This window comes from Alligator mississippiensis, chromosome 8 (genome assembly GCF_030867095.1).
Source record: "Alligator mississippiensis isolate rAllMis1 chromosome 8, rAllMis1, whole genome shotgun sequence".
NCBI lineage: Eukaryota > Metazoa > Chordata > Crocodylia > Alligatoridae > Alligator > Alligator mississippiensis.
In genome coordinates this window covers 26,003,714-26,074,387 of record NC_081831.1, presented here as the reverse complement: position 1 = coordinate 26,074,387, position 70,674 = coordinate 26,003,714, and the positions used below count along the sequence as shown (strand labels likewise).

Below are 70,674 nucleotides of genomic sequence, written 5' to 3'. Positions count from 1 at the left end.
CCAGATTTCCAGCCAGGGTCATGAGGTACATGAAGAGGAACACCACAAACAGCACTCCCTGCAGGTCTGGAAAAGCAGAAAACCCAACCAACACAAATTCAGTCACCTGGGTCTGGTTTTCCCTCATTGGTATGAGGTGTTGGACCTGTAAAAACAAAGGCACTTGGTCTGTCATCCTCACTAGGGCCCTGCCATCCATCAGCTCCACGTTGGGAATGATGTGCCTACATGTCCTCTCCATGCCTGCGGGGACAGCCCAAGTCCCAGAGCCCAGGACTCCCTCCTCCAGACACTGCTAGGATCTGCACAAAGGCATCCCAATGCCTTCAGCTCAGTCTCCTGCCTTGGTTCTCTCCTGTCCATCAGCCTGTCCCTTCCTCTGAAATTCAAGCCTCTCCCCACCTCAAAGCCAACCCTTGTCCCCGCCCAAACTCACTCTTCCCCTCCCCACACCACCTTTCCAGGGTATCCCAGGAAGGGGGACTCTGGGCAGCTCCTTCCTCCCACGACCAAGCAGCACAAGATGGGACATGCAGCCCTGGGGATGCTTGGGTCACTCCCATAGGCCATCAGTCACTGAGCTCAGCAGCTCAGTACTTCTCAGCTATGTCCAGGACCCAGTGTGCTTGAGGGACCAGAGCAGCCCCTCAAACCCCAGCACACAAGTACCTGGGAGGAGTGAGCCAAATATAGACCCATGCTGAATTACCTGGGCCCCTGCCCATAATGATCCCACCCCCACAGACATCCCTGTAAGGTCCTGGGCAAAACCATAGCTATATAAGGCCAACCCCAGACACAGTGACCACAGAAAATAGGAGGATGGGGTAGGGGATCCACAGCCCTGTGAGCACCCAGGGAAGGGGGACCATGCGGACAGCAGGACAGGGCACAGAGACAGTTTTGCATTGTCATCAGTGGCCTTCTGCCCTGAGCTGTGGGGCAGAGAGAGGCATCACTGCTGCACAGCCCCTGCAGCCCCTGCCTCTGGGTCAGGGAGGGACAGAAGGAGGAGACCCAGTCACCAGCTGTGACCCTTGTCATCTTTAGGACAAGATGTCAAGCTTGCTGTGGCAGGAAAGTCTCATGGGGTGGAATAAAGTGGATTAAGGACACCAGGCTTTGGCCAGAGGTAACCATTTAGGTGCTTGGTGCTAAGAGCCTAGTGGAGGCATCTGACACCTCAGGATATTTCAGTGTCAGGACTCTCCACAGAGGTCCTGCCTGACCAACCTCATCTCCTTCTCCGACTAGGTAATGCATTGCCTGGACAAGGAAGAAGAGGTTGATGTCATATACCTGGATTTCAGAAAAGCCTTTGACTTAGTCTCCCATGATGTCCTTATGGTTAAGCTGGGGAGCTGTGGCCTCGACCATCTTGCAGTCCGATGGCTGGGGTACTGGCTCTGTGATCAGACCCAAAAAGTACTAGTTGATGGGAGAGAATCAACATGGCACGAGGTGACCAGTGGTATCCCTCAGGGCTCAGTACTCAGGCTAGTACTCTTCAACATCTTCATTAATGATCTGGATTCAGGAACCAGATGTGGACTGGCAAAGTTCACGGACAACACTAAACTATTGGGGAAGGTGGTCACACTGGAAGACAGGCTGGAGATACAGGCTGACCTGGACATGCTCACAAGGTGGGTGGACCAAAACCTGATGGCCTTCCATGTAGAGAAGTGCAGGGTGCTCCACCTTGGGAGGAAGAACCAGCAGCTTACTTATAGGCTCGGCAGTGCTATGCTTGCTAGCACCATGACCAAAAGAGATTTGGGGGTCTTGATTGACCACAAAATGAACATGAGCCACCAATGTGATGCCATGGCGGGCAAAGCAAACCAAACACTGGCATGCATCCACCAATGTCATCCTCCCACTCTACTTGGCCTTAGTGAGGCCACAGCTAGAGTACTGCATCCAGTTTTGGGCCCCCCACTTCAGGAGGAACATGGATAATCTTGAGAGAGTCCAAAGGAGAGCCACCCACATGATCAAAGGCCAAGAGAGCAAGCCTTACAAGGAAAGGCTGAGGAACATGGGACTCTTCAGCCTGGAGAAGAGAAGGCTCAGGGTGGACAAGTATATAAGCGGGGGTACATCAGGACCTGGGAGAACAGTTGTTCATCAGGGCCCCGCAAGGGTACAAGGTCTAATGGCCACAAACTCCTGGAAGGCCAATTTAGACTAGACATAAGGAAAAACTTCTTTATAGTCCAAGAGTCAAGGGTCTGGAACAGACTCCCCACAGAGATGGTTCAAGCACCTACTCTGGATTCATTCAAAAGACATTTGGATGTTTATCTTGCTGGGGTCATTTGATCCCAGCAGCCTTCCTGCCTATGGCGGAGAGGCTGGACTTGATGATCTCACAAGGTCCCTTCCAACCCCTAATGTCTATGAGGTTGTGAGAGGCCTGAGCAATTTGATCCATTTGGCCTCTGGCAGGGGAGGGAACTGGAGCATGCAAAGTCGCTCTGGTTCTGGTGAACAAGTAGCATCACAGCTAGACCAGCCTTACTAACAGGTGCCAGATATGTTTCTATATTGATGAGGAACACAGAGCCAAGAAAAAAGCCACCCCTCCAAAGCTGGTAACACTGTCCATGATCAAACAGGGAGGCTGCTCACTAAACAGGGTATTTTGAAAAGCCTGCCTCCACTCTGCTCTGCCATGTACTCCATGTGTCCTTGGGTGAGTCATGCCAGGCTGAATCCTATAGCACTCTCTGCATCACAGGTCAGTTTTCCAGCCATTTCAGACACTCTTCTTAGCACGCTTGCACAGTTTGTGATCCTATTGCCTTCTCTGATCTGTGTAGAATGGACATGTAAGTGTACACGCAAGGACAGAGCATGTGCAGTGCCCAGCAGATCTGTGGCTTTCTCTGCACAGCCAGTGTATGGGATAAGTAAAAAAACTGAAGTGTGACAAAGTCCCATGACTAGTGGTTGCTGGATGTAGGAGGGTCCTCACATGCCTCACCATCCATATATGTGATTTTACACAGATAGCAGACAACTGAGGTTGTAGGTCAGTGGTTCTCAACTCTTTTGGGGCTCAAGGCACCTCTTATTATGAATTCATAGTTGGTAGGGTCGGAAGGGACCTGAGCAGATGATCAAGTCCGGCCCCCTGCCACGGCAGGAAAGAGTACTGGGATCAAAAGACCCCAGCAAGGTGTTCATCCAGCCTCCTCTTAAAGACCCCCAGGGTAGGAGCCAGCACCACTTCTCCTGGAAGTTGGCTCCAGATCCTAGCCACCCTGACAGTGAAGTAGCGCCTCCTGATGTCTAGTCTGAACCTACCCTCTGCCAGCTTGTGACCATTATTTCTAGTCACTCCTGGGAGTGCTGGGGGGAACAGGGACTCCCCCAATGCCTGCTGGTCCCCCCTGACTAGTTTGTAACAGGCCACTAGATCCCCCCTCAGCCTTCTCTTGTGGAGGCTGAACAGGTTCAGGTCCCTTAGCCTCTCATCGTATGGCCTGCCTTGCTGGCCCCTGATCATGCGGGTGGCCCTCCTCTGGACCCTCTCCATGTTGTCCACATCCCTCCTGAAGTGCGGCGCCCAGACCTGGACACAGTACTCCAACTGCGGCCTGACCAGTGTCGCATAGAGGGGGAGGACCACCTCCTTGGACCTGCTTGAGATGCATCTGTGGATGTATGACAAGGTACGGTTAGCCTTCCTGACCACGTCCCCACAATAACAATTCCAAGATCCTTTTCTGCCTCTGCACTGATGAGAAGGGAGTTCCCCAGCCTGTAGGTATGCTGCTGGTTCTTCTCCACCATGTGCAGTACCCTGCACTTGTCAGTGTGAAATCCATCCTGTTCTCATCTGCCCACATCTGTAACCTGTCCAGCTCTGATTGCAGCCTATGCCTCCCTTCTGGCATGCCCACTTCCCCCCACAACTTAGTGTTGTCTGCGAATTTGAATGGGGTGCTTTTTACCCCCTCGTCCAAGTTGCTGATGAAGATGTTGAACAGTGCGGGCTCAAGGACCAAGCCCTGGGGGACCCCACTGCCCACATCCCTCCAGGTCAAATAAGACCTGTCCACCACCACTCTCTGGGTGCGGCCCTCCAGCCAGTTAGTGACCCATCTGACTGTGTAAGTGTCAATGCCACAGTCCTCTAGTTTTCTAATGAGAATGGGGTGAGAGACAGTGTTGAAGGCCTTCCTGAAGTCCAGGAAGACTATGTCCACTGCTACCCCTGCATCTAAGGATTTTGTGACCTGGTCATAGAAGGCCACCAGGTTGGTCTGACAGGACCTGCCTCTAATGAACCCGTGTTGGTCGCCCCTAAGCATAACCTCCCCTGCTGGCCCCTCGTGGACATGCGCCAGGGTAATTCTCTCAAAAAGCTTACCCAGGATCAAGGTAAGACTAACTGGCCTATAGTTTCCTGGGTCCTCCTTCCTTCCTTTTTTGAAAATGGGAACCACATTGGTCCTTTTCCAGTCCTCCAGCACCACACCAGAGTACCACGAGTGCTCATAAAGCCATGCAAGGGGTCCCGCAATGACCTCTGCTAATTCCCTCAGCACTCTGGGGTGGAGATTGTCAGGACCAGCTGATTTAAATACATCCAGTCCCTCCAGAAGTTCCCTGACTAGGTCCTCACTGACCCTAGGCCTGGGTGTGCCTCCCCTGGGACCTACGGGGGTCCTGGGGGGGGGGGGGGGGGCAGCAGGGGTGACCTGGTCCCTGCTCAGAAAAATGGAGTCAAAGAAATTGTTAAATAGGTTAGATTTGTTGTCTGGTGTGACAACCAGATTTCCTAGCATGTCTTGCAGTGGCCCCACGTTACCCAGTACCTTCTTTTTACCCCCATGTATTTAAAAAATTACTTTTTGTTGTCCTTGATCCGGATAGCTAGTCCCAGTTCCATCTCCACCTTGGCCTTCCTGACCGTCCCCCTACAGCCCCGAGCAACTGAGGTATAGTCCTCCCTGGTGATGGCCACTCCCTTCCATTGGGTGTACGCCTCCTTTTTAGCTAGGAGACATTCCCGTATGCTTTTGATGAGCCATGGGGGCTTTTGTGCCCTCTTGCCCCCTTTGATCCATGTTGGGATTACCTCCCTTTGGGCTTGGAGGATCGTCTCCTTAAGGAATGACCACTCTTCTTGAACACCTGACTCCTCTCCCCTCTGAGACCTCAGTACCTCCCTGACTATTCTCCTTACCTCATTGAAGTCTGCCCTCCTGAAGTCCAGGGCTGCTGCCTTGCTGCAGGCCTTTGCCACCTTGCACTGGATGGTGAACTCCAGCAGGTGATGATCACTGTCACCCGGGTGGTCAAGCACCCACAGACCCCTCACCAGGTCATTGCCCATGGCCGGGACCAGGTCCAACAAGGCGTCTCCCCTGGTGGGGCTGTGTACCTCCTGGGTTAGATGGAGGTCCTGTATCTTGGCTAGGAACCTATGTGAGCGGTCAGACCTGGCTGACTGCTCTTCCAAGCAGATGTCTGAAAAGTTCAGGTCACCCATGATGACCACTTCCTTTGACCTAACTACATCCGTGAGCTGACTTAAGAATTCCCGGCCTAGCTCTTCCCCTTGGTTGGGTGGTCTGTAGTAGACCCCCACCATTAAGTCCCTTTCCCCTCGACTTCCTTGTATTCTAACCCAGAGCACTTCAGTGTGCCCCTCCTCTGTCCCCGTGCTACTTGTTGAGGATGTGTATTTCTCATTGACATAGAACGCCACACCCCCACCTTTCCTCCCTGTCCTATCCCTTCTGTACAGCCTATAGCCCTTGGTATTCACTGGCCAGTCATGCATTGGGTCCCACCAATTGAGTGACACCAACTTCAACAACTAATTTTTATGTTACAGAGCTTACTAGGCCTGTGCAAGTAGGCAGCTATTCAATCTGGCTTCGGATCCAGCCACTTCGGATGCCAGAAATCTGATCTGGAGCTCCGGACCGGGGTTCCCACTTCGATTTGGCTGAAGCAGCTCTGAAGCTTCAGAGCTGCCTCCGAGATCCGGCCATAGGGTATAATGGGGAATCAATGAAATGTCTATAACTTTGTTGTTTTTTGTCTTATTTGGATGAAAGTTGTAGGGTTGGTAGCCTCTGCTGAGAGGATGAAGCCTGCTATGTTTCATGAAGATTGGTGCAGGGCCTTGTGGGGAACTGTACCCCAAATTCTTGAAAGAAAACTCATGTCACGTATATGCATTATACCACAGGGGGATGAAAACTGCAGGGATGGTAGCCCCTGATGAGGCCACAAGTCCTGCCAAGTTTCAAGAATGTCAGTGCAGGGGTTTGGGGGAAACGGCACCCCAGATTCTTGAAAGCAAAACTTATATCACGTGTATGTGTTACACCACAGTGGGGTGAAAACTGCAGGGTTGGTAGCCCCTGGTGAGACCACAAAGCCTGACAAGTTTCAAGGAGATAGGTATAGGGGTTTGGGGGAACTGCACCTCAAGCTGTGGACAAGCAAAACTAATGACATGGGTGACTGTGTGTTAAAGCGCAGCAGGCTGAAAGCTGCAGGGATGGTGGCCTATGACTGGATCTCTGAAGCGGCTCTGAAGCTTTTCCGAAGTGCTTTGGAAGGTCCGAACCTCTTTGGAAAGCCTAACAAAGCCAGTGCTTTAATCCATATATGCTGCTTCGGATGCTGAAGTGTCCGAAGGTTCTCCGGCTCCGAAGCATGGTCCGAAGCCTTGCACAGCCCTAGAGCTCACCTCCTTCCAGAGGGGCTGGGAAATGAGGGTCAGAGATCATACAGGATGGGAGAAAATTATCCACGTAGCTTATCTTCTTATCTCCTCACATCTCACAGGATCTTCAAAGGATGTGGCAGCACCCCAGGGTGCCCCACACCCTAGTTGAGAAACAAAGTTCTCGGTCCTTTCCACTCGGAGTGGATTGGGCCCTGTGTTTCTCTCATTTGCAGCCCAAGACTCTCCCACCATGCCACAGCTCTGGCATTAGCCAGACCCTTCTCCCGAACTCCCTATAAGGAGTCAAACCACTTATATGATTGTTCAGAGCCACTTAGGCACAGAGAGGGCTATAGAATCCCCACTTTGTCTCCTTGGGCCATCCTTTTCACCTGTTGCTGTGTAAATCGACTCAGGCATCAGTGTAATCCAATTCCACCCTGCTCAGGTTTGGGAAACACTGCTAATGCAATAGACAGAGAGAGAATCCCACTCCTCCTTGCTGCCTTTTTGGACACAGCCTTACAGGTCACAGGAGCATCTGCTACAAATGTAGATGCAAGATTCAGCTACTTCAGTGGGGTGGAATAGAATTTCTTCAAGGTGCCTAAGTCCACATAGACATCCTGTAGTGGAAGAGTGTCTGACTTCAGAAATGTTAACAATAGCCTCAAGGAGGGAATGCAAGGGCAGTACACAGAGGAAGGTGAAGTGCCCAGGTGCTGTGGTAAGGGGCACTGGGGTGCATGTGGAAAGCAGGCAGATGGCTCCACCCCACATTTCTGCACACAGGGCACTAACACAGTCCTCACTCATGACCCCAGCCAAACCCTAAGGAACTGGAAAGGAATAGGAGCAGAGAACAATGTATTTCTCTCAGAACCAGAGCTGGGAATATGATCATAGACCCCAATCCCTCAGCCCCAAAGAGATCTCCCTGACCATTAGGAGTGAGCATGAGCAGAGCGGCTATTGTGAGGCACTGGATATTGTGAGAGCTCTCCCAGCTGACATGAAGGTACTGTTGGGCAGAGCTGGGACGCGCTGGGGCAGGACAGCCAGAGGACATTTGGACAATCTGGAGTTAGAGTCCCTGTTGAGGCTGATGCTGTTTCTACAAGAACATTTTAATCGTGTGTTGGTGTTATTTTCTTGGGGTCCAAATTAGCACTTTGGCAACATTTTCTGAACAGATTACATTTTTCATTTAAAACTTGCATTTTCCCCACAAAATAATATTTTTGTGAAACTAACTATTATCAAAGTTACTCACTTTTACAGAATTTCATTAATTATAATAGGTTTGTAATGCAAAAATAGAATTAAAATGTTTTTCATGGTGAAAAAATATTTTTAATAAACCAAAGACTTTTAAATGTTGAGGAAAACATTTCATATTTTTTTAAAACTGAAGAATTAACAGCCCACTTTGAATCTTCAAAAAGAAATATCTGAATATTCAAAATCTTTAAAATTTATAATAAACAAAAATGTTTACTATACAAAAGGTACTATATATTGGGTGCACAGTTTGGAATAAGTAAAGGGCTAATTCTCCAAACCCAAAACAAAGTTTTTGTTTGGGGACAAAAACATACCTTGAGGGATGAGCACAAAAGGCTTGTTCTGCCACAACAGCTCTTCTTGTCACCAAAGACCCTTCACTGCTTGAGCCAGACAGGATTTCTGGTTGAAGTTATTAGGAAGGCAAATAAGAAGGAAAAAAAAAAAAAAAAGGAGAGTGAGGGGATTATATGCACCAAAAAGCAGATAAATTCAGAAAATGTTTAAAAGCTGAAGTTCGGACTTGGTTTTAGACCAACTTCCTATTCAAGAGCTTATGCCAAGTCTACCTCTAGCTTCCTAATTACAGCAGGCTCTAAGTTAGATGAAGGTTATGAGAGACTGAATCACAGTCAGATTCTTCTGGGACCTGCTCTATGTCACATCATGAAGCCACCACCTGAGCAGTCCATTGGGACACATCTCCCCATTTGGCCATGAGGGTACAGATACAGATGAGATACAGATGAAGAAACTAATCAAGAGAGGAGATCATGAATTGTCACTGAGGAACCTGAAGCATATCACATGTTTTCTCTGCCAAAACCATGTAAGCATTTGACATCAGATGTCAGATGAGCCCAAAGCATTTCTCCCTCAGCTCCAACACGTTCTGAGCTGAGGTCCTGCACTGTGCATTTCATATTTTGTCAATGGAGGGCAGTTTCTGCTCCCTGAGAGCAAGGGTCCAAGTTTGGATGCAGGACCTGCTCCTTTCCAAAGGGGCATCCATCTCCCTGGGCCAGAAATGCTCAAGTCTAGGACTCTTCCTCCTGTCCCCACAGCTCCCCCTCTTTGACTGCCCAGGGGTCAACTTTGAAAGGCAGGGCTGGAGAAGCACGTGCCGGCAAGTCAGAGGAACACAAGTTCATACGTTCTCTGGTGCAGTGGAGCGTAGAGCCTGGGTCTCCCACTTCCCGGGTGAGTGCCCCAATCACTTAGTTCTTCCAGCTAACCCTTGGGAGGGCTGCCCTCCTTCTGTTCCTGTGTCTGCTCATCACAGGTTTCTGCTGGGCAGAGTTTCCTGACTTGTGCTCATGCAGTGTATGACTCTATGGAGCTGTACACAGTGTGTGGTGCATGCTCAGTAACCATGTAGCAGCTTGTGTGTCCCCAGCACAGGGAGCAGGATCTCAACCTGCATGTGAGAGCTACACTAGCAGTTCTGCAGTCAGAAACCTGCCACTTGAGTGAGTCATGGGAAATAGGATTCTGCCCCAGGTTGCTAGCTCATGGGCAAGTGACACCTGAGTCCAAAAGTGAGAGTCTTGAAGTCCCCAGTCCATGACAGCCCAACACTGCCAGCATCTGCCATCCCTGGGCCCCAAGGTTTTCACCAGTAAAGTTCACCAGGTGCCCACTCCTCAGCAACTGGGCATGGCTAGAAATCCCTCTGCCTGGTGTCCTCTGCTTGTCTGCCTACAGATCCCTGCCCAGAACATTCTCTGAGTGCAGGGACTGGACCAGGCCTTGTGCCCAATGTGCCCAAGGGAGGTACCGGTGTGCTCCTCCTCGTGTTCAACAGCCCAGGGCTGGGAGCTCTGGCCCTCGGTGAGGGAGACCTCCCTCTGTCTGAATGGGGTGGAACCAACATCTCCTACAAATTCTGGTTTTCTCTGTCCGTTGTGCTGAAAGTGTTCACGTTGCATTGGACAAAAAGACATAACCACACTGTGTACTGGGTAGTGACTTCTCCGGGGTAGAGCTGGCAACTGGTCAACTGACTGGTCAAGTGGGTCAACTGACCAGTCAAATATTTGCAATTGACCAGTTAATTTCATATTTTTTTGACTGGTCAAATATTACAGTAATTTAACCTCCCCAAACCTACATTTTTTTGTACTTTTACAGACAGAAATATAATTTGTTATTGATTTTTACATATTTATTAATGGAATATTTGTGCTTTTCCTATGTATTATCTGGACCTATTGGCAATCTTTTACAATTTTTGACTGATATTGACTGGTCAATTAAGCACATTTTATTTGACCAGTCAAATACCCAACCCTACTCTGGGGTGAGGGGAAACCTGGCTCCAGCATCTGAAGATTCCCTGGAGCACATGCTGTGATGTGGGGCCACTGAGTGAAGGCAGCAGCAGCTCCTGGGCCATGGGTTGTGTGTCCTGACTGCAGTTCAGCATCCATGTCTGTGAATCCCCAATCCCAGTAGGCACTGCCCTTTGCCATGCAGTTCGGAGGCACTGCCCTTTGCCATGCAGGGAGGCAGGGCTCACATTGTCCCCCCCCCCCCCCGCATTTTCTAATGGCGGTCCCCACAGGCTCCCCGCCCAGCCTGCTAGCTTTTGTGGAGCACATGTGTTGGCACTTGCTTCTCATGTAGTATGCTCAGCATGTGCTTGTGGGTGTCAGCACCTCTGAGAATCAGACCTGGGTCCACCCAAGCTTTATAGATCCAATATTCCTATTCTCCACATAGGACAGGGCTAAAGGACTGGACCCCTGGGCCTCTAGAGTCAGTAGCAGTCTTGCTCTTGTACTGAATAAGAGCATGATGGAAGCAGCCCTGCAATCAGAGTATGGGGCCTATGTGCTATGGCCTGACTGTCCTGCACATGACTAGTCTAAAAGTTTGATCCCCACAGCTCTTGCTCAGGAACCTAAGTTGCTTGCTTCTGGCCACACCCAGGACCCGTCTGGCCAGTGCTGAGATCTCAGCATGCAAGCCCTGTCGGTACCCACAGCAGGTCTTCTTCCACTTGGCATGTGGCCAGGGCCTGGTTTATTCGTTGAGTACACTTCCCATGGTGTGCACACATACACTTCACCTGTGTCAGGTGCCCTGGGCCTTAACACTCCTGCATCTAGCCTTTGCCTTCCAGGATTAACGTGTTTCCAATCAGATGTTTTTTATGAGATGGCAGCTACCTTCACCACACTTAGAAGGGCAACAACACTTCCATGTTAAGCTGGATTTCCAAAGGACCTTGGCATTCCCGTCAGATTTGAGTGAAAAATAGTAATCAACAGGGCTGCCTTTCCAGGGCAAATCATGGGACCCTGGGCAACACCCCAAAGCCTTTCAGGAAGTTTTGAACATGCCAATTTCTGCACAAGACAAATTAAAAACCTGTGCACATGATCTTCCTAAATTGGCAGCACTGCCCTGCTCCAGATGAGCTAGCGTCCGCTCCCAGAAGGCAGTTGCCACTTGATTATCAACCACCTGTCCATAGAGTAAGGAAGTGTGGGTGAGCATGGCAGCAAACCCAGGTACTAATTTTGGAGGGCACAAGTAGGGTGGCACTGCCAACCTGGCCATCTCAACCATCACTGCAGGCCCTACTGCTCCAGCTCATGCTACAGCCCAGGGTGCAGAAACCATTTGTTATGTCTCTATAGCTGTCTTTACATGTCTGGTTACCAGCTGTCACTGCTGAGTAGAAGTTACTGAAGATGTGACTAAAGCTATGAAACTGAACTGCAAAGACAATTTCTCCTCTTAGCTCTTTCACATCCCAGAGCACACCAGGAAGACCCCAATGAAATCAGAGGAGTTTTACCAGTGCCATTTCAGAATTGAGCCCAGCTAAATTCAGTGATTGTTCTCCCTGCCTGTCTGTCAGTGACAGAGGAATTCTCTGGGTGACAACCCTGGAGGGCTCTTGTTTACCTAAACAGCTGCCACAGTGAAAGCCCCATGGTGAAAGCACCACATGGCCAGCCCGGGCACCTGGAGTGGAGTCCTGGCTACAATGAAGTCAACACCAGGACTCCCATCATTCCCATCCCATCCCATCCACTAAAATATGGATTTTAACATCAGAAGGGACCAGTCCATCTACTGGATCAGCCAGTCAGATAGATCAGCCTATCTGACCATGTACATAACCCAAGCCAGAGACCCCACCCATGAGGCCTACGCCTAGGTGATGACTTTTGGTGATCCAGAGAAGATCTTCTATGGTGGAGGGAAAAAAAACCTTGTCTAAGTTTAAAAGCCAAAAAGGATGGAAAATGAACCCTATCCCAGCATAGTCTGTTCCACCAGTTAGTCCCCCTTATGGGAACAGCTCCCAGTTAAAGATATGTGCTTCTCTACTAGCCATGTTTATGATGGGGGGGTTCTGCAAAATTAATGGGCCAAGTCAACTCGCAGATGACATGAGAATAAGTGAAGGACACTGACAGACTGGTTATATAGAGTGCATCATCTGGTGAAATGGAGTCATTTGAACAGCTATGTTTTAATATAGTCAAAGATCAAATACAAGGCAATGCCTGCTACAAATACATTAGAGACCTTGGCCTATGAGCCTCCATCTTATATCTCTGCTCCATTACATAAAGACCAGACCTGTATGTTGTTGATGTAAATGTGTAAATGAAATAACAGAAATGCTGGGCTAGGCTGAATACATGGGGCTAAAACAGAAGGACCAAAGTCTGTTTCTGATTGGCCATAAAGTGAATCCTTGCAGATGTGACAACCAGCCTGGTCAACAAAGTAAAGGAAGCAATCAAGATGTCCACATAAACCAGTAATGAGATCAAAATAGGTGGAACATTGAAACACAAAATACAGAAGGAGACATCATAGAGGAAGACCTCAAGTTAGACAGTTCAAATATACCATATCAGAGCTTAAACATTTCAGTAGTGATGGCTGATATAACCAAATGTATTAGAAGTAGTTTGATTTATAATAGATGCATTTTTGTTTGGTTTCTCAGATAAATTGTAAAAGCAAAGAACATCAACCAAACCCAGGGGTAGCAGGCAGCACAGCAGCAGATGGGGTAAGGGGCAGGAAGAAAAGCAGCAAGTGGAAGAGGAAGCTTTCAGTAATTATTTAGTCAGGTCTCGCTAAACTCAGAGAAAGAGAATATGGAAGAGAGATCATTCACCATTAACCCACGGATAGCCTGTGGATTGGATCTCCAACCATGAAGCCTGGGAAACTGAGAGAGGGGACAGACTATATGTTTTAATAGGTCCCAGGATGCTTTCTAGGAGTAAGTTAGCAGAAGTTAGGCGAAGAAGTCAGGGCTAGGGTTGAGAATTAAAGGAGATTGTTGTAGGTGACAGAACTTCAGACATAGGGGATTTTGCAGCTTATAACCACACAGTGGGCCAGTCTACGTGTGCATTAAGGCACTTTTCCTAATGCACATTAAATTTAGTACCTCCAATATGAGGTATGAAACAAATACTCATTAGGCTGCCTGAATGCACAGTAATGAATGTGGACAGTTTTTAAGTAACACTTAATGGGTGGTAGCCTGTTTTACTGCGCATTAGTGTAATAGCATGGTTTGTTACGTGATGCTTTAATGTGCAGTAAAATAGGCTACTGCACATTAAAGCCCATGTGTAGACACACCCAATGATTGTTAAATCTAGTTTGACCACAGAGTCTGTCTTCTTGCCATATTTGTATCAACATAGCTTTAGATTTGTGATGAAATTATGTTAGAAGGACTCTGGCCTAAGACACAATTCCTCCAGCACTGGACTCCTGTCCATGCTGAGGGTCCCAGTAGCAGGTATAAGGAATTCTTCACAATTCACTCCTCCAGGTCTTAGTTTCTCTACCTTGGGAGTTTGGGATTTCATAACCTCTAATAGTAGCTGTGGGTAGAATTCATCCCTTTGTGCTGAAGCCAGCAACCGGCCTGGACAGCCTGGATTCTCACCAGTGCGATTTGCCAGTGATTGGCAGCTGGGCCTTGTGCTTATTCATTGGTGCCTGCACCCCATGGAACTTAATTAGTGCTCAGGCCTGGTGGGATTTGAACAGTAACAAGTCCCACAGGGCACAGTTACTGCTTAAATCCCACAAGGCCCAGATACCAATTAAAGCCCAGGCACTAGTTAAGTCCCACAGAATTTAGCTATCAAATAAATCCCACAAGGCCCAGACACTAGTTAGGCCCCACAAGCCCTGTTATTGGTTCAGTTCCACAGGGCCCAGATACCAATTAAGATCCACAAAGCCCAGGAACTAGTCAGGACCCACAAGATCCAGTTACTGCTTCAATCTCACAAGGTCCAGACACTAGTTAAATCCCATAGGGCATTTTACCGCTTAAATCCCATGGGGCCCATATACCAATTAAGCCCCGCAAAGCCCAGGCACTAGTCAAGTCCCACAGGAGCTAGTTCTTGCTTCAATCCCACATGGCCCAGGCACCTGTAACTCACACATTTACTATTCTGAAAATGTCATCTGGGATTCCAGTTCTCTCCAGTGAGCCGTACAGATCATATCACATGTCCATCATGTAGTCTTTGAAATGTAATACATATATTTCCGTTCCCACAGAGTCTGCAGCCAATCCCTAGCCCTGATAACCACCTTTAGCCCAAGACCATAGTGGGGTTTTCTCAGACTGACATGGAGATCAGTTCGCTCTGGACTTCATTCCCCTGCATTTCTGGCAAAGGGTTTAGGGCAGTGGTGCTCAATCTTTTGTCTCTGCAGTTCAAGCTCTGCATGCCAGGCTTGAGCCCCAAGCAGCTTTGGCTGGCTCCCATTGGCCAGGATCAGACCCTGGAATCCTGCACCTCCCACAATGGGCTCCACACACCAGGATCAGACTCTGGGGCCTGAATTGGGGGAGGCTCTGTTCCCCTGGGCACCACCCGGGGTTACTAGGAATAACGGCCACAAATTGTTAGAGAAGATTCAGGCTGGACATCAAGAGAAATTACTTTACGGTTAGGGCTGCCAGGCTCTGGAATGGGCTCCCAAGTGAGGTGGTGCTCTCTCCTACCTTGGGGGTCTTCAAGAGGAGGCTGGACAGATATTTGGCTGGCGTGATGTAACCCCAGTACCAGTTCCTGCCCAGGGCAGGGGGTCGGACCTGGTGATCTGTTTAGGTCCCTCCTGACCTTAAGTACTATGATACTATGACTATGAGTACTATGATACTATGATATTTGTATTTTTGATAATTCCTCCTGAGGTGTAGCACCTTCCACCTCCACATTGAACTTTACCCTGTTAGCTCCAACCCAGATTTCCAGTCTGTAGAGATCCTTCTCAACTGCACTTCCATGCTCCAATGTGTTCACAGTCCTTCCTAGTTTTGCATCATCTGCAAACTTGCTCCAGAAGCTTTTTATGCTAGCATCCAAATCATTAACCAACATGCTGAACAGCACCAGGCCCAGGACAGACACCTATGGCACTCCACCCGACACCTCCTGCCGTTCTGACATGGACAATTATCCTTTGCTTGCAGCTATTGAGCTAGTTATCTATCCACCTTGTAGTTGTGTCCAGCCCACATTTCTCCAATTTGTTTATGAGAACAAATGTTTATATTTATTTGTTTATGCAGGACCCTGTCAAAAGCCTTGCTGAAGTCCTTATATGCTCTGGACACATCTACATGGGACACAGGTCAGTAAGGCTAACCTTAGAGGTGTGCAGGGCCTGGGGCATATCAGCCCATGCGGGGCCGAGGGAGGTGGTGAGTGTGATGAGCAGTCGGAGTGTGCAGTGGAAGGGCGGAGGGGCACGGTGAGCAGCTGGAGCATGGAGCCGGAAGCACATGATGGCCACAGTGGGACCTGTATAGCGCTGTCTGCAGGGGCCCCCACTAGGGACAGCCCTGACGGGACGCTTAAGGCCCATTGAACTAATTCTTCTGCGCATTAAGACAGCTGGCAGAAACCATGCTAATGCGCTAATGTGCAGTAGATTAGTCCAATGAGCATTAAGCATCACAAAAAAGTGCTCATTTGCACTAATGCACAGTAGCACCAATTACAGCACATCAGGTTAATACCTGTTATTACAGGTACTAAATTTAATGTGCTGTAATTACCGTGTATTAATGAATGTGTACATACGCCCTAAATCCACAGCATTCCCTTCATCCATCTAAGTAATAATTTGTCAAAGAAGGACACCAAGTTTGCTTGACACAACTTGTTTTCCATAAATCCATGCTAGCTGCTTGTGATCACTTTTTGACTTACTTGCTTACCTTTGTGCTGCTCTGTGGCTCTTTCTGAAAGTGGAATTGATTCTTCCAGTCCCTCCCCCTGTGAATTGTTCACTTTAGTGCTGGAGGCTTTGTTCCCCATCCCCCATGGGACTGTCAGGCCATGGCTTTGAACTCTTAGGCCTATGCCCAGTCCAGCATGGCAGCTTACTCCAGTGTGCCACCTCCCCACCAGAACATGGGGGCAAGTACAGGTGGCCAGAACCATACACCTGGGCCTAGCCACACAGCAACTCCCTGGCACCAGAGTGGCCAGCAACGGTCAGCGGATCTCCTATCCCTTCCCATATAAACCCCTGACCTAGAAGCGGAAATGTCTGGGCAGCAAGGCTCAATCTTGAACCTAGGCTGCTGCACACTTGGTTTGTGCTGCTATGGACTGGCAGATTCTCTGAGTACCTCACCCAGCTTGTCAATGGACCCCAAATTTGGCCTGACTCTCTGGATACCTGACCCAGCTCTGGCTTGACCTCCTAGATACCTAACCCAGCTAGCCCTCTGACCTTATGCTCTCCCTGATCCTCTGGATCTCTGACTCAGTTTCCCAGATGGATCTCCTGGCCTCTGACTTCCTGGCATCTCCCAATGCTGAGGTGACACCCAGACCTGCCCTTCTTACCATATTAGCCAGATCTTTCCAGTTCTTGTCAGATGGAAAAAAGGGCAGGAGTATGGTGGGGACACAAGGGTGCGAGTTTCCACTCTTACTCTAGGCCCCACAACTAACAGGGGCCCACAGCATCCTGTCCCTGAGAAACAGAGGAAGTCCAGGTGATGCAGCCCCTGCCCCACAATGCCTGGCTGTACAGTGCAGTTGTTCACTGACCACTGTTGTCCAAATACTTCAACAATTTGAACCAAATTTCTCCTCCCCACAGTGTGACCATAGGTGGGGCCAGCCTGGGGCAACTTATTCCACTGTCTAGGGGATCAGCCCGTCAGGGACCCAGGGACCCAAGTGTGAAAGGCATTGTGCGATTCATCCAGAAGGGGCTGACCTCAACATATGAAGCAGCATTTGGCTGCTATTCAGGGACAGAGCTAGGCACTGACAGGCCTTTCTGTCTCTAGAGTCTGGTACTCCAGGCCTCAAGGCCAGACTGAGAACTATGTCCCCTCAGCACCTTCCAGCCAGGAGCCCAGCACTGACCTCCAGTCCCCTCAGCATCCCAGCATCTAAAACCAAGAGGATAGAGGAGAAGAAGTCCTGGACTCCAAGTCCAAAGGTACGTTACAGGCCCTGGATAGTGTCCAACAGGGACCAGTCAGGGTTCTCATTCCCAATGATAGCCCCATCGTCACTCAGAGCTAAGAGAATCTCCTTCCTCCTGGGACAAGGGTGCAGAAAAGGGAGGCACAGAGAAGCAGGGACAGAGCCAGGAAGAGGAGCCAGGAGTCCTGACTCCTGCTCTAACTGACAGATACCCATTCCCCACAAGCGGTAGAGCCCAAGAAGCCCCTAATGCAGTACCCTGCTGGGACCACAGTGCTTCCCTCCCTGCCAGGTTGTGAATACTCTGGTGCCCTGTGTCCTGTGCCTCTGCCCCCTCCACCCTCCCTGCCCCTATCCCTGCCCCTGCCCTTGCCCCTGCCCCTGCCTCTGCATCAGCCATTCTTTCCAGGCAGGAATCTTCACTGGACTGCAGCTCTCAGCAGTTCTTAATCTGCTGGGCAAACCTCAGTTCCTGGAGGCACCTCCACGACGTTCTCATAGCCTCCTAGGACAAGCATGGTCTCAGCTGACAGAGGGGGAAGGTGAAGTGACTCATCCAAGGCCATTTGCTGAGTCAGTGGAAGAGATAAGAATAGAACTGAGGAGTCTTTCCTTCCCTTTCTTCTGCAATTGTGCTGTCTGTTAGCCATTCCTGGTAATGTCTCTCTCCTGTTTCACTGCACTCCAGGCTGTTTTAGCTCTAGCTTAAAACCTTAACTCAGGTGTGGTAATATTAATTCAGATTGCATTGACTGATGCTGAAATATTAAAGGCACTGTCAAGATGCCCAATCTAAATAAGAGATGTGCATTTAACTATAATGACTACAGGACTAATGACACAAGAACTTTTGACTATTTTTGCCTACTTTGTTATTTTTTTTAAAGCTTAATATATATTCTAGCTGCTACTTTACTGACTCAGGCTATGCAACTGCATAGTCATGAGTTGTCCATGTGTGTAGGGCTATATGCCCAGGAACAAAATTCTAACCTGAGCATAAGGGGGCTTTGGCAACCAAAAGCACCTTGTAGACTACCAGATTTGTGTGCCTAGATGATCAGAAAGGGAACAGAGTGCTACCTTTAGTGCAGAACCCAGCTTTCACTCCAAGACTAAGTCAGAGTCACCTTAACCCATTCTTTCCTAGTGCACAAGAAAGACAAGGAAACTGAGGTATTCACCATTATTGTAATGATGGCTGGCACCCTGATGGCTGACACTGGTGCTGTCAGTAGGGCTGGTGTCTCCCCTGACAGGGCCATCACAATCAGCAGCTTCTGTGGGTGCCCTCCCGCCCCAGATTCAGGAGGCACCAGTCACTCATGCCTGTGTCCCTCAGAGCAGGGCAGTGTCTGCATTTCCCAGGTGTCTCATGGGCAGGGCTTTGGGAAGATGGAGCATGTCAGAGACCGGGTCCCAGAAGCCCACAAACATGAACATAAACAACAGCCCCTCCAGGTCATTACACCTCTAGGAGCTGGGGCAGAGGAGATGAGAATGTAAGAGGGAGAGAATCCTGGCTTTCAGGACAGACAGATGCAGCTCCACTGACCTTCCCACTAAGCTCCTCCTGTTCTCCCATTCATCACTGCACAGATGCACCATGCAGAGGCTGCTTCCTTTTCTGGACTCACCATCCTTTCGGAGCAACTCACACATGGCAAATGACTCTGTCTTAGCTCTTTGGGGACATGGCCAAGGAGACCTTCTGGAGCCATTTCCAGACATGCTGGTAGGTCGGTGCCTCCTGGAGCAACTGAGACAAGAGTTCCATTTTCGACAGCTCTGCGGATATATTGAACGCAAAGGCAAGATGTAAATGAACCCTTTCTCCCCTCACCTCCTCCTCCACAGCCCCCAAAATGGAATCTCTCTGCAGTTGCCAATAGACATCAGCTTCTTTCTGCCAGGGACGTGGCAGCATCAGCTAGTCATTACGGTCCTTTGGGTATGATGATCCCTGGGTAGGCACCCAGGTGCTCTGCCATCAATGCACAACTCTACTTAGGGCTCCCTTGACTGTCAGCAATCAGGGCTCCATGCAGGGGGAGGCAGGGATATAAACCAGGGGGCTCTTTGCTGCTGAAGAGTACAGGCTATAGCTCTATATTGTCACTCTAAGAAAAGGGTGGGCAATTATTTGGGCTGGAGGGCCACTTAAGGAGTTTGAGTGATCTGTTGCAGGCTTGGAGGTGGGGGTTTGCTGACAAGGCCCAATGCAGTGTGGGGAGGGTGGTTATGCTAACCCAGTCCAGCACAGTGGGGAGGCAACTGGGGGCACCAGACAAAGCAAGTGGGCAGGTGGGGTCTCTGTTAAGACCAGCCTGGGACCCCTGCAAGCAGGGCATGCTTGGCCAGGCAGATGGGATGGGACTGTGGGCAGGCAGGAAGCAGATCTAGTGTGACCACCCATCCCTAATTGGACGAGACAGTCCTCAAATGCAAAAATCAAGTCCCAGTCCCAGGCTGAATGATTCTGAACAGCATTTGTCCTGGATTTTCCATTTTTCATTTCATTTTTCCTTTCCATTTTTAAAAAGTGGTTGCCCTAAGCAGATTGCAGCTCTGCCCCAGGTCCCTACCCATCCATCTTGCTCCTGGATGCCACTTCCTACCCGTCCACCCACACCCTCATCCCATTTGCATGGCTGAGCATGCCTTGCCCCCTAGGCTCCCAGGCAGGACTCCATGGAGACCCTGCCTGTCCACCCTCTCTGTCCAGCACCCCCAGTAGTGGGTGCAGGGCAGACTGGAAGTGGCAGCAGGGCAGAGAGTCTGGCCACCATGGCGCTCTTACCCCACCATGCCCTTGGGGTGATGAAACTGGCAGCATGTGCCATGGCCCAGGCTGCCTCCCAAACCTGGGCCAGGCAGGGCCAATGGACCCACTGCACACTGGATTTAGCCAGGGGGCCATATTTTGCCCACCTCTGCTCTAATATGAGCCTATGAGTCACTACATGAGGAGCTTGCTATGATTCATGGGTGGAACCTGCCTGGGCAGAGAGGGCCTGGTGTCTAGGGGGAACGATCACATTTCTTCCATCCTACTGAGCACCAACAGCTTCCAGGCTTCCATGGTCATTGCTGCTCGGATAGGGGCAGTAGTCCATGACACAGGGGACAGAACTGCCTAGGTGTGATGGCTCGGACCTGCATCTGGCTGCGCACCTTCCATGTCCCCTTGTGCCCCAGCCTCTGAGTGTGCAAGTGGGTAGTTTTTGTATTGCATCTGCAGTCTGCCTTTTATCCCATGTGCTGTCAAGAATGAAAACCTCATCCCAGTTGCTGCCAAAATCCTCTCAATCCTATGATGGGTGCATTTGGAAAGTGCAAAGAAAAAAAGATTTGTCTTGCTGAGGATGGAGTTTTCATTACAAGCCTAGGAAACAGCCAGAATGGGGCATTTCTCTAAATCTTCCTCTGTCCTGGAAAGTGAAGCATGTTGAAAAACAGGTCAGCTCGTGGGTTATGAGTCCGGGCAGATACACATGCACACTGGGGCAGATCGTACTTGAAATCAAGTCAGCAGGTGGCAGTTAGCCCAGCCATACACATTCTTTCCTGATTCCAGCTTGTCATAGCTGGGAGCTCTGTGGAAGAGGTAAAACACAAAGTTATTGCCCCCCCCTTGCTTTCCTGCCTCTCCCCCAACACACGTGGCTGGTAGAGGCAGTCAGAGCATAGGCTGGAATTGGATTTTGCTCAGTTACTGTATGCCTCTAGCCTGGCAGCAGAGCTAGCCTGACCTGCCCACTCAGTGCCACCTGGATATATGCCAGTATGGCCACACTGGAGTCACAGCCACTGGTCAGGGATAATCTAGGCACAGCTATGCCTATGTTGTACTATGGATATTTGCCATGTCTCTGGGCTTCACTGCTTGCCACCCACTACCTCCCCATTTCCTGCTACATGTGTCAGTGTGTTTTTCAGCCTTCCCAGAGCCATTGAGTGTTGGTTACAGCCAAGGCAGGGAAATTTGATTGAGCTGTGCTGATGCTCTGACAAAACTGGAGGTTCCTGGCTAGCAGGGTCTTGCCCATCTGTTCAGGGTCAGACCGATGCCATATTTGGGGTCAGAAAGGAATTTTACACCATGGTCAGATTGGTATAGATTATGGGGGGGGGGGGGGGGGTCCTTCCTCTGTAGCAGGGGCATGGCCCTCTAACCAAGAACATTGTGATTATATATTGACAACATTTTAGAGAAGCAGGACATTGGCTGCCATGGTTCACATGCTGTACCTGTAGCAAGTTAGGGTTATAGGTGTGTGTTGTGTTAGGGTTGACAGCAGTCTTATGTGGAGTTTAGATTATGGTTTGTATGGAGTGGTTTGGATAGGGATGGCCCTGCCTCAGGCAGGGGGTTGGACTACTGAATAACCCATGGAGGTCCCTTCCAGCCCTATGTCTCTATGACTATGACTCCCTGTAGTGGTCTCAAGCAGATCTGTAAGTGGACACAGAAAGGTGCCCGAGTGGATGACTGGATTTGAAGAGTTCAAGGAGACAGGAGGGCAAAGTGGTGCTCAGGAATGTCATGGCAGGGCATACAGCCTTTGCCTTGGAGACAGTCCCTTAGATCTCTATTTCTCTCCTCGCAGCACCAGCTCCAGCCCAGCCTGAGAAGGGGCAATGACACCTCGGTGACTGAATTCTTCCTGGTTGGATTCTCTCTGCCCCTACAGCTGCGCTATGTCCTGTTTACTGTCCTTCTCCTCATCTACATCATCACACTGATGGCCAACATGCTCATCTTGATGGCCATTGGGCTAGACAGTGCCCTGCACACCCCCATGTACTTCTTCCTGTTCACCTTCTCTCTCTCTGAGACCTGCTACACCTTTGTCGTCATCCCCAATATGCTGGCCATGTTGCTGTCCAAGGGCAAACTCATCTCCTTGCCTGGCTGTGCCCTGCAGATGTTCTTCTTTGGGACCCTTGCCAGTACCAACTGCTTCCTGCTGGCAGTGATGGGCTATGATCGCTATGTGGCCATTTGCCACCCCCTGCACTACCCAGTGCTGATGAGCCCATGTGCCTGTGCCGGACTGGTGGTTGCCTGTTTCCTCAGTGGTGTCCTGTTTTCCATTGTAATAGTTTACCTCATATTCCACCTGTCATACTGTGGCCCCAACACAATCAACCATTTCTTCTGTGACACCTCCCCGGTGCTCCAGCTGGCCTGCACTGACAGCAGCCTCCCAGAAGGTGTTGTGTTCCTTGCTGGCATACTGTTCCTTGTCATGGCACTACTACTGATCCTGATCTCCTACATCCTCATCCTTACTGCCATCTTCAAGATCTCCTCGGCCAAGGGCCGGCACAAGGCCTTCTCTACCTGTGTTGCCCACTTGACTGTAGTCGTTGTGCATTACAGCTGTGCTGCCATAGAATACCTAAGGCCCAAATCCATCCACTCACCAGAGCAGGACAAGCTCATTGCCATATCCTACACACTCTTCACTCCCCTGCTCAACCCCATGGTGTACAGCCTGAGAAACAAGGACGTGAGATGGGCCCTTCAAAGAACAATGGCCAAGATATTCTTCCCCCAGAGGTTATAACAGAAACCAGAGTCCCACTGTCAGTCACACCAGTCCTGCCTGTACCCAAGGCTCCAAAGTGAAATTTCGGACAAGTCTGTGGTGCTGCTGCAAGGTTAAATACTACCATTCAAGGGGTCCTAGTGCATCGGAGCAGATTCAACAGACTCTATTAATCAAGAAACAAGCTTTAGTTCAAGCACCCCTGCCACCATTTTTCAGTGTGGGGATGCTGATACACGAGATGCGGCAGCACTCCATGTGGATCTTGGAACCACTCTAATTAAAGCACTGCCCCCCCATACTCCTAGAGCAGGTGTAAACGTGCTTTAAGGATGCCTGTAGACGTATAGGGATGCTGCTCTGACATGCTGTAATTTTAGCAAGTCAAAGCAGACTCGATTAATTAAGTCTGTTGGAGCATGCTAATTAATATGCTCCAGCAGCCTCCACATCTTGTGTATTCAGTGTCCCCACACTTCAAAATGGTGGCAGAGTGCTTTTTGGCTCATTGAACAAGTTTTAGTTAAAGTGCCCCGCTGCCATTTTAAAGCATGGGGATGCTGAATACACGAGACATTGTGGGTGCTTTAATTAAAGCAGTTATTGGAGCCGCTCTATCCCCGGAGCGCATGTAAAGACACCCTAACGTACTAAGTACACTGCCTGTTTGGAGAGTGAGATAGTTCATGTTGTAGAAACTCCTGCCCAGGACACTAGAGTACCTAGCATGGCCTGAATGGCCTGAGGATTGTCCTGGACCTGGTTGCAGATGCAGGGGCAGGGAGGGGGAGTGTTCAGGAAACTTTGTGAGGCAGGCTGTGAGTGGAAGTAGAGGAGAGAGCTCTTGGGGCACAGGACTCACTGGAAAGGCAGGCTGGCATGTGTGAGCAGGGAGCTTCCTGCTGCTGTGTGACCCTGCTGCATCCAGGGAATTGGGCCTGTGTGCACTATTGCCATAAATAAACCAGGTTGCACCAGCATAACACCTGACTCAGTGTCTGTTTGTCCTACTTATGGAAACAACCTGGGAAAGGCCTCCAGTTCTGATAAGTGGCCTGATCCCCAAAGGTCACACTGTCATTGTCAGAATGGAGCAGGCTTCAGGCCATGACACATGATTTAGTGCTGCAGACAGAGGGAAATTCACTCCATGCAGAGAGATAGCAGTAGGCCAGACACCATGCAGCTCACAGCCCACCCCACAGGGCTGGACCCCTCAGGGGAGATGAAAGCCGTGCTGCCCAATGAGATCCTTTTCTCAGAGCTGAAACCCTCACTCTGTACAGGACTCTTGTGGAGAGATGGGTGTCGAGGAATGGGCCACTTGTGCGCTGTGCACGGAACTGCCTGAGCTACTGGTAGTAGATAACAAACAGAGCAGGGAGGCCTAAATCCTGCACCTCAAAGTTAATATGATCTAGGCTCAGCCACCAACTCTATCCTGGCACTGGAGCCTAATGAGTGTGGTCTCTCACAACAGAACAGAGAGATGCTTGCTTATACCAATACATACACCCAAGGCCCAAGAGCCAAGGGAGGAGGAGTGTAATATATTATATTGCTGCCTCATATTGGGACAGAAGCATGAGAGGGAAGGGCATAGGCTGTGTGAGCTGGGGTGGTCACTTGCCATGTCCCTATAAACCCTTTCATTCCAATAAGCTAGTACCACAGCATGCAAACTGACAATCTGGTGCCTACATCCCTGTGCTCGTAGGGCTTCAATGGGCCTTGTGCTGCAGGCAGCCAGGGTGGCAGCTTGGGGGATGCAGGCCTGGTGCTGGGCCCTCCCAGGGGAGAGGGGAGAGAGGGACGGACCTCTGCCTTGTGCTGGGCCCAGGGGCAATGGCACGTTTCCTTGCTGTCATGGAGGCCTTGGAAAATCCCCTCACAGCCAAAGGTCCAAAGCCTGGTTAAAGCTGCTGGGTTTGTTAACCACTGTGCTTTCAGGCAGTGAGATTACTTCTGACCTAACAACTAAATAAAGGGATGGGGAGTGTTTGGGAAACAGCCAGAGCAGGCTGTGAGTGGAAGCAGGGGGCAGAGCTGCTGGGGCATAAGACTGGCTAGAAGAGCAGGCTGGGCATGTGTGAACAGGGAGCTGCCTGCAGCTGTGTGAGCTTGCTGTGTCCAGGGAAATGGGCTGGTGTGTGCAACTGCTGTGAATAAACAGATTGCCTCAACATCATGCCTGACTTTCAGTGTCCATTTCTCCAGATGGGAATAACCCAGCAAGGCCTCCAGTGCTCATGAACCCGCCTGTAATAGAACCAAAAAGCATAGAAAAGTCACTCCTGTGACCTCCTGGAAGGGACCTCAGGAGATCACAGGAGGTCAGCAACCCAAAGCAAAGGTGTAGGAAGGGCAGAGCCCCCAGGGCCCAAACCTCAGCTCTTGGGCAGCTCTGGCTCCAGCCACAGGAGCCCAGGGGGATGAGAAAGATGGCAAGGAAGCCAGGTCTAGATGTGCAGAAGGCTTTTCAGAGTCACCTTTCCAGGGACAGCCATTCAAGCCTCCCCTCATTGTGCCCAAGGAAACCAGCCCTAATGCACTGGCTTTCTCCTTGCCTCCCAGCCCTTCATCCCAAGGCAGGGCAGGGAATTTCCTTGTCCAGAGGACTCTGCAATTTCTTTCTTTCAGCAGAAAGTGGGCTCTTGCCAAGGGCACATCTGCTCCTTGGCCAGGGGACAGTAGATATGAAGCAAGCCATTGTTTTGCTGTAAGTGTGGGGAAGATGAGCGTGTAGCCACAAAGTGCCAAAATGCAGACAATCCCATTTTAGTTGAAGCCTAGTTGGGAAGTCAGGAAAGGAGTAGGGACAAGGGGGTAAAGTCACCCAAACCCTGAAAATTTGAAGACTCCAATATAGCCAGGCTAACCACTTCAGATCCCTCAGGGATTAGCAGGACCCCAAGTAGAGGTCTTGGTGAAAATAGAAGGGATAGGGTGTCCTGCTGTCCTTGAAAGTGGGTTGCAGGTAACCATCATTTTAAAGTCATTTTACAATTAAAACCTGAGACATTTACCCACTATCATTGACTGTCTGATCTAAGCAAAAAGGAATACCCTTATAACAGGTATGTCATAAGCCAACTGGAATTTCCAGAGGAAACTGTTGGGATTAAGAAAGAAGTACCCAGTGTTGGATTGATGTGCCCAGACCCCAAGAGAATTTGAGGCATCTGTGGTAACAGGGACTAACTCCAGGCTTTTCAAGGTGCTGGCCCAGTATTGTAAATAAAAAGCAGGGGAGCGCTATTTTAATACCCTGAAGATGCATTCATCTTGTTTACTGGCCTATAGAAAAATGGAGAAGACCATTGAAAGCAGTGTCTGGGATGTTAAGGTATGAGGGGCTGACTCCTAAGGCAGTACCTGCCACAAGTGAAAGTCAGTTGCTTGCCACTAGCACTTGTCTGAACCAGAACAGTGATAAACTGGTTCTGGTAGAGCAGCCATATGCAAGGGTTACTAAAAGTGATCCCGGTCCTTACAGGTATTACTACATTACTGGAGGTTTGTATTCAGGTGTCAATCCTGGTAATACATGAGTATACCACAGACCTTACAATAAAACCTGGGCAAAAGGTAGCAGACCTTTTGGAAACTGCTGGTGTCACAGACCTTCAGTGTGAGACTGAAGCATCAGATAGACCCTAAATGGTTTAATTTTGGAGATTCACCAGTGCCTCCGGCGTGGAAAGACTGCTTGAGGAAGAAACTCCATGAGAGATCCAAAGTGTGTTCACTACATTAGGATGTACTACATTAGGCTTCACCCTCCTCCTTTTAGAGAAACTTTCAAAAGATTGTTTTCACCACATTGGAAGATATGTGATGCCATCTTCAGGAGTCAATAGACAATGGCATCATCACTGAAGCCTGTATCCCTTTGGCATCATGCATTGTCATTGTCATTGTCCCCTGAATACTTGTACTGTAAGTCTGGCAACAGATGTTGCCTATGTGCCATCATCCATGCCCTTTGTCACACCACAAATGCTTTTGTTTGTGGCCACAACAAAAAGTAGTAATAATATGTGCCACTTTTTTCATTGCAGACATCTATTTGCTTTATAGCTTTTGAGGCCCTGGTGAGGGTTCTGGTGAGACCTGGCCCTGGGACAGACCTCTGCTCAGAGCCATGTGGGGAGGAGGATGTGAGGGTATCAAGGTCTGGCCTGCTTTCAGACCCCCATCCACCCTCATTCTGGGTCTACTGAAGGAGATGGTGCCTTTGCTGGGTGTTGGGGTTCTGGGTTCAGGAAGCGAAGTAGCTCAGTGCAGCATGGGGCCCTGGAGAGCCTCACAAATCATGGCCATATCTGCCACTAGTGAGTCAAGCTGGGGCTGGGGCTGGGGCTGGGGCTGGGGCCAGGCAGGACCAGGTTGCCCTGAAGCAGGGAGTTCTGGAGCAAACTGCAGCCCTGCTGGGGGAACCCCTCTGGCTGGCTGCCACAGCCATGGCTGGTTTAGGCAGCCATGGGGTCAGCAGGCCTTTCTCATCAGGAGCCCAGCGGCAGTGTTAGATCCAGAGGGGGAAGGGGCCCTGTCCTAACTGGAGGTGAAACCAGAACTTTCCCAGCAACCAGGGCAGTTCTGCTCCCTCCCCCATAAGTGATGGGTCAGTCTGCCTCCCCACAACCCTGGCCTAGGAAGGGGATATGGGGACGCCGCAGCTGCTTGCACAGGCCATTGAGAGTAGGGTGGGGAGTCTGTGGAGCAGAGATGGGGCAGGGGGACCACTGTCTTACTTGCTGGGGGTGGGGGCCAGAGATGTGAAGAAGTGGGTACAGAATTCATTACTGACATAGCCATGGTTTGGGGAGCTCCTGCACCAGGGCAGAGCCCTGTCATGCTGTTAGCATGCGTCTGCTCCAGGACAGCTGGCCCCAGTGAGATGCCATCAGGTATCTTGTGTCTGGCCCTAGTCACCCCCATCTATGGAAGGTGAGTGTGAGCCAGGTCAGGCGCCGAGAGAGGAGAGGTTCCCAACCATTGGCATGGTGAATGTCTAACATCCCAGGACAGCAAGTCCAATGTGGGAAAGGAAGTGCTGTCTAGCTGCTCTGTAGGAGCCCCAAATAATTCCCAGCCAGGAATCCAAAGGCACAGAAGTCCCAGCCTGCAGCGGCACTGGGCAGCACCTGAGCTAGGGGCTGGAGCCCAGGGCAAGGGGCTGCTCCTGGCCTAGTCCAACCCCCAGTGTCCCCTCTGCACGTCATACAGAGAGAACATGTCCTGCCTGGAGACCCCAGTGCCTGAAGTGATGGCTATGTAACTGGTGCCAAGCACTCATAGCCGCTGCAGCTAACAGTACGGTGGCAGATGACAGCATCTCCAGACACAGGGCCCCTTAGGTGCTCAGCTGTGGATTTTGTTGCCTCCTTTGAGGTTCCCACATGAGAACATTTTTCCCCAGGACCTCTGTCTCTCTGCCTGTAATGCAGGAAACAGGTTCTCTTTTGATCTGCAGGCCTGGCCAGGCTGAAACCCCTCCCTTGTGTGCCTTGCATCTCCTCACTCTCTCTCCTCAGGCTACCCAGACACAGCTGGCCCTGCTGAACCCTGAAGGAGCCAGCGCTGGCTGGCTGTGCCACTGTGCTCCTGGCAGCAAGAACAACTGCCTGGCTCTTCCCTGCTGCTGCAGCAGCTCCGTTCCAGCACAAGCCTTGGTGATGGACACCAAACCCACCAGCGCTGTCTTGGCCCAGCCCCTGAGGCCCAGGAAAAGCTACTGGGGCTGGGGGGACTGAGAGCAGTGAGCGGGCTGGTGGTGGGGAAAGGGAAGCATGTGCTTCTCCTTGAGGAGAGTGATGCTGTGCTGTGCTGTGCTGTGCTGTGCTGTGCTGTGCTGTGTGAGCTCCCCCCACCCCATGCTCCCAGAGGTAGTGGGCCTGCCTTGGATAAAGCATCCCCACGAGCTCTGTGAGCAGAACCCCTCTGCCACCCCAAGAGGAAGCTGTCCAATGGTTCTGCTGTGCCAGAGCCTCTGCCACAGGGGGAGCTGGACTCGAGTGCCGCTTTCATGGCCTTGGATTCTCCAGAGCTCTGCCAGTGCCCTGTGGAGCTGGCAGAGGTGGCTGCCAACAGGTCAGCAGCTGCTGTGTCTGCACAGGAAAGGAAGGGACCGCTGTAGAGGTGAGACTCATTCACGTGCCGTGCCAGAAGGCTGCAGAGACCCCAAGCTAACATGTTGCCTCCACACCTAGGACTGAGGTGAGCAGGGTTCAAGCACTGCTGTGATCCCTGGGCATGCCTCCCACCCCCTGATACTCTACTAGGGAGCACAGAAAAGTGTACCCCTGACTGTGGAAATGGCCTGGCTGTTCCCCTCCTCATTCCTGTTCTCCTTGCACAATCCCTGCCTTCCCTGGGCTCCCAGACAGTCCAAAGCCAGGAGGGTAGGGCTGCTGGGCCACAAAGCAGCCAGGAGCTCACTTTCCCTGACCCCTTTAAGCACAATGTCTGCTTAGTGACCTTAAGTGCCCTGGTGAATCTGGCCCATGCAGGCCGGGAGGCACATGCATGGCTGTGGGGTGAGTGTGGAGCGAAGGAGAGATCTCGTGATACCTTCACTGTCCCCTGTAGGAGAGCAAGGCAGGAGCTGAGCAGAAGTAAAGGGTTACACAAAGGTGATGCCCCACCCTCCAGCACAGCACTGGCACTGCCTAGCATCCCCTTTCTGTAAGCAGGGGTGAGCAAGGCAAAAGATGTAAATGGTAGGAATCCATGGAGAGGTGGAGGTCTTAGTGCCCTGGGGCTGGGGCTGGGGCTGGGGCTGGGGCCAGGGCTTGTGGGACAGGCTCCCCATCCTGACAAGGCCTGGGAGTCCTAACAAGCTGCTGTTCTGCACGGGGGCAAAGCAAGACCCTTCACAAGGACAGACCCATGAGAGCAAATGGGGGGGAGAGAAAGAGAGAGTCCTGCCCCAGACGGAGAGAAACCAGCAGCAGAGCATTTTCCCTGGGGTGGGGCCTGTTCCTCCACATACCAGACCTGAGGACACTCATTTGGGAGAGAAAAAGCCAAGGTCCCTCTTGCTGCTCTGGATGTAGCAGCAGGATCTGCAGCAGAGGCTCCCCTCCCCAGCGTGCCCTGGTCTCAGAGTTATTGGCTCACTGGACCCAACTGCCTCTTGGCAGATGAGGGGAGTGATCTGCCGTAACTCCTGTGACAACCCCAGCGAAACCCTCCCAGCCTGTGCCCCTATGGCACCCACCTTGGTCACACCCACCTCCCTGCAGAAGGACTCCATGGTTCCTTCCTGACTCCCATCAATGAGAGCAGAGCCTGCTCCTGGGTCACTCAGCTGGTCCCAGGGGTTGTCTCTGTAAGGACCCATGAGTGCAGAGCTAATGAGATGAGAGCAGAACCTAGAGTTGAGGGTGGCAGGGTGTGGCATGGTGTGGTGTGGCTTGGGGGGAGCTTTGACCTCCCTACCTATGTGAAGCGTTCAAAGATTCACTGGGAAACAGTAAAAGACCAACCTCCCCCTCCCTGTTCATCCTCTGCTCTGAACAGTACAGGTCATAATTAACAATACATGAGCAGGCTCCAATCAAATCAGGTCGGATATCCCAGCAACCTCATCAATGTCAGGCCCCCCATAGTCCCCATCACTCCCAGCCCTGTCCAGCTCCCCTTGAACTTCCACCTTCCAGCCCTATATCCCTTTGGCACCTCCATTCTTGTCTAGCCCTGTTTCCAAGGGGCAAACAGACCCATATTGTGCATGCTCAAGAGTGACATAGTGCAGATCAGGGGAAGTAGGGTGCACAGTCCAGGGTGCCCCAAAGGAAAGCCCTGCCAGTGCCCCCATCTGCTGTGACATCCATGCCGCTGGCAACAACTGGAGTCTCCCTTGGACTGAAGGAGCCATCACAGGTAGGGCCCTGAGGGCTGGGGTAGTGGCAGTGTCTGAATCCTTTACAGGTATAGCCTGGGGGACACCCAGGCTCTGCAGTCAGGTCTCCAGGTGCTGCAGTGGCAGGGATCACATCTGAAGGTAGCAGGGCAGCAATCAGAGCCACCTGACAGTGGGAAAAGCCAGCTGGGCAGGATCAGCTCCCTGACCTCACTACAGCAGATGGAAGCAGTATGCAACAGGACAGTGAGGGACTTTTCATGTTAGCACCATAGAGGGTGTGGAGGAAACAGGTGGGAACTGTGAGGCATCAACTGAACTGTGTGTATGACTTGGTGGCAGGACTGGAAACACAGGGGCACCATGGGATGGGAGGAAGAAGCATTGGCAGAGCTGTGCATAGGCAGAGGGCGGAGGGAAACTCTAGCCTGGGACAGCGGGGTCTGCAGGCTGGGCCTGAAGGGTGTTAGCAGAGGCAGGCAGGGAGATCTTGGGTGGAGGCTGGAATTGTGCAGGCCAATGGGCATTGGGTACAGCTGGGGCAGGGGGGGGACTGGATGCTGGGGTGGTTCTGGCAGGATGAGGTCTTGGGTAGGTGGGTGCTGGAAGGAGGAATGGTTTGGGGGATCATGGACAGAGTGCTCAGTAGGGGTGTCCCACAAGGGTATTGGTGGAAATGGGTTGAGGGCAGCAGGGACCAGCAAGAGGGCAGATGCAGGGTGGGTACTGGGAGGGATGGATACATGTCCTTGCTCCAAATGACAGGGCTCCTTGGTTGTGCTACTAGAGCTTAATCCTGAAGTCCCTAAAGATGCAGAGTGAAACCAAGTGAGATTTTCCAAGTACCTCAGTTTCCCTGGGAGTTTGGTTTTAGGCACTTTGAAAGACCCCCAAGCCTTCCCCTACATCTGGAGGCACCTGAGGCCTTTTGGTTGAGTGCCCAGACTCTGCTGTGGGTCTCTGCCCAGGCAGCATCTCAGGAGCAGCCCTCAGTGATGCTCTAAGGCCCTGGGTTGCTTATGCCATGGCTCAATCCCAGGGGTGGATCCAGGATTTTGCAAAGGGGGGTGTGGTAGGAGACACCCATACTGCAGGGGTGGCTGCACCCCCTGCTCCCAGTCCCTTCCCTCCTCCCAGCCAACAATATGGGCAAGCCACAATGAGGGAGCCTCTGGGAACATCTTTTAAGTCCTCCCTCCCCTGCCTGCTGCTTTCACTGCAGTCCCAGGAAAGCTTCAGAGTTGCTCCTGTCCACCCCAGACAGGCTGCATGGGGGCTGAGCTCAGCTGGGAACACTGATGGGGTAGCAACGATAGGCAGGAGTGTTCCCTTTCCCATACCTGCTCCCAGGGGACTGGGCAGAGTGGGGGAACACCCCCCCCCCCACACACACACACACACACCTTCCCTGCTGCTGCCACTGTCACTGTTCCCAGCCAAAGCCAGCCCTCACGCAGTCCGAAAAGCGAGTGCAGCTGCACCACTGCACCCCCTTTAGATCTGTCCCTGGCCAATCCTCTTTCTTCTCTCTCCACAGCAGATGCATCAGGAAGCCTGGGGCAGCAGGAACCAAACCCCAGTCAGAGAGTTCATCCTGCTGGGCTTCTCCAAGTTCCCTGAGTGGCAGCACCTCCTCTTCATCGTCTTCCTGCTCCTGTACCTGCTGATCCTCTTGGGGAATGCTGTCATCATCACCCTGATTTGCCGTGACCGCTCCCTGCACACTCCCATGTACTTCTTCCTTGGTGTCCTGTCCTGTTCTGAGACCTGCTACACATTTGTCATCATCCCCAAAATGCTTCTGAACTTGATGGCACTCAGCACCACCATCTCCCTGGTGGGATGTGCCACGCAAATGTATTTCTTCCTGGGCTTTGCAGTGACTAACTGTCTGCTCTTGGCAGTGATGGGTTACGACCGCTACGTGGCTGTCTGTGACCCCCTGCACTACACAGTCATCATGAATGGGAGGATTTGCCTCCTGCTGGTGGCTGCCTGCTGCACTGGTGGCTTTTTCGTGTCCCTGGTTGGCACCTGCCTGGTTTTCGTGCTCCCCTTCTGTGCCTCCAGACATGTGCATCACTTCTTCTGTGATGTCTCCCCTGTGCTGAAGCTGGCCTGCACAGACACCCATTCCCATGAGATAGTGATCTTTGGGCTGGGTGTGCTGGTGCTTGTCATCCCACTGCTCTCCATCTGTGCCTCATATGCCTGCATCCTCGTGACTGTCCTGCACATCCCATCAGCCACAGGGCGGCGCAAGGCCTTCTCCACCTGCATTGCCCACCTCACCGTGGTCACAGTGCACTATGGCTGCGCCTCCTTCATCTATCTGCGGCCCACATCCAGCTATGCATCGGATAGTGACACCCTGGTCACGGTGACCTACACCATCATCACCCCGCTGCTGAACCCCCTGGTGTACAGCCTGAGGAACAAGGAGGTGAAAGCAACCCTCTGGAAAGCAATTGGCAGGAGAACATTCTCACACAAAAGCTAGACTGCTATAGAGGGCTGCAGCCTAGCAGGAGCAAAGGACATCGGGCTGAGATGGGTACTGGGGTGTGGGATCCAGACCCCACTGTCACAGCAGCCACCTTTATGATCACTCAAAAACTGACCACACTCAATTACAAACCTCTCAGGTTTTTTGCCCCTGTTACTCTGCCCAAAGGGCTGTTGTGGAACTTAACCTCTCTCCTGGTTAGAAATAGTCTATGTCCAAACAAGATGTATTCACAACACTGGTTTTTCTTATGCCAATAGTGTCCTTTAGCTTAGACTGCTCTTTTCACTCTCTGTACTGTATTTGAAAGTGCTCATATCCCCTCCCAGACCTCTTTGTGGTAGATGAAGCAAACTGAGATCTTTTAGTGATGTGTGGAGCTGAGCATAAACTGGAATTTCTGTCCCCAGAGGAAATTCTGATGTTTTAACATTTATTTTTGCCTCAAGCCAAGAAAAATGGTGAAATATGTCATGGGACAAATATTCCAAAATTCTGGGAATAAGACATGCATTCTGCTGGTTGGTTTTGCATTTTTATTTGAAATAGAATGGTCAAAAGGAAGTGCTGCTTCTGGTTTGTTCAGTCATGGAGATGCAGCCACTGAGCTCCCAGGGTTCATTACACCAGTCTAGGCCAGGAATTAGTAACCTTTCACAAACAGTGGGTCTAATTAGCACTAATTAGTCCTAAAGTGAACAAACGAACACAGGAAATGCCATTTACTATGTCAAACCATAGGTACCTCTTGCCCAGTCTCCTGTGTCACATGGCAGCAGAGAGCAGATGCTGGAAGGGAGAGTGAACTGGGGTATGACCAGGGATTTTTCAACTGTTCCTTTATCACTGGTAGCCTCCAGCATTTAAGGTCTAGGGAGTTCTAATTCAGAAGCCGAGCCCCTTAATCTCATGCTCAATGGCTACTGATGTTGCTTTCCTCCAACCATGTGTCCAATCCCTTGGTGAATCTGAGTAAAATCTCAGCTTCCACCACACCTGGTGGCAACGAGTTCCACACTTTAATGATGTGCCGGGTGAAAAAAAACTTCCTTTTTCTAGTTTTAAACTTACTGCCTACTAGTTTCATTTTGTGACCCCTAGTTATTGTGAGCCAAGTGGGCCAAAGTCTTAGATGTTTCATTGCTAGATGGCTGTGGTGTATTCTTTCACAAAACTTACTGATAGTGGGATAGATCGACTTCCTGTTTTTGACATGCTCATATTCCTATTCTTAAGTAAATGTTTAAATTCCGCCCAACGTTTAGAAAATGTGTAGATGTAGCTTCTGTTTTTATGACCTCTTCTCTGAAGATTTTGCTTCAAAAGACTGATCCTGTAAAACAGACATAAATAACATTTATCTAGCAGGGATGTTGTGAAGATTTTAAATGACTTGACCATGAAAAGTACTAGGTGTAATTATTAGTAATGTTTTCTCCATTTTATTTTTGTGAATTTACCTTCATTGTAAAACTCGTATTCACATAAAAATTAAATTAACAAACAATCCTATGTTTAGTGTGATTTTTACCACTTGCAGCAAAAGCAAACTGAGAACCCAATGTGGAAATATAGTGAAGTGTGGGCGAGAAGGCACTTGGACACATAGTATACTTCTCTATACCACTGACTTGAATGGGGGCTAAAGCTATGATCATCTACCCTTCCTGAAGAAGGAAGTCTTCCTGAGCTAGCATGCAAACCTGAAACCCTATAAACATCTTCATGTTAGTAGCACAAATGACAGCTGTCTTTGATATTAGCAGGACTATCAGCATAGCTACGTTCATGCACAAATATATTTAGGATAAGAGCCAAGTCTTTAGTCCTATAGCTGACATCAGTGGAATTATTCACACACCTACCTAGGATTAATAGAGGCCTAAATTGCAATAGAATTCAGCTCCACATTTGCCATTTTCCAATCAGAGGGTGGTGTCCCGAGTCATCACATTCTTCCCTTTTTAACTCAAAGTTGTTCCACTACACAGAGAAAAATTCAAGCTTTTCCTATATGGGTTATGACAAGGTTGCCCACTGAATGGGCAATGAAGGGGAGGTGTGAGATAGTCTTTATGTTGTGGAGGATTTCCATCCCCAGTCTCTTCCCTGTCTCTCCTGCTAGTTTTTTTCCTTTATCATTGTCTTCTTACCTGTCAGTCACACCAGTTGCTAAGCAACCAGCTCTGCCTACATGACCTGGACCAGGTGAGAGGAGGGTGGATCTTCCTCTCTATTGTTCTAAGCAATGTCCTCATGGCAGAGGGGTAGTGGCTCAAGAGATGTCAGTCTCTGAGATGACCAATGATGCTTTTTGAATTGGTTGGTTGGTATAAGACTACACCTAGCCTTCATTGGGCCCCCAAAGGTGATGTCAATAGGTCTATATAAGCTAGGACTGCCTAGGGGGAGAGGGGTAGCTATGATGAGGGCACACACAGCAGTTGAACACCTGCAGCTCTCTCTCTCTCTCTCCTGTAACTAACTGATATAACAGGAATTACCTGCCTCCAGGGGAAAGCTCAATCAGCCTCTGGATGATACTTGTGAGTAAACTACTTGAAACCTATCTAGATATATAGCTTTCAGTAAAGGAGATATATGATCAAAGGCTACCTAGCCACACTGTTTGCTTTAAGGTTATTCTGTGATACATCTCTATCCTGTACCCTTCCCCAATCCAACCCTCTGGACCAGTAAAGTTCTCCACTGTACCAAGTGTGGTAGACTCACTGGGAGAGGGTGTGCCTTTTCTATTCCCTTGGCTTGGATGACTAAGGGAGGCTACTAATTGTGCTTCAGACTAAAGGAAGCACCCCAGATTCTTGCAGTGAGTCAAGCACCTTCAAGGACTACAAGGCCAGTGTGGCCCAGGGGGCACAGGGTCTGGAAACGGTCCAGAGCCCTGGGTGGTGGTGGCGGTACCTCCAGGCTAGCAGGTGTGCTCCAGGAAGGGGGTCGGTCAGATGTGAGGCGCCCCTGGGGAGGCACTCAGAGCTTGGTAGGTGATCGGGTGCAGTGAGGTGGGTGGCTCAGTGCAGGAGCGCCCCGTACTGACTCGCCACATACATACTTTACATTATCCAATCATGGACTGAAATGTGGAAACAGCCCTTGGAGCAGGGGCCAGAAACCGGTTCTCCCATTTCTCAGGGGAATGCTCTTCCCACAAAGCTACAGAATCATTTCTTTAATTCTGAGGCTCTTTTCTCTCCTCCTCACACAAAAGTAGTGGAAAGAAGAGCAAAGATGCAAGTAGAGACCCATCCATGTGAGGTCCTTAAGTGAAAATCCCCACACACCTTCTCATATCTCTCCTGGGCACAGAGTTCAATGAGAAGCTTATGTCAGCACCTCTTCAGCCCTGGGCAGAGCCAAACACAAAGCTTAGTTCCCCCACCCTCAGCCCAAAGGGCCAGCAAAAGGTCCAGCTTCCCCACTCCCAGGAAAGGCCCAGCATATGGCCTAGGACACTATCTCTCCTTGTTCCTGGACAAGACCTAGCACAAGCCGTGAATCTTCTTTCCCTTCCCTTCACTCTCTACTGGACAGCGCAGGACCAGTGCAAGTCCTAGCCCCACCAACACACTCTTGAATCCAGGGCTTAGTATGAGGCTTTGGCCCCTCCTTACCCCAATGCTGAAAGGAGCCCTTTCCCCTCCCTCTTGAGAAGGGTCAAACACAAAGGAAAGGGCCCCACACCTGCCTCAAGCCATGGGCAAGGACTAGCACAGGGACAAGCCTCCCACATGCCTTGCCTCCAGGCATGGCTCAGCCCCAAGCTAAGGGCTCGCTGAGCCCTCAACTCTGGAAGGACCCAGTCCCAGGTCTAGCCAGGCACCAATCCCTCCTTCCTGGCTAGGGCCCAACACAAAGTTATCCCCACACCCACTTGACTCGCCTCCCCAAATCCTGGACCTGGCCCAGCCCAAGCCCCAGCCCCAGCCCCAGCCTGGCTTCCTAGCCAGTCCTGTGGCCTAGGAGCTCTGTCTGAGTCCCTTTATGAACCCTAATAATATCCACTTCTTGTTCCATTTCTAAATACCTAACATTCCCCTAGCCCTGGCATCTGCAACCAGTTCCATGGAAAGCCCTCAAATTATAGATAAGCTATACTCAGGAAGTGATGTGTACCCCCCTTTCATAGCCCATAGATTCTACTGCAGAAGCCCTTTCACTGATGCAGGTCTTGCTTGCAGCCTCCGCTTGGCTTGAAGGTAGGTGGTTAGCACACTCAGTGGCTTTAACCAAGCCTGAGGGTCTGCAGAACAAGGACACCCTCTGTGGCAGAATTAAACACCTTCCTGAAGAACCATAGACTTCTCCTGAACTTTGGTTTGGATCTCTGGCCCAGGGTGGGATTTCCCAAGGCCCTGTGTGATTAGAGGTCAAGTCCCATTGCTGTTACTATCTCTAGGGTCAGAGCATCCTAACCATTGTCTTCTGAATGGCTAATCTCACATTCTTGTTCCTCAGGCTGTGCATCATAGGGTTGAGCAGCAGGGTGAAGACCATGTAGGACATAACAAGGAGCTTGTCATACTCAGGTAAGTAAATAGACTTAGGTTCAGGTAGATGATGGCAGCATAGCCATTGTGCACACCACAGTAGGTAATTGTGCATTCTGTAGGAGATCAGAGTGAGTGACAGTGACACAATGACACCACTGAGGAATATGGCACTAGCATGGCAGCTGCTGTTAATGTAGGGCAGCTGGAGCACTGGGGAGGTGTCACAAAAGAAATGATTGATCCTATTGGGGCCACAGTATGGCAGGTAGAATATGTGGAAAATTTCTAAGACTGGGAACAAAAAGACACATAAAAAGCAGGCAGCCAATAGCTTGACACAAGCAAATGGGTTCATCAGGACTGGGTAGCACAGGGCAGAAGTGGGGGGGGCGGGGAAGTGGGGGCCACCTAGTGATGGTCACCTAGTGATTATAACATATCACTGCCAGCAGGGAGCAATTTGTTCCTGCCAAGGACAGTAGGAAGTACATATTCAGGGCACATCCAGCCATGGAGATGGGTCTGCCCTTGGCCAGCAGGGTGGCCAGCGTGATGGAGATGATTTCATAGATCTCATAGACATTAGGGCTGGAAGGGACCTTGGAAGATCTTTGAGTCCAGTCCCCTGCCCCAGGAGCACAAAGTCAGCATGAGTCATAGGATCCCAGCAAGATAACATCCAAATTTCTCTTGAAGGCATTCAAAGTAGGTGCTTGAACCACCTCTGGCGGCCATCTATTCCAGACCTTGGCGGCTCGGACAGTAAAGAAGTTCTAACTTATGGGTAGCCTGAAATGGTCATGGAGGAGTTTGTGACCGTTAAACTTTGTTATCCCTTGGGGTGCTCTGGTGAACAGACATTACCCCAGATCCTGGTGAACACCCCTTATGAACTTATAGGCAGACACCAGGTCCGCCATGAGCCTGTGCTTTTCCAGGCTGAAGAGTCCCATAGCTCTCAGCCTCTCATCATAAGGTCTGTTTTCCTGACCTCTGATCATGTGCGTGGCTCTCCTCTGGACTCTCTCAAGCTTCTCCACATCCTTTTTGAATTGTGGAGCCCAAAAGTGGACACAGTACTCCAGCTGCAGCCTCACCAAGGCTGAGTACAGCAGGAGAATGACATCCTGGGATTTGCTTGAGAAGCATCTATGGATGCAAGCCAGTGTTTTCCACACTTTACTAGCTGCACCATCACAGTGATGGTTCATGTTTATCTTGTGGTCAGTCATGACCCCCAAGTCCCTTTCGTCCATAGTGCTAGCCAGCGTAGCACTGCCGAGCCTATAAGCATGCTGCAGGTGGAGAACCTTGCATTTTTCAATGTTAAACACCATCAGGTTCTCATCAGCCCATTTCCAGAGCCTGTCAAGATCTGCCTGGATCACCCTCCTGTCCTCAGGTGTGGATGCTTTACCCCAAAGTTTGGTGTCATTGGCGAACTTGGCCAGTCCGCTTCTGACATCAATGCCCACATCATTAATGAAGATGTTGAATAGTATAGGCCCAAGGACAGATCCTTGAGGGACCCCACTGATTCCAGTGCACCACAACAATTGACTTTCATCCACCACCAACCTCTGGGTCCAACCACGAGCCAATTCCCCAGCCAGCGGATCATGGTGAAGCTGAGGCCGCAGTTGGCCAGTTTTGCCAAGAGGTGATCATGAGATACCAGATCAAAGGCTTTTTTAAAGTCAAGATATTCATATATTCAATATTAATTTTCTAAAAATTTTAGGGGCCCTGCGGGCCAAATAGAATGGCCTGGTGGGCCGCATCTGGCCTATGGGCTGCATTTTGCCTGCCTGGTGTAGCAGGTCTCAGAGAATGAGAGGGTGAACAGGAAGAAGTACATAGGGGTGTGCAGGGCACTGCCCAGCCAGATAGCTGTAAAGATGAGCATGTTGGCAGTCAGTGTGATGATGCAGATGAGGAGAAAGACTGAACAATTGTGTGGGCAGGGAGAATCCCCCAGAGACAGCCCTCAACTGCATTCTCTGCCCACTTATTTTGGAGGAGAGGGCACGAAGAGAAGGGACTGAATATCATTTTGCCTTGCCCAGAACTCCCCTCCATGCCCCTGCTGTAACAAGGAGAGGATGCACATCTGGGGAGGCATATCCCAGCTGACATCACAGAAACATGGACTTGTAAGGGACTTCAAAGGACATTTGATCCAACCCCCTGAATGACTACAGAAATGGTACTCCTGCACCATTCCTGTCCAATGCTGGTCCAGCCTCCTTTTGAAAACTTCCAGTGAAGAAGACTCCACAACTTCCTTGAGCAGTCTGTGCCACTACCTCACAGTTCCAACTGTAACTCAGGCGGTACTCGAAAAGGTACCCCCTCTCCAATTGAAGGGATCAAAGCAGGTGCACAAGCGCTGTGGGAGGTGTAGGGACTCTCCTCCCCCTAAAGAGCAGAGCCAGACCACCACTGGGGACTTAACCATATACCTTTTAATGAGGGAACAATACTGGGAACATAACAGGCATAATCAGGGGGTATAGTGGACACTGCATCAAGGGGCAGGATTCAACAAAGGTTAGACACTTACAATTGTTGACAAAAGACAGTGTTAACAAAATATAAAACACAAACAGCAGAGCAAACAATACTGGTTGGGGAAATATAAAAAGGCACAAAATACAAAATGTCAAAGGACAAAGAAATATAGGGCCTAGGTACCTGGAAAGGGAAAAAACACAACGGCCCCTTTCCACTGCAAGAGGAATTTCTCCTTGTTAGTTTATTCACCCCAAGTCACCAGAGCTGGGACTTGAATCTCCCATGAGGTACACAGGAACACTGCCACACAGCCACCAGTGTTAGAACTACTCCAAGCTGCTAGGGGTCTTGACCTTCTTCGAGCCCTGGCCTCACGTCAAGCTGCCTAGCCTCTGACTAGAGGAGCTAGAAGCCGAGTTAGGAATCCCTCAGGTCACTGCTCAGATCCTTGCTGGAGCTGGGAAGCCTCTCCTGCTGGCTGCAGCCTCTCGTAGGGGATCCTGGAGCCCAGCGGGGAGCCTCTCCTGCCAGCCACATGCTGTGCTGCTGAGGGTCCAACTGCTGCCTGCAGGTCCTGCTCCTTCAGGCTCTTCTGGGACAACTGCTCCCACCCCGCTGGCTCAGCTCTTACCAGCTCTTTGAAGCTCCTTCCTCATGGTCCCTCTCTGAGTCCGCCGTGCTGCCCCTTTTATCCCCCTCCTGGTTACCCAAGGGGCCAATCAGGGGACATGAGGGGCGAGTCTCTGGGGCCTGATTGGTAAGGAAAGGGAATCCCAAGTCCTCCAATCATCTTTTGCCCTTTCAAAACCCCTGGGCTAGGTCACTGCCAGCTAGCCCATCACACAACAAAGAAGATTTTCCTGAGATTAGATCTAAATTGGCTTTGCTACCTTTTAAACTTACTGTTCTACATCCTCTCTGGCAGGAGAAAATGTTTGTTCTCACTCTTCTTTGTGGCAGCTTCTCAGATACTGTAGTTGAAGACTATTACCATGCCCCACCCAGCTTAATCAGCTTTTTTTCAAGCTAAACATGCCTAGTTCTCTCAACCTTTCCCTTGCCTTCAACCCCTTTATAAATTTACTGTCCTCTGGAGCCTCTCTCCCTTCTCCACATCCTTCTTAAAAGTGGAGCCTGGGACTACACAGTACTCTGAATGAGGCCCAGCCAGGGCTGAACAGAGTGGCACTATTAGCTCCCCTGCCTAACAGTCCTGATGATGCAGTCCCAAATTGAATTTCCCTTTTTTGTGTGACTATGTCATGTTGCTAATTTGTGTTGAATTTGTGGCTCCTGGTATTTGCATATATTATACAATGGTATATATTGCATATATTATATCAATGGTAATTGCATATATTATACAATTAACTGATTAAAATCTCACAATCAATTTAGAGTAGCCACAAATGCAAAGTAATTATCATACAATAAAAATGTTCATCCAGCTATAAGAGTCAACCAGCTATAAAGTTAATGTTTGAAAATGTGTAAGAACTCTATAGCTAGTTTCTATCCAGCTTTAATTTGTAGAGTCCTGTGATCTACCAACACCTCTTCTCTGTGGCGGGCCAGTAGGGGGTGCTCCTGCGTTGAGCCACCCACCTCACTGCGACCGACCACCTTCCAGGCTCCGAGTGCCTCCCTGGGGGCGCCTCACGTCTGGCCAACCCCCTTCCTGCAGCACACCCGCTAGCCTGGGGGTTCCACTGCCACCACCCAGGGCTCTGGACTGATTCTGTCTCTGCGCACCCTGGGAAACACAGGCCTAGTAGCCCTCAAGGGTACTTGATTCAATTCAAGAATTTGGGATGCTTCCCTCAGTCAGAAGCACAAGTAGTGGTCTCCCTTAGTCAGCCGAACCAAGGGGACCCCAAGGCATAATCTAGACCCACTCCCAATAAGTCTCCCACACTAGGTACAAAGGAGAACTTTATTGGTTACAGAGGGTAGGGTTGGAATAGGGTACAGCGTAGAGCAATACCAGAGCAATCCCATAAAGCAAAGTGGCATGGCTGGGTAGCCTTTGATCATGCATCTGAGTTACTGCAAGCTAAATATCTAGTTAGATCTCCGGTCGCTTACTCACAAGTATCATCCAGAGGCAGCTGGAGATTCCCTCTGGAGGCAGGCAGTTCCTTGATCATGAGTTTGGAAAAAGTGAGCAAGTTTCCGATGGTTCAGCTCTACTCTGTCTCTGAGTCTTCCTCATGGCTGCTGCCCCCTCCTCCTGGGCAGTCCTTAACTTATATAGCCCTTATGACCTCATTTACCTGGTTCAATGGAGGCCAGCACCTGTTGGCGGTCAGCCAACCAATTTGAAATACATCACTAGTTGCCAGGCAGACTGGCAGTCTCTAGCCCACCCGGGAGGAAGCCCCTCACCTAGGTATGTGATACTAGTCACGTAGGGAGAGGGAGCAGGTTTTCCCCTCCTGCAGGAATGTATCCAGCTCAGGTTACCTAAAGAGATAGGGTGAAGGTGTGTCTCCTCCGCTGGGCCCATCCTAACCAAATTGTCACGGAGCAGAGTTTTTGGGGAGAAACAAAGGTGGCCTTCTGCCACATTCTCATCACTGCTACCACCTACCCTGTTATCTCCAATCTGTATTTTGCTTTTAATTATTCTTACATGTAGCACCTTGCCTCCTTCAGAGGCAATCTGCCAGAGCAAATTCCATGCATGTGCTATGTGGGCCACTGTGGTCCCCTTGATTTATCTGTGCTTTTATCTGTCCTTTATCTGTGCCTATCCAAACCATGCTATACAAGTCCATTCTCTAACCTCTTAACAAAACTACACAATCAACCCTGACACAACAGAAGACATAACCCCCATCCCAGCACTACCATCACCCACCCCAAGCTTGGTGCAGCCTAGCCCATGCCCTGCTGGGAAGAGCCTGGCACAGCCCCTGTCCCCAGCCCACAGCTGCAGCCTGCCTTGCCCTGCTCCGTGCAGATCCGAGGGCACTCACCCCTTCCCCATGTCTTCCCAGAGTGCACACAGTGGTGGGAGCCATTCCCTCTCCCCACACCCCCCCGGATGAGCCGTGGGACCGTCCTATGCCCCGCTCCACCCCAGCTATATTATGAGGTACTAAATAAATATGCATTTTGGCTGCCCTTAAGTGCAGTAGCAAAAGTGCATGCTTAATGTGCAGTAGCCTATTTTTACTGTGCATTCGCATATTAAGATGGTTTTTGATGCAATGCTCTAATGCACAGTAAAATAGGCTACTGCACATTAAAGTGCATGTGTAGATATGCCTTCTGTCCCTAAGTCATGCCTTGTAACTGTCCCACCTGCCATGGAAAGTGGGTGCTCACTAAGTGTGGCCTCCCACTCCTAGTGTTCTGTCTCTAGGGGAGCAAAGCAGATCCCCTGAGGACCCTCCTGCATCTCAGGGTCCCCCTGGAAGGATCCAGTGACTCCCCAAAAAGGTCATATGGGGGGGGTCTCATTCACAACCTGGCCTAGGGCCCTGTGGTTAGTGCTTAACAGAGACATGGCATGGTGATCTGCCCGCCCAAGGCTGGCCCAATGTCAGCTTTGCCAGCAGAACACAGCAGAGAGGTGGAGCTTCCTGTCTCCCCTCTGCAGCCCTCCTCCAGAACAAGATACAATTCTTCCCAACATCCACTGCATCTATCCATCAACATGTGCAGAGCCTGTGTGGGTCAGTGTCAGGGAACCTGGGGCTGCCCGTAGCACAGGACTGGAGGACAAGGTGGGACCCTGTTCATGACTGGGGGCACAGGCCAAGGAACTGGGGGGTCTAAGCCTTGTGTTGGGCCTTGCCTAGTCCTGGGCACACACAAGCTTTGTGCTGATCCCTGCCTGGGAGGGAAGTATTGGGTTGAGCTAGAGGTAGAGCTGAAGGGCTGGATCCTTTCTGGAAAATATGATGTCAGGAAAGTCAGGCTTCTGGGCTTCCCAAGGGGTAACTGAGTGGAGCAGAGGCCTGAGATACACAGGGGTTATGAGGGTCTAATGGGCCCTGGTGGCCTTAGACAACCCTGAATCTATGACCTAGTTTGGGTGGTCAGGGGAAGCAGACTCTGCTGTTGTGCTGTGGAGCTGCATGATCCCCAGAACCAGGTGGGTGAACCAGGGCAGACAAGGGCAGAGTCTGGGGCAGCCCAAACATCCCAAGGTCTTTCTGGGGCAGGACATGGGCTCGGAGGGTAGGGATGGGGGTGGCAGTGACAGCACAGAAGCCGGTGGGAGGACCTGCACCTCCCTAGAGCTCTGCTCTTTTGGGTTGCTGACCCAGCACAAGGCCTCCCACCCACCCCTCATACCTGGACAGAGCCCAGCACAATATTTGAGTGCGCAGGTGATATAAGCAGGAATCTCTCTCTTTACTTTTAGCTATGAGTCCTGCCCTGGTTGGGCTCCTGTGCCAAGAGAAGCTCATGGCTGAGAACCCTCAGCCCAGCCTAACTGTTTTGGGTACCCAGTGACCTGTCAGGAGTTGGGTCCAAGCCTCTCCCACTAGCTTGTGATTTCATACCAGTGAGCTCAGATATCTGTGATGAGCATGCTGCCTGGCACACCACCCATTCACAGATACCCATCTATTTTCAAGCACAGGCTCAGGGGTGATCTGATGGTCACCTATAAGTTTATCAGGGATGACCATCGGTATCTGGGGGAACGTTTGTTCACCAGAGCTCCCCTAGGGATGATGAGGTTGAACGGTTATAAACTACTGCAAGACCATTTCAGGTTGGACATAAGGAAGAATTTCTTTACTGTCCAAGCCCCCAAGGTCTGGAATAGCCTGCCATTGGAGGTGATTCAAGCACCTACACTGAACACCTTTAAGAGTAAATTGGATACTTATCTTGCTGGGATCCTATGACCCCAGCTGACTTCCTGCCCTTCGGGCAGGGGCTGGACTTGATGATCTTCCAAGGTCCCTTCCAGCCCTAACGTCTATGAAATCTATGAAAATCACATACTGAGTCAACATTCCACCTGTGGATGAAGGATCCCACTGGGCAGTGGGGCTCCCAGGGCTAGAGGGCCACAGCACCCATCTCCCCTAGGGGATCCAGCCCTGTAAGATGTTGTGTGAGCTCCATGAGGACTGCTCTAGTCCTGTCCTTCTGCATGAGATCTATCTCCCCCATGTGAATTACCAAGAGAATTACCCCAGTGCCCAGCATCTCCTCCATCTTGATCAGTAGCGTAACTGAATTGAGCTAGTGGGGCACTATGAAGGGATGTCATAATGTGCTCCCCCCTCCCCTAGAAGTTTTTGCCAGACCAGGGGAGCCCTGCATTGTGGCTATAGGAGCCTGGCAGGACAGCCCTGCACCCAGACAGTGTACCTGAGGGGTGAGTGGAATGGTGCTCGTCCCTATCCCTCCCACCCCCTGGGGAGTCTTTGCCACAGCAGGCACAGCCCTGTGCCCAACAGCTTATCTGATCAGGGGAGCAAAATGGGGCACCAGGGGTGGTCCCCAGGGAGTTGGTAGCACAGGGCTTCTGCTGCCAGGTTAATACTGGTATAGCAGTGGCAGCAGTAGCAGATGCTTTCCTGGGCATGTAAGACTTCCCTTCTCCTCCACTCTCCCCTACTCCCTACCCCTCTGCCTAGTCTACAGTAGTAGGCTTACCCCTTCCTGTACAACCCACTCTGGGTGCTGAATGAGTTCATGACACCTCTGATCCTGACAAAACAGAGTAGCATTTTAGCTTGGACCTTCCTGGTTTTTCTATTAAGAGGCAAAAGAGACATTCTTTATTACCTGGGTCAGACTCTATTTATTTATTTATAGTGAAATGTGCACAGAGGCCCATTCCCCTGGTCCCACTTGTGTTTCCTGCTTACCCTGGCAGCTGGTTCTGCACCCCAGGAGCTTTACCTGCATTCAAAGATTCCCTTGCAGTGGCTTGCTGGCTTTCTCAGTCTCTCCCCTATACACATTTGCCAAACAAGTTCCCAGCCTCTGTGTTTCCAAACAGGCCCAGGGAAATCTCTCAGACCACAAAGCATAACCCTGCTTAGACCATGCTAGGCATCCAGTTGGCTCAGGAAGTAATGTTTCTGGCAGAAGCAATTTGATTGCTTGGTGGGATGGGATTGTTCCCTCCATTTTCCCTGAAGACAAAGTGGTTAACTTTAGCCAGCCCAATGTTATCCAAAGAACAGATCTGCTTGGGGGCATCACTAACACCTTCCAGCAGACCCACAGCTTTGCCCTGATCTCCCCTTTGGATTCTCAGCTAAAGTTAAAATTTCCCAAGACCGTGTGTGAGTGAGAGGTTCCTGTTGCTGTTATGCTTCCTGGGGGCAGAATATCCTGGCCAGCGTTCTCTGAAGCGCCAGTCTCACCTCCTTGTTTCTCAGGCTATACACCATGGGGTTAAGCAATGGGGTGAAGACCGTGTAGGACACAGTAATGAGCTTGTCCTCCTCAAGTGAGCGGGCAGATTTGGGTCTCAGGTAGATGATGCCAGCACAGCCATAGTGTACAATTACTACGGTGAGGTGTGCGGCGCAGGTGGAGAAGGCCTTGTGCCGACCCTGAGCTGAGGGGATCTTGAGGATGGCAGTGAGAATAAAAATGTAGGAGATCAGGATCAGTAGCAGGTCCATGATGATGAAGATGACGCCAGCAAGATACACAATGCTTTCTGGGACCTTGCTGTCAGTGCAGGCTAGCTGGAGCACTGGGGAGGTGTCACAGAAGAAATGGTTGATCCTATTGGGACCACAGTATGACACATGGAATATGAGGGAAACCATTAAAATTGGAAACAGAAAGCCGCCAAAGAAACAGGCAGCCACCAGCTGGACACAGACACGTGGGTTCATCAGCACTGGGTAGCGCAGTGGGTGACAGATGGCCACATAACGATCATACCCCATCACTGCCAGCAGGCAACAGTTGGTTGCTGCCAAGGACAAGAAGAAGTACATCTGCAGGGCACAGCCACCCAGGGATATGGCTCTGCCCGTGGCCAGTAAAGTGGCCAGCATGTTGGGAATGATAACAAAGGTATAGCAGGTCTCGGAGAGTGAGAGGATGAGCAGGAAGAAGTACATGGGGGTGTGCAGGGTGCTGTCCATTCGGATAGCCAACATGATGAGCATATTGGCAGTCAAAGTCATCATGTAGATGAGGAAAAAAATTGTGAACAGGATGTAACGTACCTGTGGAGGCAGAGAGAATCCAACCAAGATGAATTCAGTCACTGAGGTGTAATTGTTACTCTTCTGGCTGGCCTGAGGCTGGCCCTGTGGAAAGAGAAACATGAGTTTTAATCAGTAGCAGTAAATGCCAACATAGAACTTTTCTGCCTCTGCTGCCCAGTTATTGTGGAGGAGAGGGAGCTGACAACCTTCTCCCCTTGCTTCTTTTCCAGAATTCCCATTCTGCAGCATGCTGGAATCATAGAAAGGTTGGGCTGGAAGGACACTCAGGAGGTCACATGTTGTCAATCCCCTGCTCAAGACAGGAGCTTCCCTGTCTATGCCATCTTAGATATGTGTTTGTCTACCCTATTCATAAAACTTCAGGAACAACCCTCTCATACACCTACCAGGCAGAATGCCCAAGAACACCATGAACAGCCTAACTCACCCCAGGTCAAGCACAGGGGTGAAGCTATTGTCCTTGTCCTGACACTGCAGGGGAGCCCCTGGAGCCAAGAAAGGATGCACATCCCAGGGTTCACAGCCACCAGCTGTTCTGTTCTCATTCATGACCTGTCCCAACGGGCACAAGTGGAAATCAGGGTTCACAGCCTGTCAGCTGACATGTTTCAAACCCTGTGGTTTTTTTGGTGTATCCAAGGCTTTAGAGGGCAGTAGGAAATTCCTTATCCTGGTGTGAGTTTTCCCTGGAGTTTATAGGACAAATCTCACCCTCAGTGAGTTTTCTGAGTGAGGCTGAGGGCTTCATTTGCTTGTTACACCCTAAGGCTGAGTATTTCCCAAGAGCTGCTGAAAATACAACCATTGCTGCAACTGCAGGGATGTCTTGAAAGACATTGCACACTAGGTCAGGCAATATGCCAGGTTCTGGAACCTCAGGATGCCAGTAGCCCTGGGAAGCCCCTCAGGCAGGTCTGCTGACTGAGGTGTCCCTTGGAGAGGTGTGGTCCTCAGCCTCACTGCCCAAGAATTTACTTTAAGTCTAATAAACAAATAGTTTTCTTTATTATACACAACTATATAGAGAAAAAGAAATTATTAATCAAGAGAAGAAACGTGTGTGTGTGTGTGTGTGTGTGTGTGTGTAATACTCTGTCCAGGACCTCCTGGTGAGATCTTCGTGAACTACACCATCCCGTGCTACGAGAGCCAGATGCGACCCGACATCATCATTGTGAACAAAGAGGCCAAGAAGGTCATGATTGTGGACATAACCATCCCCTTCGAGAACCGGCATCAAGCCTTCACCGACGCTCAGGCTTGCAAGCGGGAGAAGTACGTCCTGCTGGCTGACATCTTGAGGGGCTGTGGCTACGACGTGATGGTTGACGCGCTCATTGTGGGAAAGTTTGGAGCCTGGGACCCCAGCAACAAGAGTGTCCTGCATGCCTGCCGCGTCTCCTACCACTACACCAAGCTGATGCACAGCCTCATGGTGTTCGACACCATCTGTTGGTCCCGTGACATCTACATGGAGCACATCATGGGCCACCGCCAGTACACCGACCCCACCAGATAAACCGCCGCCAGACCGGACCCAGAGGGGACCGCCTGAACCCCCACTCTGCACCAAATGGACCTTCACTTCGAGAGGATTCTTCAGCAATGGACGACCTAGCTCCACCTGCTGAGGACCCCTGTGATGAGACTCTATATGGACTGAGACACTTTCCTCGAACCACTTCCTCCACCATTGTGGACCATCGTAACGGGTTTTTGTATTTTTATCTTCTTTCTCTCTCAGCATCACAAACCCCCTTCCTCCCCTTCCCCCACACCTGGGCTTATTTGGCTAACATTGTATTTTCTGTAACCTAGTTGCGTTCCCCTCCTCACCCCCGTCCCTCTAATGTTAGTCCCTCACTCAACTGATATGTATTTCCTTACTGGCTTTGTCATCTTCTTTGGATTCACAATCCTAAACATTTACTAATAAAAGTCAATCAATAGTTAATAATAAAACCAACAATTTGAACAGAATTTACAACTGCAACGATAGATGAGTGATTCCACCACACTGGGTGGTCCCACTTGCATCAAACAACCTCAATGATTACATTCACCTGGCTATAACACTTGAAAACAGTTTCCTCCCACCATAACCCAGGTTGATTTCCCTCTGGTAACACTCTCCTTCCCATAACAATAAACGGTAATACAGCTTTAACTATGATCCGCTGCTACATGGCAGAGGCGAGGCTTCTGCTGCTCAACAGAAGGTGGACTCTTTGCTCACTCTTGGTAACTCAGCAAAACACAAGTCTCGGACCACCCACTGCAGGTAATAGGCTTCTTTTCTTTTGCTTCCTTCTGAAAAATACACCTTCTGTAAACACTAGGGGTTAAGTGTCCCCTCACACACCCATGCAGATTTGGGGTTCTCACAGCCCGCTCCCTCTCTGAGCTGTCTCTCTCCCCCAGCATCTCCACATGCAGACAGGGGATTCCCTCTACAGGCCTGTGTCCCTGCATTACAAACCTTTCCAGCCCAAACAGAGGGCTTCCCTCTGCAGGTCACTAACCAGGCAGCTGCTCCCAGCTAGCTTACCAACTCCTCCCCACTCTTTCCCTGGGTACCTGCATCCCCAATTGCACAGCTCTGACCCTGGTGGGGAATCAGCTTCTCCTGGGATGACTCAGGCTCTCCTCTGCCCTGAAGTCTGCTCCCCAGTGTGATGGGCAAGTTTGTCTTTACCCTAAAATAAAATAGTTTTCTGTAATATACTGTTAACTATAATTTAGATTATTAAATAGTATTAGCTTTATAGCTAAACACTAGGCATGACCTGTGGCCTAGCAATGTTGCTGACCACAAAACAAAATGATCTCTAAGCCAGCCATTTTCTTATGTCAAGTGCCTTAACCATTTTGTTAGAAAAAGCAGAAATTAAGTCTGTATACTGGGTACCAGCTGCAGCTAGGAGTGAGATAAGATAAGGGGGGCCCAGAGGGAAGAAGATGGTACAGCAGAGCACAGGAAAACAGATTGGAATATATAAGATAACACTAACTTTTTCCTCTGGAAAAGTACTGAGATTTATAATGCACCATGTAAGGAGATGATTACCATAAGTATTACATATTCAATAACCTTGTAGTTTCTTTGTTAAAAAATGTATATAAGACAGCCTCACCCTTAAGTCGTGGCCATTTTACCTCTTTGCTGTTTTATGGTCTTTACTAGAGTAAATAAACTGCAGTTACCCCTTCACCTGTGTTGTCTGGTCTCTAAGCCTGCTAGACAACGAACACCAGGGAGTTTTCTCCCACGACAATTTGGCACCCCAGATGGGACCCGTCTAGCTTGGAGCCTTTGGAGACCTCCACCCCCTGACACCCCAGCGCGCACCAGGTGAGTTCACCTATTTGGGTCAGTCTCAGGAGGTGGACAATCCCCTCGGGACCAATAAGGTGGAATCCTTAAATCGGGTAAAGGGACGGTGCTGGTGAGTACCTCAGGTCTGTATGTTTTTGGTTTTTGGTTCAATTTCTGGTTCCTGGTTGCTCCAGGGTTTTGGTTTTTGATTAGTCCTTTAGAGATTCTTTGGTTTGGTTTTGTTTTATTGTGGGTTAGAGTCCCACCTTTGGTTTTGTTTTATTGTGGGTTAGAGTCCCACCTTTGGTTTTGTTTTATTGTGGGTTAGAGTCCCACCTTTATTTCTCTAAAGGACTTTGAGAGCAGTCTTTAAGGGTATCCGTCTGCTAATTTAAAAGCCATTAGGGCAGCAGCCTAGCCTAAGGCGAAAGACATGGATAAGAGGTAGAAATGCTGTTATAACGGCCAATGACTAGGGTCTCGGACTCAAGACACCCCTCCTCACGGAGAAAGCCAGTGGGGTCCGAGAACACCGGTTGTTGTACGTATATGAAACAGCTTCTAGGCAGGTAGGACTTAGGGAATAAGACTGCTGATACTTAGATATCATCATGGGTTCCGGCCAAGGAAAAGCTATTCCCGATTCACCCCTTGATTATATGATTAGGAATTGGAAACACTTAGAGGGACGGGCAGGACTATCCAAGTCTCGTATGGCAGAACTCTGTTTGACTAACTGGACGTCTTATACGTCTCAGTTAGATTTGGGAAAACAATGGCCAGAAAATAAATCATTTGACCTAAATTGCCTGGCTGCCTTACAAAAAATCTTAGAGGACCTCTGCCCCGGTCAAATGAATTACTGGTATTTATGGGACAATGTTATCCCCAGGCCGGCCGTGGGACTGGGAAATCCTCGAGAGGCATCGCCTCGATCGCCTCTCTTGGAATCCCCGAGTCCCGGATCTGGAGATGGAACCAGAGCTCCCTCTCCAGATTCCAGTTCCCCCCCTATTTCAAATCGCATTCGTCATAAATTGCCCAATCTTCAATTACCTCTAAGAGAATACCCTGTGCCTGGTGAGGGTAGAGGAGTTATACACACACTCCGTTCTCCACCACCGAACTCTTAAATTGGCAAAAAAATACCCCCAGGCTCAGAGATGATCCCGAAGTAGTTCTGAGGCACTTCAAAACCATCTTCATGACTCATAACCCCTCCTGGTCAGACGTCATGCAGCTTCTCGCCTTTAACCTCAGACGAGAAAAACCCAAGTGCTACGCCATGCCGATCAATTTCTAGCCAATCAGCATCAGTAAAACTACCCCCTGCCCAATGGCATACCCAGACAAGATCCAGACTAAAATTAAAATAAAAAGGGGGAAAAATTCAATACGAATATTAAAAGAAAATATCTTAAAAAAAACTTAGAAAAGCAGGGGATAAAACTACAAACTGGTCTAAAATAACATCTACTGTTCAAAGTCCAAAAGAACACCCTTTAGACTACTTTAAAAGACTCTATAAAGCCATACGCCAGTATGAAAACATAGATCCCGAGTCACCTGCCACTTTGCCTGTGTTAAAACTTGTATTCATAAGTCAGGCTAGCAAAAAATATTTAAAAAAAAACTACAACATGACACTAAAGGTGTTGAAGGTAAATTCATGGCAGAAATCTTAGTCATTACTACTAAAACTTTAATGGAAGGGAAGAAAAAAGAAAAAAAAAAACCAAACAAAAGGAAGAACCAGCCTTTTAAAATCATAAAGCAGCCCTTAAACCTTATCTACAACAACTCCATCAAAGCAAGCATTTAGGTTATAAAAAACTTGCTGCAATCACTAATAGACTGTTCTACACACCCGGAGTCTACCAAGAAGCAAAAAACTTTAGAACACTGCGGTATATGTAAAAAGTTTAACATCAAAGGAGAAAAATCAGGGCCCCCTGGAGCCCGCCCCTGGGCCTATACTCCTTTTAAAAGACTACAAATTGATTTTGCTGATATGCCTAAAGACAATGGGTACAAAAATCTCCTAGTAATTATAGATCAACTCACGGGGTGGGTAAAAGCCTTCCCCACCAGAAGAGCTACAGCACAGCAAATAATAAAAAGGGCTCCTTAATAAAATTATACCCAGGTTTGGTCCACCACACATCACTGAAAGCAATCAAGGATCACATTTTACTGCTGACATAAACAAAAACTCTGACCAGCTTCTTAGGAATAAAATGAAAATTCCATACCCCTTGACACCCAAAAAGCTCAGGACAAGTAAAGAGAATGAATCAAACCCTAAAACAAAAATTAAAAAGCTATGTGCTAAAAGCAGGTTAAAATAGACTAAGGCTCTCCCACTAGCTCTTCACCCCAGGAAAAAACTGAAGCTCAGCCCTTACAAGCTACTGTTTGGACACCCTGTTCCCCAACATTCCCCTTTATTACCGGCTCACACTTTCTCTCTTTTAGGCAATGAAGGACTCACCTTTTATATTTTATCTCTACAGTTTCAGTTAAAATCTCTCCATAGATATGCTGTTTTAAGCCAACTCTTACCTGCCGATGTTCCAGCACATCACATCCAGCCTAAAAACTGTGTGTATATAAAAACTTAAAAACAGTCTCCTCTTGAACCAAGATAAAAAAAACCTTATCAAATCCTCCTCACTTCCCACACCACCGTAAAGATAGCAGAAAAAGACAACTGAATTCATTATACTCGTACAAAGAAGACAAAAGTTTCACCAGAGCTCAGGATCGGCTCCAATGAAAGCTTCCCCAACCTGGAAAAGGGGAAGCCAGAAGAAGACGACTACGGACTTTGCGGGAGCACCACTTGTCTACCTGACCGCAACAAGGGTAGACCAGAAACAGATGAAACATCAAATGGTTCTTGGATTAGTAGTCCACTTTCAGGAAAAAAACTCAAACTGACCAAAGTTTGCCGATGAACTATCACCCTTTTGAAATACTGCCAAACCCAAAGAGAAAAAAAACGAGTTTTAAGTGCAGTGTCCTTTAGACACCTTCAAAACCGTTACCTGTCCTAAAAAAAACTGTCATGGAAAAAAAACATGCTGTAGAATCTGAAATCAGGTCAGGTAAAAACTTTATTTCAATAAGCTAAAGGGAGAGACAGTTAAAGAGAAAATTTCCCCTGGCTCTCTGCCTTACAGCAAAAGGCAATTAATCGTTTGTAGATTCAAGACAAAGGGTTTCCCAAACTAGCTTTTCCCGCCTTAGGGCTATCTGTTTTGTGTCTTCCAGACAACTTTACAGCCGTCTTCCTCTTGTCTAAAGCATCTCTCTCTGAAGCCTCGGCTATCCTTTGCTTCTACAGAGTAATCACCAGAGCTGCAGGGTTGTTTATACTGTTTATGCTGATTTCTGTTATAATATGGCTTTTATAACTATGTTATTTCTAATTTTTCTGTTTGCTGAAAAAATAAGTCTTTTACAGGGTCAACTATAGCTACCAGTTGTTGCAAATGTGCTAATCCTGGCACCCACAGTTTTCCTGTCTGGATAAGCAATTCAATCAAACTCTCTGAAATAGACGAAAAAGTCAACATTGCCCGCTGATATCCTCCCTCACATTGCTGTAGTTCAGCAAAAAACCATAATAACTGCTGGGCATATAACCATCTCCCTCTCCATGCTCAAGGAGAAATTCCTATGATTCCTACCCCCTAGGAAACAATAAAATAACTTCTAAATCCATCTAGTGACCCAAATCTCCCTAACAAAACTTGGAAACCGAATAAACAAGAGTACTACTTAGTTGTACCAGTAGTTAGAGAGTGTTGCTTCCACGTAAACTGTTCTGGAAGTTCCTGTTTAAACTTAGATACTAGCACATGTCGTCATTATTATACTGATTTTACTAGAGAAGATTGGCGTAATAATCATACACAAACTCCTACCTTTTACAGCTCTTACAATGACTTTTACAGCAAGAAAGACTTAATCAATGGCATTAATCCTAAAAACAAACCTATCTCCAATTTAAAGAATGCCCTGTGGTATTATACATATCATGATACCTCCCGGGGACAGTGCTTTTTCAATAAAACTACAAATCCTTCCTTTAAATCAAAAGGTGAACGAGGAGTGCTAAGATTAAAAAATGGTGGCCGTCTACCCCACAAGTATTCAGGCCTCACTGCATTAGAGGGGCAATATTGGGTCTGTGGCTCTTACGCCTACTATAAAATCCCCGCCAAAGGAAAAGGTATCTGCTATCCTGCACTGCTAAAACCCTCTACGTCCTTCGCCACGCACCTTCCACGGGGCAGGTGGCGAAACAAGAGGGATTTGTCGGAAAACCGAAATATGTTAAAAGATAGTTTCAAAAAACCACTTACCGCAGAAAAACTTATTGGGTGCTCCCTAGCCGCTATACTCCCTGGAGTAGATACTTCCTGTCTTGAACAATACACCTTGTGCCTCCAAGCTATAATTAAAATAATGGCCCACGAATACAGCGTAGGCCACCAAGTTCTTTCAAAAGCTGTCGCAGCTTTAGCTAACACTCAAGAGAAACTTCGACAAATGATAATTCAGAATTGCATAGCTCTTGATTTCCTCCTCGCTGCCCAGGGAGGTGCTTGCGCAGTCATCGAACCAGAATGTTGTGTATGGGTTAACAGCTCTTTTACCATAGTTCAAAACCACCTCAATGATACAGCTATACATATTCAAAATGCCGAAAACGTAGCTAAAATCCCCAAAGATACATCTCTTAACTGGTTTACTGGTTGGTTCCCTTCCCTTACGGGATGGCTTAGACCTTTCGTGCTAAGTATAATTGGAATAGTTATAACTATAATCTGCCTGTTATGCTGTTTTCAGTGTTTGTGTTCTTTGGGGCAACAGATGATGCAAAGACAAATAAAAATATATGGTCAGTTTATACAAATACCCAGCAACAATCATCAAGGCCTAACTCCACAAGAGCATGAATACTTAAAAGTGTGTTCCAAAACTTTTAAAAGTTTGGAACAAAGGGGGGATTGTGATGGGCAAGTTTGTCTTTACCCTAAAATAAAATAGTTTTCTGTAATATACTGTTAACTATAATTTAGATTATTAAATAGTATTAGCTTTATAGCTAAACACTAGGCATGACCTGTGACCTAGCAATGTTGCTGACCACGAGACAAAATGATCTCTAAGCCAGCCATTTTCTTATGTCAAGTGCCTTAACCATTTTGTTAGAAAAAGCAGAAATTAAGTCTGTATACTGGGTACCAGCTGCAGCTAGGAGTGAGATAAGATAAGGGGGGCCCAGAGGGAAGAAGATGGTACAGCAGAGCACAGGAAAACAGATTGGAATATATAAGATAACACTAACTTTTTCCTCTGGAAAAGTACTGAGATTTATAATGCACCATGTAAGGAGATGATTACCATAAGTATTACATATTCAATAACCTTGTAGTTTCTTTGTTAAAAAATGTATATAAGACAGCCTCACCCTTAAGTCGTGGCCATTTTACCTCTTTGCTGTTTTATGGTCTTTACTCGAATAAATAAACTACAGTTACCCCTTCACCCGTGTTGTCTGGTCTCTAAGCCTGCTAGACAACGAACACCAGAGAGTTTTCTCCCACGACACCAGCAAGCCTCAGCTCTGTTCCCTCTTCCTGGGGAGGGAGGAGGGGCTGAGTCTTTACCTATCTCTCCAGCTTTCCTACAGTTTCTTTCTCTCTCTCTCCAGTTGCTTTTGCTTCCTTCAGCTTTTATGGCTTCATAGTAGCCAGTCAGAGCCCAGGGTTTGCAGTGGGGGCTCTGGTTACAGTTCAGATCCTCCATTAAAATGCATGCATTGTGCACAGTGTACCCTCCATTTGTAAAAGCTATTGCATCCTCTGCAAACTTTTTGCCTCCTTTCTAGCAAAGTTTTTAGGCACAGCTCACCCACTCAGCTTGCAGCCAAGCAAGCCTTTGCAGCTTTTATATTTGAAATCCTTCTTCCCCTACAAATTCCAACTGTTACAGAACTCCAAAGCCATCTCACACTCCACTGCATCCCTTTCAATCATTTTCTGGTGGAAGGTAGGGCAGGGTATTACCTTAGGCTACCTATACACTTGCTTGGGGGTGGGGCATTTTAATTAGAGTGGTTCCCAGAGATCCACTTTAATTAAAATGCGGCAGCAGTACATGAGCTTTGGTTAAAGCACCCCAGTAACCATTTTTTAACCTGTGAGGGCTTATACATGACACTGTGGTGATACTAAAGCGTTCTAATTAGAACATGACGCAGTCTTCTCTGACGCATTCTAATTAGAGGTTGCTGCCGGCGGGGGTGATCCCTGCGGCTCCCTGCTGCCCCACGTCATGTGGGGGGGTTCTGCATGAGCCTCCAAAGTCCGAGGCTGCACCAGGAGGGGTGTGTCCCAGGGCTTTTCTCAGGGTTTTTTTTTTCTTAAAGGGCAAGAGCCCCAGCAGGTGGGGCAGCCATGGGGGGCCAGGGAAGCAGCGGGGTGTCAAGGGGGCTTGTGCAGAGCCCCCCATGCTGTGTGGGGCAGTGGGGCACAGTGGGCATTGCCCCCTGCCTGGCAACACCTGGTGAGCACCAGGGCTTTTTTTTAAAGCCCCGGGAGGTAGGGCAGGTGGGGCAGCCACGTGGGGTTTGGGGGAGTAGGCAGGGGTCAGAGGGGGGAGCTGGGAGAGTGGGGGGGGTTGGGGGGACTGGCATGGTCCCCTCCCTCCTTCCCTGGCCCCCTCTTCCCTGCCCCTAGTACTTACCAGCTTGGAGTGGCTGCAGCTCCCTGCTGCAGTCACCAGGGACTGCCCAAATCATCAAAGCTCTCCGAATCTTTGCCAAAGATTTGGAGAGCTTTGAACCGATTAAGACCTTTAAATAGGTCCTCTGATTTGATTTGGATTCAGAGATTTGGCCACCAAATCAAGCCAAATCTCCTTTTAATCGAATCGCCACCTGAAGCTTCTCATAGCCCTAGTAGTTAACACACGGAGGAATATAGAAACAGCTGGAGTTAACAGCTAGTCCAGATAATGAACTAAGAAGCCATTCTTTCCATTGAGATACAATCCTGTCTGTGGATGATATCCTGTTCTGTGCTCATTTCAAGTTGATTTTTTTATTTAATTTTTTTGTTTGTTTGTTTTATTTAAGGACAGCTACTCTGAGATCAGTGCTGGAATGTCTAAATGAGGCAATTCCTATGTAAAAGAATAAATGAACAGTGATTTGAGATCAGTTCCACAAACTCACAAAAGTTCATGGCAGAAGACTTCAATCCCCCAGGACAGGGCGATGCATAGGGGGTGCATGGAGGTGCACGTGCACCCCCTGAGAGTGCCGGTGCACCCCTTGACGGCTGCACTCACTGCTTAGGCAATGGGCAGGGGGGGCAGGCAAAAACACGGGTGTCCCCCCTGCAAGCACCAGCCAGCTGCTGCGATTGCTGCAGTCATTTTCAGGAGTGGCTGTGGCCGCTTCTGGGAGTGGCTGCAGCAATCAGCTGGCGCTTACTCCCAGAAGTGGCTGCAGCTATTCCCAGAAGCGGCTGCAGCAAGTGCAGCAATTCGCCGTTGTGGGATTGCCCACACCACCCCCCACCCCCGGACCGCAGAATCACCCATGCCCCAGGACAGTCCACTGCTGACCTCAAAGCAGCTATCCTTAACTCAAAAAACCTTTAAAAACCAATGTGAATGTGAAATTGTGAAATAAGAAAAAATCCATATGTTAAATATGGTCTCAGCAGAGACAATGAGTTCTTATTCCATTACCAGGATTGGCTTTTAACTCCAACTGTTTATTTCTATGTTCCTGAAAGTGTCACTGCCTTGTATATCCCTACTGACCTTTTCAATCCATCTTTTGCCTTTCTCCACAGTGGCCTCCCCCCATCCCTTTCCTTTGAATTTAAATTCCTTTCCACTTATACCTTTGCTTTCTTCAAGTCCATTCACAGTATCTGACAAAGCAGAATGTTAATAGAACCCATTACTCTCTAAGGTACTACCCTGTAACACCCCCTGCCTGACTTCAGCCTAACATGATTAAAGACCTCTCTCATCATTTTCTGCTTAAGTCATGCAGCAGAACATTCCCTGTTCTTGCTTCCATTAAACATAGTGCACCCTTAAATCTGGTTTTGCAGACAGGCCAGCATAATCTCCTATATTCAATAACAGCAGCAGCTCCCCCTTCTATGTGACCTCTCCCTCCCCGCTCCCCTTCCCCACCCCTCCCCTTCCACAAGCCACCACTACCAATCCCCAAAAAGAGAACACATCCAAAAGCAAAGACTGAGCCCTACAGCTGCTTCAGAGAGGCAGTGACCTACCAACATGTCTGCAAACAGCTCCAAAAGGTCTCCCTGCCCAGGCCCTTGGGTTCTGGAGCCAGCAGGAGTCTTTGTGTTTGAGCCAGTCAGAGAAGACCGAGGTTCTGCACAGAGACAGAAACCTTTTAGGATGGCTCTGTCCAGAGACAAGCAGAGGCAGCTTGTGGGGAGAGGAGAGGCAATGAGACATCTTCAGCCTTTCCTGAAATCCAGGATTCTCTCCCTCTTACATATATTCTTACCTTCCCTGTCCCAGCTCCCAGAGGCCTAATAGCCTGGAGGGGCTGTTCTGTGTTTCTGCCTTGTGTCCTCTGGGACCTGGTGTCTGACACAATCAGTCTCCCCAAAGCCCTGCCAGCAAGATATATATGGGAAAAGCAGACACTGCACCGCTCTGGGAGATAAAGCTACCTCAGTGCTGGGACCATGCAGGTGTCATCCTTCTAGTCCCCTCAAAGCAGCTGATGCTGGGAACTACTGTAACTACCATGCCCCAAGCCAGAGAGCCCAGGGACTAAGCAATCTATCCTACCCACATCTCGTGACCACTGACCCAACCATCTCCCTTTCCCAACCCAACGCAGACACCACTCAGTGACCTCCACCACAGGCTCTTCACTTGTTGCTGTTTCCAGATGTGCACCTCATTGAGCCCAACTCCAGTTGACTGAGGAACCCAGATACCATGGTGATGGACATGGTACATTTATTCCTGTACCAAGCTGGGGATTGGGAGAGAGAAAGAATTGGAGTTAGACTGAGGCACACCCTCAAGATTGGATCTAGTTTCACACAGGACTGTGTTAGTGCCCTGCACCCATCACAGCAGCCAAGTCAGAGAGCCAAGCACTTGAGTAGATGCTTTGATCTTAGCCAGGGGTGTAGGTTGTAGCCGTGTTGGTCAAAGGACATAGGCAGACAAGGTTCCTTGGGTGAATTTGATATCTTTTATTAGACCAACCCAAATAGTTGGAGAATAGTTATTAAGCAAGCTTTTGAGTTCAAAAACCCTTCGTCAGGCTAAGGAAGTTTCAGCAGTTGGTGTGTGCTCTTGAGCACAATCTTCCAGGAAGAGTACACACCAACTGCTGAAACTTCCTTAGCCTGACGAAGGGTTTTTGAACCCGAAAGCTTGCTTAATAACTATTCTCCAACTATTTGGGTTGGTCTAATAAAAGATATCAAATTCACCCAAGGAACCTTGTCTGCCTTGATCTTAGCCAGGCATCCCACAGACATCCCTGAGGCTTCAGGACCTGTCTCAGAGCAGGCATGCAGCTGAGTGAGTGCACTGCTGGTTCAGCATGGACCCCACATGCAGGAATGTGCTGCTAAGCCAGGTCCACAGGCAGCAAGGCATGTTCTGAACTTCTGCACACATGCAGTCCCCATTCCAGCAAAATCCTTGTGCACATGCCTAGGTACAGGCCCATTGACTGCAACACAGCTACAAGCGGATCCAGGGGGGTTACAATTGCACCCCCACCTTTGATTCCTGCTCTGCCCACAGTTTAAAACCACCTGCCTGGGACAGGCAGCAGTACTTCCAGTCAGGCAGCAGTGAGCAGCAGATCCTCCAAAAGTAAGTGGGGCAGAGATGCCGGCACAGCTGTAGAGGATCCAGAGGGGGAGCCTCCCCCCACCCGGGTCCCTCTTAACTGAGCCAGCAGGGAGCCGTGCTCCCGAGCCATGCTCAAACAGGCGCACTCTATAAGGGGCAGAGGCAGGAGGAAGCCAGGAGGGAGTCTCCAGCAGGGACGAGAGGAAGACTCGGAGCTCTACGGACATGGTAAGGACACTGCGAGCTGCTGCTAGGGACCCTGCCCCAGTGGTGTCACCTGCCCTGGGCTCCTCTGAGGCCTCCACCCAGATGGAGCCCATGGTAGGGTTGGCGGCACCCAGCCCCTCTGTCTGTGGGGGCTGCCTGGCAGGGGCCCTGTGGTCGGGAGCGGGAGAGGGGTCTGGGGGCACCCTCGCCTGTCCCTCTTGAGCCTAACTTCGGACCCTGGAGGAGCAAGTGAGGGAGCTCCAGGCCGAGGTGAGCAGGATGTGAGGGATCAGGGCGGCAGAGAACAAAATTGACACGTATTTCCATTCTCTGCAGGATCAGTTTTCCAGTGGACAGACCTCCTGGGAGAGACGCACAGCAGAGGAATGGCAGAAGGTGCCCACCAGAACCAGGGCTGCTCAGGCTAGTGTGATGGGCAAAGAAGCTATTACCCTGAAATAAAATAGTTCACGTAAGACAAAGAAACTATTGTTCTAAAGTACAGTGATCACCTACTCAGGAAATGTCTGTTGCTGTGCAGTTCTTGCTAACGTATCATAATGTAACCGTTGCTTAACTTTTGCTTTTGACAAAGTACTAATTCAGCTAAAACAGGAAAATACTGATAAAGAAATGATCGCCACAAGTATTGCTTATTTGTTAACCCTATAGTCTTGCCTTGTTGTAAAAGTATAAAAGAACACCCCACCCTTCAGTCGGGGCTGTTTTGCCTCTTTGCTGGCTTATGGTCATTTGCTCGAGCAAATAAACTGCAGTAAAGCCTTTACCCGTGTTGCCTGGTTCCTATGCGGCTAGACAACGAACTCCACTCGGGAGTGAAGGAAGTAATCCAGGCCAGGATCAAGACCACCGATTACTACCCCATGGTCCTAGTCCATGTGGGTACTAATGATGTGGCCAGGAGAACCCCCGATCACCTGATGGTGGACTACAGTGCTCTGGGCGGCGTGCTGAAGGAGTTCGGTGCACAGGTGGTATTCTCTTCCATCCTACCAGTGAACGGATGCGGAAGACAGCATGAGAACTGCATCAGAGAGACCAACTGCAGTGCAACTTCAGCAGTGGTGTCTCGAGGCAGGCTTCGGCTTCCTGGACAACGACCCGCACATTACGATGAGGGACATGCTCAGTTGGGATGGGTTTCACCTGTCCCCCAAAGGTAAGCGTGTGTTTTCTTCTAGGTTGGCGGATCTCCTCCGGCGGGCTTTAAACTAGGCTTGTCAGGGGGAGGGGAAGATGAGGGTGGGGAAAGCTGTGGACCACCAAACCATGTGGCACCCACAAGGCCAGCCCAGCCTGAAGAAGGAAAACATTGGGAACCCGTAAGCCATGGGGTGGCCAGCAGCACAGCACAGGTAAGCAATGAGAAGGTAAGAAATAAGGGGCCCTTTGGGATTCAGAGCAGGGGGGCAGCAAAGGCACCAGTCGCAGGGCTCAAGTGCCTATATACTAATGCTAGGAGCATGGGGAACAAGCAGGATGAACTAGCGCTCCTGCTTGCACAAAACACCTATGACTTAGTAGGGCTAACAGAAACCTGGTGGGATTCGTCCCACGACTGGGCGGTACATATTGAGGGTTACAGATTGTACAGAAAGGACAGGGTGGGGAAAAAAGGGGGAGGGGTTGCGCTCTATGTCAATGAGCAATATACATCACCCCCCATCAAGAAGGAATCAAAGGACAAGGAAGTAGAAGGATTGTGGGTTAGGCTACATGGGGGTGTCGTGGTAACACACGCAGCATACTTTTGGGTCAGGTCAGCAGAAGCTTTTATTCAAAAGAAACTACAGCTGTAGGGGGGATTCCAAAGTGACATGGATTTCCCAAGCACTTGGAAGGGGTCCCCCCCCAAGAGCAAAATCAGGAGGCTTATTTACTTTTTAACAGTTGCTTACAACTCACGTGATCATATAGTGAAATTAGCATGAAAAGCGGCTATAATATTACTTCATTATTTCTTTGCTGTAATCAGGATGGGAACTAATGGGGGAGGCGAGGTTAGTTCACAAACCTCCTTCTTGCACCTGGAAATCAGATTTGTACATACTTTTTTGCTATCTTCAAGGCTGCGGTGAGCAAAGCAGTTGCAGAGGAGTTACAAAGAACAAACACTTTCTCTTATCTGTTCTACTGTACAGAGCCAGCAATTCTCCACAAAGCAGTTATGTCATCTTATAACTAAAATAATCAAAGTTTAAGGCATATATTTTTTCTGATTCCACAGTCCCCCCTTTGAGACTATTTAGTCTCACTTTAGCCTTAAACTTCCATTCTCATGAGCCCCTCTATTTCATCATGCAGCCTTTCATGTTTTCTTTCAATCTGCTCACACTTTTGTAACACCATTATTCTAGACTCTGCTGTGGGTTTTCTTGCCTTGCTAAAGCTTCTCCTGCTGGCTTTCACGCAGCAGAGGATCAGTTGCACTAAGACATAGAACATTATCAGAACTATCAAGACAAACAATATTCCATACAGGATTTTCTTGCCAAGGGCCCCAAAATCTGGGAGCCAGGAGGTTAGCCAAGACCACATTTCTTCTAGACCCCAGTTGGTATTTTTTGAGGCCACTTGATGTAGGACCCTTAACTGATTTCAAATTTTGCGAATGTCAGTTTCTATTCACATGTTCTGATTGACATAGACACAACAGGTGGAGTTTACTAAGGCACATACTCCTCCCTGGGATACTAATAGGTAATCTAGGGCTATGAGGTTTTGTATAGTTACTTGTGAGATCTGGGAGATCTCTTCTTGCAGAGCCTGAATTGCATCCGCAGTGGCATTTCCCATAGCTTCCATTGTGGCTGAAATGTTAATTATGGCTAGTTCCAATTCTCTTACTCCAAGCCACGGTATGAAGGTTCTCACAAATTGATGGAACCCTGTGTTTCTGGTAGCTAAGGAGTTAACCGCCCTTTTCATGTGATGATTGAAATTTTTACTTGTTCCAGATATATTGCACTATGCATTTCAAAACCAGGGATAACACGTCCAAGAGTGCATGCCCCCACCCAATTCCAGGGCAAGATTTTATGAGCCCTGTTTCCGCAGAGCCAGTAAAGGCCTGGGGCAGAAAGGGTACTCAAATCTCGACAGGTGTTGTGCCATATCCGGCACTTTCGATTGATATGCATCGTATAGGACGGACCACGTTCAGCTGCTATCCTGCTGGACTGAGATATAGTACAAGAAGTAAAATTGGAGTGAATGTAACAATCCGATCTGTTTGCAATGAGAGCAACATGAGGTTCCTTAGAAAAGTTGTAGACCATGAATCCTGTACAATTGAGAGAGGGTACGTTACCCAACAGGATTCCACTGGTGCTACTAGGGCTATAATCTAGAGTAGTTAGGCAATGAGGGTAGTGTCCTACAGGTGTGTCTTTATTATAAGCTCCGGTGTTGTTGGATCTGTAACAGAAAGGCGCCTCTACTCTTGGGGAGATTATCCATTTATCAGGGGCGGCCCTCCATTCTTTAGGAGCGGACCGATGGGCAGCTAACGAGTAGTGTCTAACGAAGCCGCCGTTTATTGTTCCCCATTGCTGGAGGGATATTGGTACTCCGATCATTGGGATTCCTTGGTGTAGGTGCGCTGGGCTGTGAGAGCATATCCAGCAGTCACTTTTATTTGCAGTTTGAGCCACCGTACAGGAGATCTGCAAGTACAAATTTTTCTCCCACCCCCCTTGGGTGATACTGAGATACCCAAGTGTGATATATAAGGATATCAGTGCCATTTTTAGATACAGGAGGGACAAAGAATCTTAACAACAAACATAACCAGCACCAGTGAGAAAAAGAACACGACCAGCCAAACCCAGGATGGCAGCCAAAGTCTTTCTTCATCCTCTGGGTTCAAGTTACCTAAAGGACTGATAATGTTGGCTCTTGGTCTTGATCGAGGCGGTGATCTTCCAAATGGGAGCATTCACTTTCTTCGAGGCCGAAGATGATATTTTTGTTCTTCAACTGATGAATCCAGCTGGGCTAAGGTGTTGGGTTCAGGGGAGAGGTTACTAGCACGTGCACCCTGATGCTCCTCACTTGCCTGAGTGAGGTCCTGAGAGTCTTTGTCATTGGCCTCAGGGAAAGATCCCAACCTTGGTTGAAATACAGCTGCTTCGGGGTCCAATGGAGGTGATACCTTCTTGCAGTGCGAGGCGTGAGTCCACGTTTGGTGACCTTGGCAACGAACAGCAGAATTAGTGGTCAGAAGTACCTGGAAAGGTCCTTTCCATCTGGGTTGAAGTGCGTTTTTCCGTTGATAGACCTTTACGTAGATCCAATCCCCTGGTTCAAGGTTGTGACAGGGAACATCCGGTGGTTGAGGTAAGGCTTCTTGGACCTGTGAATGAACAGACCTGGCATACTTCATTAATGCCTTGCAATAATTTAGTACAGTTTCATCAGTTAATTGTAGGTCTGTTTGGTGTGGGGCAACAGGTGGTGTGGCTGGCACCCTCATGGGTCGTGCCATGAGTATTTCATAAGGGGTTAGGCCATGTTTTCTGTTAACAGTGTTTCTAATGTGCATAAGAGCAATAGGCAGCACATCAGGCCATTTGAGGCCTGTTTCAGCACAAATCTTCGAAATGCGCATTTTTAAATCAGAGTTTTTACGTTCTACAGCACCACTTGATTGTGGATGATAACTACAGTGTAGGTGTTGCTGTATGTTGAGTGCTTGGCAGATGTTTTTTTACTATCTGTCCTGTGAAATGGGTGCCGCAGTCACTATCTATTGTGAGGGGCAATCCAAATCTAGGGATGAATTCTTTGAGCAATTTCTTTGCTACAGTGATGGAATCAGCACGTACGCATGGGTAGGCTTCCACCCATCCAGAGAACACATCAATAATAACAAGAATGTACTCATAAGAACAGCACTTAGGTAGCTGCACAAAATCAATTTGCAGATTAACAAACAGTCCCCATGGAGGGGGATGGGCTGCAGGTGTCGTTTTTACCTGTTGCCCAATGTTGTGAGCTAAGCAAATCGGACAGGAGCTACAGTACTGTTGTGCCATGGAAGGAAAATTTGGGGCAAACCAATTTCTTTGTACTGTAGCAATCATCCCCCCTTTGCTCATATGGGCCACAGAGTGGATTAAACGAGCAAGATGTGGCAAAAGCTCTCTAGGTGCCACCAGGCGGCCGTCTGGGGAGCGCCAGAGAGAGTCGGGGTGCAATGAACATCCTGCACGCAGCCAGTCATTTATTTCCTTTTTTGGGGCCTGATTTTGAAGAAGGGCCAGACTTGAAAGGCTAGCCAAAGGAGACTGGTCTGCTAAAAAACAAACAAAAACAGAGTTAGGAGCCTGTGGGCCAGAAAGGGCCGCATTTCTGGCAGAACGGTCTGCCAGATCATTTCCTCGTGTGACATCGTCAAAGGGTTTCTCATGAGCTTTACATTTAACAATAGCAATAGCAAGAGGCAATTGAACAGCTTCTAAGAGCGCTTTTATATAACAACCATGACTGATTTGGGTCCCTGATGAAGTGAGGAACCCTCTTTGTTTCCAGATTTCTCCAAAATCATGAACAACACCAAAAGCATACTTAGAGTCAGTATAAATGGTTGTGGTTTGATTTTTTGCAAGAATGCAAGCACGTGTTAAAGCAATGAGTTCAGCAACTTGAGCAGAACGAGCTTGGGGTAAAGAATAGGCTTCCAAAACAGCATACTGAGTGCATACTGCATATCCCGCAACTAATTTGCCTGCATCATTTCTAAGACAGGAACCATCAACAAACAAAACAAGGTCAGAGTTCGGGATAGGAATGTCCTTGAGGTCAGTTCGAGGGGTTAACAATTGAGTTGTGATAGACAGGCAATCATGAGGCTCACCATCAGAGGCAATAGGCAGAAGTGACGCAGGATTCAGAATTGAACAGCGATTTAAGGTTACATTTGCAGCTGACAGTAGAAGTTTCTCATATTTAGTAAGACGGGAATTGGAAATGTGCTGAGTTTTGCCCTTGAGCAGAAGGGCCATCACAGCATGTGGAACTGCAACGGTTAAAGAGTGTCCCAAAACTAGAGAATCTGCCTTTTCAACCAACAAGGCAGCAGCTGCAACTGAACGGAGGCAAGGAGGAAGTCCCGCAGCTACGGGATCAAGGGCAGAGCTGTAATATGCAATTGGGCGATGCTTTTCACCATGCAGCTGAGTGAGTACTCCTAAAGCGATTCCTTCCCGTTCATGACAAAACAAGGTAAAGGGTTTTTTATAATTAGGAAGTTCAAGAGCAGGAGCAAGAGTGAGGGCTTGCTTAAGGGCCACAAATGCTTGTTCGGCTTCAGGAGTTCAAGGGAGGGGTTCCGGGGTGGTATCATGAGTGAATGCTTGCAAGGGTTTTGCGAAAGCAGCATAACCCAGGATCCACTGTCTACAATAACCCGTTGCACCTAAGAATCCCCTCATCTGTTTTCTAGTTATAGGTTTGGGAATGTTGAGGATAGCTTCAACTCTACTAGGGGAAAGGTGTCGTTCTCCTGCTGAGATATCATGCCCTAAATAATGTACCTTAGACTTGCAGAGCTGCAATTTAGATTTTGAGGCCTTGTGCCCTTTCTGAGCTAAAGCTGTGAGGAGTGTCAAAGTATCTTGCTCACAGGCCTCTAAAGTGGGTGAGGCTAACAATAGATCATCAACGTACTGAACAAGGGTGGACCCCCCTTTGAACGTGATAGGATCCAAATCTTTTTTTAGGATCTGGGAAAACAGGGTTGGGGACTCTGTATATCCCTGAGGGAGTCTTGTCCAGGTATATTGAAATCCCTGATAAGTAAATGCAAACAGATACTGGCTATCCTTATGAACGGGGATAGAGAAAAAAGCAGAACAAAGATCCACTACTGTGAAATATGTAGCATCTGAAGGGATACAGGAAAGAATAGTGGCAGGGTTAGGGACCACGGGGAAAGCGGGTAACACAGCGGCATTTACAGCTCGAAGATCTTGCACAAAGCGATACGTATCTTTACCAGGTTTTTTGACAGGTAGGATAGGTGTGTTGCAAGGGGAGCGTATTGGGACAATAATCCCTTGCTCAAGGAGTGAGGAAACGACAGGCTTGATCCCTTCCTCAGCTTCCTTTGAGATGGGGTACTGTGGGACACGAGGAAGTGGCTTGGCAGGGTTCAGGATGATACGCACTGGTTTAGCACTCAGCATGTGCCCCACTTCATTCGCATGGGTGGACCACAGCTGTGGAGGTACTCGTGCCAACAGTTCCTCTTGCAAGAAGGAAGTGTCGGAATCAGAGTACTCCTGGGTTAGCAAAGCCACAAGCTCGGTTTCCCTATGTTTCAGTACCTCAAGGTAAACACCATCTGGGCTACAATAAATCACGCATCCCAGTTTACACACCAAATCCTTACCAAGAAGGTTGACAGGTGCACAGGGGCTAAGAAGAAAGGCATGATTTTCAGACAAAGGGCCAATAGAGATGGAGACAGGTTCAGAGACGGGATGTGGGATACGTTGTCCGCCTATACCGACAGCATTTACAGTTTCAGGAGAATAAGGTAGAAAAGGAAACTCAGCAGCCTTTAGCGTGGAGCAGGACGCTCCGGTGTCGACAAGACAGGAGACAGGTTTACCAGAAATAAGGCATTCAACAAACGGACCAGATTGGTCAGTAGCAAGCAAAGGAGCGATGATGTCACTGTCCCTCAGGCTGTCCTATTCAACACTGGGAAAATTGACAGGAAGTGGAGGTGGGGGCTGGGGTCTGGGTCCTTGGCCGGGGCGGTTGGGGCATTCTGATTTCCAATGTCCTTCTTGCTTGCAATAATGACACTGGTTCCCATAGCCTGGGTTTTGTGGGCTCAAGGATCTATCTCTTCCCCTGAATCTACCCGGGCCTCCCCTTCCCCGTCCTCGTCCCCTTCCTCTACCTGGACTCTGCAACTGAGAAATCTGTAAGGCCATTAACTTAAACTCGGCATTGTCTTTAGACCGTTCCAATTTGTTATGAAAATGGTTAGCTGCAGCAAGGACTTCGGTCAAATCTTTAGTTTCCCAGCCAATAATTACTGTTTGAAATTTCTCAGCAATTTTAGGATTAAGTCCCTGGACGAATGCTGCCACTATTGCTTGTTTAGCATTTCCGACTGGGTTATCCATTCCTGAGTATCGTTCAAATGCCTGTTTGAGGCGTTCCAAATAGTCACTGGGGTGTTCATTTTTGTTTTGTTTACAGGTATTTATTTTGGTCCAGTCTGCCTTTTTTGGGCAAATTGTGAGAACTGCCTGAACCAAAGCATTTCTCTTGTCAATAAAGTCTTGGCCAATCCCTGGGTTTTGATCTGGCCAAGTACAGGCAGCGTACAGATGTAGCATAGTTTCCTTGGGCAAAATCAATCGCATGAGCTGATTAATGTCAGCCCATGTTGGATTATAACAATTTATAACAGTCTGCAATTCTTCCTGAAATTTTTCTGGGTCTTCCCTGATTTTTGGGAATTTTTGAGTTAAATTGTAGAGATCACCTGGAGTCCAGGGTGCATGCACAGTTACTATATTTTGTCCATCGGTGCCAGTGCCTGGCATTTGTCTTAGGGGGTAAACTTGTGCAGCTCGGGATCTAAGATTGATGGGAGATCTTTCCATGCCTATTCCCATTCTTCTAAATACACCTGTGGTGGGTTGTGACCCAGGAGTAAATTGCCACACTGGTGATGATTGAGTGGCAGATATGGTGGATGAGTCCGGACTATTAAGCTCCGTGGATGGATTTACTGAAGGAGCTTCAGCTAATGGGTTACTAGCCTGGGCTGCAGCCTGATGTTGAACCGGTTGTTGCTGATGTGGGAGTCCCAGGAGAGCAGGGTTCGAACAAAGGTCAAGGATATCCTCTGCTGGCTCCCGTGGTGGGGGCACCTCGGGCAATGCTGGATACATCGGAGCGGTGGCCGGCGTGTAATTTGGGGGAGCAGCCAATTTCTCCCGAACAGCTTTTAACTGCTGTTTTAATTTTTCTTGAGAGTCTTTTAGGCTCCTAGTTTGAGATTCTGTCTGCCTTTTGGACATTTCATCATACCAATAAAAGAACGCGTCCCACTGGTTTTATGGTGTTTTGGATCCACGGGACTCTAAAGCCCCTCTTAAGTGCACTATTTTATCCTGATCAAATGTTCCTTCCTGTGGAAAATGCTTCACAGGATCATCCCTCGTATACCAGTTCCACTTATCCAGGTACTTGCAAGCCTCGGGAGAATAGTGTGTGTACATAAAGTACGCCGGAGTCCCCTTAGGGGGGACAGGAACTTGTTTAGACTGACTTGTTCCCATTTTCAGTCACACAGGGAGACGTAGGAGAGGCTTATTTAGGATGTCCGGGCCGCTCAGTGCCTTGCCCCGCAGTTTTTCACCGCCCAGACAAAAGGCTTCTGACCTGACACCAGCTCATAAAATGGAAATGGGGAGGGAAACACAAGAGGGATCCTTTCACTCCTGCTCTCGGCAGAAGCTACTGGGACAAGGGGTTTGGAAAAGACAAAAATCACTCAGACGCCCTGTCCACTGGGTCACGAGGTTTCAGCTGGGCCCCCTTGCTTTCGACGCTACCTTTTTAGGCAGAATCGGGGCTGCTAGACCCAGGCTTAGTCCCAGACCTGGTCAGTGGCTCATTTTTCTAAATGCA

General features: G+C 49.2%; 4 protein-coding genes across 6 annotated transcripts in view; 2 read left to right on the top strand and 2 right to left on the bottom strand.

Annotated features, from left to right (window-relative positions):
* Window positions 1-127, bottom strand: part of LOC102570963 (olfactory receptor 10X1) — a 936-nt gene extending 809 nt beyond the window's left edge. Inside the window, exon 1 of the mRNA XM_006271878.3 lies at window positions 1-127. This exon is cut by the window's left edge and continues 809 nt beyond it. Within this exon, the coding sequence (XP_006271940.3) occupies window positions 1-127 (127 nt within the window).
* A 17,223-nt stretch (window positions 128-17,350) lies between these two features.
* Window positions 17,351-23,027, top strand: LOC102570737 (olfactory receptor 10K1). Its single transcript, XM_019485776.2, has 2 exons — window positions 17,351-17,467; window positions 22,065-23,027. Exons 1-2 carry the CDS (start codon window positions 17,351-17,353, stop codon window positions 23,025-23,027), a joined length of 1,080 nt encoding a protein of 359 aa, XP_019341321.2.
* An 8,478-nt stretch (window positions 23,028-31,505) lies between these two features.
* On the top strand, window positions 31,506-33,376 carry LOC102570505 (olfactory receptor 10R2). Its single transcript, XM_014603460.2, has 2 exons — window positions 31,506-31,516; window positions 32,443-33,376. The coding sequence occupies exons 1-2, from the start codon at window positions 31,506-31,508 to the stop codon at window positions 33,374-33,376; spliced, it is 945 nt and encodes a 314-aa protein (XP_014458946.1).
* A 407-nt stretch (window positions 33,377-33,783) lies between these two features.
* On the bottom strand, window positions 33,784-57,180 carry LOC109282769 (olfactory receptor 10R2-like). Of its 3 annotated transcripts, XR_009463895.1 has the most exons (3): window positions 56,448-57,179; window positions 47,577-47,660; window positions 33,784-34,715 (listed from the first exon to the last, which is right to left on the bottom strand). XR_009463895.1 is itself a non-coding variant. In XM_059732480.1 (2 exons), exon 2 carries the CDS (start codon window positions 47,535-47,537, stop codon window positions 46,698-46,700), a length of 840 nt encoding a protein of 279 aa, XP_059588463.1. In that variant the 5' UTR covers window positions 47,538-47,660; window positions 56,448-57,180; the 3' UTR covers window positions 43,473-46,697. The 3 variants fall into 3 exon arrangements, 2 of the variants coding, with proteins under 2 accessions (XP_059588463.1, XP_059588462.1); XM_059732480.1 differs by lacking the exon at window positions 33,784-34,715 and having other exon boundaries at window positions 43,473-47,660; window positions 56,448-57,180; XM_059732479.1 differs by lacking the exons at window positions 33,784-34,715; window positions 56,448-57,179 and adding an exon at window positions 50,157-50,347 and having other exon boundaries at window positions 43,473-47,660.
* Window positions 57,181-70,674: the final 13,494 nt, after the last annotated feature.

Coding starts and splice junctions, on each gene's coding strand:
- LOC102570737 (XM_019485776.2), top strand. CDS start 17,351: ATGTCCCCTCAGCACCTTCCAGCCAGGAGCCCAGCACTGACCTCCAGT. Junction 17,468..22,064: donor CCTGGACTCCAAGTCCAAAG/GTACGTTACAGG, acceptor CTCTCCTCGCAG/CACCAGCTCCAGCCCAGCCT.